This window comes from Tachypleus tridentatus, chromosome 4 (assembly GCF_004210375.1).
Source record: "Tachypleus tridentatus isolate NWPU-2018 chromosome 4, ASM421037v1, whole genome shotgun sequence".
NCBI lineage: Eukaryota > Metazoa > Arthropoda > Merostomata > Xiphosura > Limulidae > Tachypleus > Tachypleus tridentatus.
Genome location: NC_134828.1, coordinates 48,080,473 through 48,149,884, shown reverse-complemented (window position 1 = coordinate 48,149,884; position 69,412 = coordinate 48,080,473). Strand labels below are relative to the sequence as shown.

The 69,412-nt window shown below is 33.5% G+C and overlaps 1 protein-coding gene across 3 annotated transcripts; it reads left to right on the top strand.

The window, feature by feature from the left end:
- The first annotated feature begins 14,880 nt into the window (after positions 1-14,880).
- Positions 14,881-68,095, top strand: LOC143249074 (DNA polymerase kappa-like). 3 transcript variants are annotated; one of them, XM_076498282.1, is made up of 11 exons: positions 14,881-15,124; positions 18,962-19,077; positions 19,479-19,690; positions 25,205-25,357; positions 26,567-26,960; positions 30,133-30,257; positions 43,143-43,309; positions 48,071-48,245; positions 55,116-55,287; positions 63,529-64,708; positions 67,472-68,095. In XM_076498282.1, the coding sequence occupies exons 2-11, from the start codon at positions 18,969-18,971 to the stop codon at positions 67,593-67,595; spliced, it is 2,811 nt and encodes a 936-aa protein (XP_076354397.1). In that variant the 5' UTR covers positions 14,881-15,124; positions 18,962-18,968; the 3' UTR covers positions 67,596-68,095. The 3 variants fall into 3 exon arrangements, with proteins under 3 accessions (XP_076354397.1, XP_076354398.1, XP_076354396.1); XM_076498283.1 differs by having other exon boundaries at positions 14,882-15,124; positions 19,476-19,690; positions 48,071-48,200; XM_076498281.1 differs by having other exon boundaries at positions 14,882-15,124; positions 19,476-19,690.
- The last annotated feature ends 1,317 nt before the right edge of the window (positions 68,096-69,412 follow it).

Sequence of the window (69,412 nt, the reverse complement as noted above, 5' to 3'; positions counted from 1 at the left end):
GAATGATGAACTCCTTCTTCTGAAATATCTAGATAGCATATATGTTGAACAGACACTCTTGTTGAATCACAGAGTAATTCTAGTTATTCTCAGTATCCAACAGATTTTTACTGATGTACATTACGGGAAACAGTCTGTCTACATGTTCTTGCAAGAGTACTGCTACAATTACAATATTTGATACATCAACCTGAATGATGAAGTCTGTTGAAATTTTGCATTCTAAATATCGACAAACTTCCTGATATGTTTTAAACTTCTAGGATTTCCATCTTTGTAGTTGTTCCACTTTCATCTTGTTGATTTGGCCTTTCTTGGTCAGGTCCATCAGTGTTGCAGTTACTTCAGAGCAGTTTGTAATGAGCTTCCTATAGTATCCTGCTAACCCAAGGAAGGTCCTAACTTGTTGCTTTAACATATGAGCTGGTTCCTCTTGTATATGGATTAGCTTATCCTCTTCCATCGCTATCTGTTGGTTGCCAACCTTGTGCCCAACAAAGCCCAGTACAGAATAATATTGGTATATTATTGGTCTGATGATCAAACTCTTACTAACTTGAACATCTCTCTGAGATTCTTTATGCAGTCGTTCAGTCTGGTGTGTTCATCAAAATCTAATCCACATAACGATTGGTGTTGGTAGTTCTGTGTAACATCTTCCTCATTGTTTTGTTGAATGTTGCTGTTGAGTTTGCTAACCTAAATGGTATCTTCTTGAACTGGTATCACCCATCTGGTGTCCCAAATGCTAAATTTTCTCTATATTCTATGTCTATTAGGACCTTCCAATAACCTTTACTAAGGTCGATCGTGGAAAAAACTTGCTCATGTCTAGTTTCGCCATGTTAGTATAGGATTTGCCCATAGCTCTGTAGTAAAATTTAATCTCAAGGTTTACTTCTGGAAATATATGCAGAAGTAGTTTGAGATATCTCTCTTCTTCACAACTACTGCTGGATAACAGTAAGCTGAATTTGACGGTTCAATTGCTCCAGTTTCTAACATTGTATCTTTTTGCTTCATCACATATAGCATCCGGTAGATCTTTACCTTGACTGGATCCCTGGACATGATCTTGATACGGTATTGGACATATTCTGTCTTGCCTGATCAATTTGTGAAGATATCTGCATATTGGCACACTAGATGCCGTACCTCTTTCCTCTGTTTGTCAGTCTGTTCTTCATCGATGTTGACATCATTGTACATCTCATTTCCAGCCAGTAGTCTTAGATTTAGTAATTCTTTATTTTCTATGACAAAAAAACCGTCTTCTCGTTCTGCATCTATAACAGCCACACTTGTAACATCTATCTGTTAGGTCTTCTTACCTCTTGCAGCTCTCTTCAGCAGAATAACATAACAGATCTTGGCCTTACCATCCACTTTTCCCTTATAATTCTTCTGATTCCACATTATGCACTTCAAAAGGTCCTTATCATGGACCTTTGTATGGTGAGTGTCTTGTTGTCTGTGGGTAGCAGACCAAAATCTTCTTTTCGACCTTGAAAAGGTGATTTTTGGTTTCCTGGTCGTAGAAGCACTTTTTACTGCCTTGAGCTGCATAAAAAAATCTCTTGAAAAGATTGACGTTTCCTTCCAATTAGTTTGTGAGGTTTAACACATACTAGAACGTGATCCTCACTTCTGATTCTTCTTCTACTGTCCATGGTTCTTTCAAAACCTGCATCAGACCTCATAATGTTCTTCTGCACAGTTACTCAGAGGGAGAAAATTTTGTACTTGTTGGTGGGACTTCTCGGCAAACAAATAATATTGTCAGCAGGTACCAGTCCCTATTACGTGGTCTTTCCTGGTACATCTTCTTCAGCAAGCTGTTTAACATACTGTTTATTTTCTCACAAAGTCTTATTACATCTAGGATTGTATGGGATGATAAAGAGCTTCTGACAGACTTCTGAGGTAAACTGAGACCGTCTGTCACACTTTTGGAAAACCTAGTCTCAAGAATACTTCCAAGACGGCTTCTGCTACTCTCACTGTCTCTGTCTTTGGCAAAGTTATGATTTCAGGGAAGCGTGTTGCATAGGCAGCTACTGTCAGTACATAACAATTTCTTTTTTAAGATACAAGTGCTAGTTGTCTGATCAACTACACTGCTACTCTTCTATGAGAGGTATTTCACCCACTAGCACCTTGGCTACCTTCCCTTCAGGTACTGTCTTTTGGCAAATGTCACATGATCTACAAGATCTGTTTCACATTTCTAGTCACTGCTGGCTGATGGAAGTTATGGGTGATTCTGTCTGTCATCTTCTTTGCCTCTAGGTATCTTACCATTATCAACTCCAGAGACAAATTCATCACTTGAGTCTTGTAATCTCTTGGTGTTAAGATATGTTTCATTTCCCCAGTAAAACTTTCTTGATATATCTGGCAAAACACTCCCTTCTTATCCTTTAGTCTGTAAGTTCCTTTCCCCTTTGTCTTGTGCTCTATTTTCTCCTGGGCACTGTTCCAAAGTTTCTACACTTTTTTCAGTTTGTCTTTCAGGTGTCTGTGACTTGTTGGCAGTAAATTTCAATAGTAAGTAAATCTCACATAGTCTATATGTTTTATAATAATATATTAAAGCAAGTCAAACGTACACCTAAATGTTTATTACTTTGTTGATTACACGGGCCTACAAGGGTTTTATTGTCTTGAACATTTTACATTTTCTATAATAATCCCTGTATGCTAAGTCCAAAAATCATATCCATTTTTCTCCTCTCAAACATATTTTTCATAAAACATTATTTTTATACTTTTATGTAAGTGAATCAATTTCATTAAAATTCAGTCATATTTAAAATGTTGATAATCACTGGCTATAGGTATATCTAGACTAAATACGACGTGAAAGTCTTATCAGTTGTTCTGAAGCCGAAACATAACAAACATAATAATTAAACAAATATTCATTGTGGTTAATAAAATGACAATTCGATCTTATTAAGAATTTTTTTCTTCCCAATTTGTAAAAATTCCGTACGTGATAAAAAAAAGAGTATTATTTTCAAAATTGTGTAGCTGAATTATACAAAATCCGTTATTAAATTAAAACAACTTTTACATGTTTTGATTTACAGGCCTGTGTTATCGCAGTTATCTCCAGAGTTTTAAATAATCTCTTTTTATCAAAGTCCATACAGATTGGTCCAGTTACCTTAAAATACAATATACCAGACCAATTCCTTTTTGTTCTGTAGTAACAATACAGTTGCTGATAATTTTAGACTGTTCCATCCAGAACCCTTAAATAATTGTCCCTTTTCATCAAAATATCACATACGTTTGTTCAAACATTTTAGACCAAATTGTCAAGACAAATTATTTTCCATCCTTTGATATTAATAATTTCACTTAAAAGAAGTCACTAATGCTCTTTACAGCTAAACTTACAAACACACAGTCTAGATCTATTTGACTATATCTCTCACTATCTTTGTCTTACGTATACTACATTTTAGATGTGTTCATAAATACTTCAATTGAGTTACGGAACTTTCCGCACATTACGAGATATGATGTAATAATACTCAAAAAACTTAGAAGGTTCTAGTAACATAATACAATAATACAACAACCATTAAGTTATGACAGTTGAATTACACAATATATGATTTGTACAGTTGTGTAAACAATCCTGTGATACACTATTGCTTTTAAAACTAATTAGATTTAACACTCATGGTATACCTATATTAAAACAATTCTGTCTATCTAACAGATAAAGTTACCAGGATTAGACTGAAAAGGTAGGTCTACATCCTTAAGGGGAGCTATTTAATTAGCAATAAAACTAGGATTATTATTTTGTTGTTTCAAATTATACAGAAAGCTACACAAAAGGCAATATATGCTCTGCCCACCACAGGTATTGAAACCCAGTTTATAACGTAAGTTCGTAGACATATCCCAGTGGGTGGGATAGGATTATTAATGTCACATATAAATTGTTAAAAAATCTGAAAGTTACATGGTCGTCAAATCGAGTAATGTTAAACATCAATTACAGCTAACAACAGTTAATTGTACATTTAGTTAACAGAATAGAGAGAATAAATCACAACATCATAAATGTTTTAAGCATAACCTAAAAAGACAAACATTGCAAACAAAAGCTTGTAAGGTGTAAAAATTATAGTTGAGACTGCAAGAAATTACTAGCTGTTATTAAATCAAAAAGATATTTCTCTCTCAAAACAAAGGAATAACACAGAGCTAACCAGAAACTAATAAAACAGCGATTGGTTGGACTTATGAGATGAAATTCAGATAGAAAGACTCGATTTGTGCCAAATGAGAAAAGAACTTTATTATTTGAGAAAAGTAATCCATGCAGTATCCTTGCATTATACAAATTAGTACTGCTTCTTAAGCAACAATTATTTGACCTCATTTGTCAATGATAGTTGAGAAATTGCCTACAGAGATGAAGCAAGAAGAGGAATTGATGTGAACAGAGAGTAGATATAATGTTCCAGTAAAAGGGAAGTTGAAAGCTCCTCCTACTAAAGTCATATTCTTCAGACCTAAGTATTTGTAGTGCAGATAGCTCTCGTGTAGCTTTGCGCGAAATTCAAAACAAACCAAATCTAATTATTTGTAGACGATTGATATCAAGGAAAATGCATTTTGGTAACTGAAGTTACATGTAGACATGTATATAAGGTAAGGTTGGCTCTAGAAAGCCTCACAATCTGTGTCCAGAAATTCCCTGAGTACCTGATACAAATGGTAATTATTACACTGGAGGTTTAATGTCCAATGGAAACGTCAGTGATGGTCATTATACTACCCCAACGTGAGATACACATATTAAGAGTTAATAGCAATAATCCTTCAGCTAGTGATTGAGGCATAGTGAAAGTCAATATTCTAGCACGCCATGATAGACTGATGGTTGGAAAAGCTTTTTTGTAAAGAATAAGAATGTCATAGATGATTTTTACCTAGGAAAGACTTTAATTGGTTTATAATAAAGTGAAAAGTATCTTTCCTGTAAAAGCTGACAAAGCAGGATTCCATAAAGGTAACACAATATGGCTAAACAGTTCTCGTCTTGCGAGAAAATCAACTCCAAAGGAAAATTAGTATTGAAAAAAGACCCAATCCACACCAAAACTTACATACCATAAACGTCTTTGTAAGAATATTAGTGAGAGAACAGACGAATGAGTAACTCTATAGGAAAACGTGTAAGCAAATCCTCAAACTGTAAAAGAAACCACAGTTATTGTTAAGACAACTTTCAGAATATCATCAAGATTGTTGCAGCTAATGAACTCATCCAATCACCTGCTTATGAAAAAGTCACCCATAGAACAGCCGATGACAACAAGAAAGAAGACACCACCCGATTGATATACAATTTGAAAATTGTTTTGGTGGAACACCCTTTGTTGATACCATAACTAGTTTTACTGACAATTTTATCAAAATGTTTATAGTGGGATAAGTTTGATTTAAAAGTTAAATCTTAAAACTTAACGGTTTTGGAGAACTTGATTTTTGTATAACGTAGCTCTGATTTCTGGTTTTTCAGCTTTTTAAATGACTTATTAACTTTTTTCGTAGAAAGAGATAGCTTGTGTTTCAGTGGGGTTAAGCGAAGTATGCCATTTATTTCATCATTTTGATACTTTAACTTTAAATCCATTCTTGATAAACTAAGCCATAAAGCCTGTAAGATAGCTTTAGGAATTTATATGTAAGACCCCAACTCATTAATACACATCCCCAGCACAAAATTAGCAACTATTATAAAATTCACTATCACCAAGCCTAACTTTATGATCAATGACCAAAACTACTCACAAATAAATGTAACAGTCCCGTTCTAGCCAACATTTTCATGACACAGATTAAATCTCAAGCAATCAATTCAATCTTACATCCACCACTATACCGGTACAGATACGTTGACGACCCAATTGCTGGATTCACATCTACAGAACACACTTAGTGTTTCAACCACATTAACTACATACACCCCAACATTAAGTTCGCCTGTGAACACGAAAAACAAACCATATAGCATTTCTCAACTTCAATATCACAAGAAGCGATACGCAATTCAAAACAGAAATCCACAGAGAAATCACCTATAGTAGACTATACATTCCCTGGGACTTAGCACATGAAACAAAACAAAAACTCAACATATTAAAAAAAACAAATAAACACAGCCACAGAACTATGCTCACCAGATAAAATTAACGATGAAATCAACAAAATAAGACAACATCAACATCGACAAACTTCCTTCAAAAAACCGTTGAAAAATTATACACTTAGTCTAAGTTGACAACACAGTCAACAATGAATAATAATAAATTCAAAGAAACAAACTACAAAACCTTGCACTGATGCATACCATATACTACCGATATTAGCGAAAAAATAACCAACAACTGAAAAACTTACAACAAAACATAACATTCCAGTAAACACTAAATTTATTCAAAAACCAAGTACAACACTAAAATGCATAGTATGTAAAAATTACATTAGCAAAGTTAACACTAACATTATTTATAATGCAGAAAGTAACAATTCCCATGACTTTTGTATTGAAAAAACTAGCAAAAATATGGAAACCAGATTCAGAAAACACACACAAAAAATCTTTGCACGTATTTCACACAGCAAAGCAAATCAAATAAGGACAACACAACACTGAACAAATATTTACAAACAAACGCAAAATAAGAAAAAACCTACTCATACAACTTTTGTTGTTGTTTTTTTGAATTTCGCACAAAGCTACTTGAGGGTTATCTGTCCCTAATTTAGCAGTGTAAGACTAGAGGGAAGGCAGCTAGTCATCACCACCCATTGCCAACTCTTGGGCTACTCTTTTACCAACGAATAGTGGGATTGACTGTCAAATTATAACGCCCCCACGGCTGGGAGGGCGAGCATGTTTGGCGCGAACCCGCGACCCTCAGATTACGAAGCGCACGCCTTAACGCGCTAGGCCATGCCGGGCCACTCATACAACCTAAATCAATATAAAGGTACACCTTTATACCTATGTTAATTAACAACTAAGTGCAACGCCCCCTACAACCTCGTACCCATTTACAATATTGTTCGTACGAGAAGCGCACGGTAACTGTCAGTTGCAAACTCTGTTTGTTAACCTGAAAATGACTTAATGAGGTCGAAAGGTTGTTCCGTACTATATTTTATTTAAAGTTTTAATACGCATACCAGCCCTCTTTAAAATACATTTTTTACATCAAGTTGGTTTCTCGTCATCATGAGCCCGACATAACCAAGTGGTTAAGGAACTCGACTCGTAAGCCGAGGGTCGCGGGTTCGAATCCCTGTCACACCAAGTGTGCTTGCCCTTTCAGCCGTGGGGGGCGTTATAATGTTATGGTCAACCCCCACTATTTGTTGGTAAAAGAGTGGCCCAAGAGTTGGCGGTGGGTGGTGATGACTAGCTGTCTTCCCTCTAATCTTACACTCGGATTACGAGTCGAGTGCCTTAACCATCTGGCCATGCCGGGCCAGAATATTAGTAAGAAAACGTAAAGTTAAAGTGAGTTTCACAATTTAATATAGATAAGGAAATTAATTTATCTTGTTAATGGGTGTTATAAACTAATTGAATCTTATGTGTGTTGAGTTTCATGAAAAGGAAACAGTTATCTGACGTTCAGGATACGACTGTGGTAATCCGTGGGATATCACAAGTGAATTACTCACTGCTTTGTGTTGTGAGAAAAAAAAATAAAGAAATAATAGTTCGTCTTGTCAAATCTATTCTGAAGTAATTGAATCAGTCTAAGTAGACTTTTGACAAGAAAAGAGAATTATCTAGTGTTTGAGATACAATTGTAATATTCATGATGAAAATAATTTTTGCATATAGTTAGACTTGTTTTGAATATATTATTTTAAAACAAGTGGACTGTGTGTTGCCCGTTTACTTCGAATTTATTTGCAAGAAGTCACAAACACCTACTGTGGAAAAAAAACCAAGCCCGTGTACACAAAACTGGCAGTTTTCTTGAATGATTTGGAGCCCTTTTGGTTGACTAAATTGAATTGCTTTCCTACTGACAACGTTTCGTTTGTTTCCTATCTTGCAATTTCACATATATGGGCCCCTCAGTTTGGTGGAAGAAAGAAAACAAGGAGAAAATTGCCTCCTCTGTCTCGGTGTGGCTAGGGCTCTACAATTCAGCTGGTACCATTGTAGGAGGAATTACATGACACAACACACAGATACTGAATTTTGTTATTTTCAAGATAGTCCTGGAATTATTTTGTAGGATGTATACCCCAAGGTTATTTTTAGCTTAAATATTACTTCAAATATGAATTGGTTTCATGCTCACCTTTTTTCTTTTTATAGTGGCTCATTGCTAAAGGTAACAAAATTATCTATTATGACTGCTTTTCAAGAAGGCTTTGTCACACAGTCATATATACCTACAGCTAGATTATGAATTTGATTTTGGGCAAGTGTGAAATAGGATAAACAGTCCTGTTGGTGTTGCAGAAAAGGGTTTATATGCTCATTTAGGTGTGTACAATATGTAGGCCTGTCTTATAGTAATGCATTTAGACTTACTGCAGATTTTCATGAATGTTATCATAATTTCAAAAGTGTGTGGGGTGGAGACTTGGGTCTCTTTGAGGGAAACAAGAACCAAATTCTTGAGTAATTAGGATGTGTTAAATAGTGTGGTCCATGCTAACTTTGTGGGCAAAATTTCAGGATATTCTCAATTTTGACTGGGTCATGCTTATATATTTCATGGGCTTATACAGCTATCTGAGGATTTTCTTACCAATACAACCAGAGATAACTCCTCAATCCAAGAATACAATTAAAGTGAAAAACAAGATATAATTTCATATTCATGCCCTAAACCATGGTTTGATCAATGGACAGTATATAAAATAACCAAAATATTTAGTTTTATTAGCTAGAATTGTGATTGTACATTCCTGTTTCAAGTTTATTTAATTAATAATTTATTTCTTGTAATATTTGTTTATGGTTAGTATTTTATGACTCTTTTACTAACTATGTAAGTTCAAATTTAATGAATTATTGTTTTATTTGTGTATTTGGACTGAAATTTTCAATCTAGGGAGAGAAGAGTGTTGTAGACCTTGTTTCTAAATATTCTAAAAATCTATATGTGATATGACATCTCAAATTTTCTTGAGAATTGGGGAAAACAAAGATTGTGAAATATAAAACGAGTTATTTATCCCATCAGTTAATGAGTCAATCAGTTAGGCAGTGAATTAGTTAACCAGTAAATTGGGGAGTTAGCTCGTGAGACAGTCCATCAGTTACAGAATCTGTTGCTGAGTTGTTACCTCTCCATTACTGAATGTGTTAGTTACTTGAGTTTTTCTTAAATGTATATGCTTATTATAATTTGTGAGTTAGGCCTATCTTTGAATTGCGTTATTTGTAAAACATTCATGTGAATAAATAAACACTTTTTGTTTGTCAAATGTACTGGACTTTGCATTATCCACCCCTTCCCCCCAATCCCATTAATGATAGAATCTATTATAACAATATATACCTATTCAGAACCTAAGAACAAGCTGAATGTAGGACTTGAACTGATAAATTAAATCAAGGATTTATATTTATATGAGTAATATGTTTCACACATATGTTATTTACAAGTATATTTCATACCTACTTCCTTCATTTCACATACCCCCCCCCCCTTCTCATGGGAAAGAGGTGTGTCTGTGAACTTCCAACACAAGAAACCAGGTTCTGATACCAGTGGTAGGCAGAGTCCAGATGACCCACTATACATCTTTGTACTTAACTTCAAACAACAACTTTTAATATTGTATAAATGGTGTTACAATTCCTTTATTTACTTTTTAACATTTACTAATCTTTTTCTACAGCTTCAGTGTTTTTGAAACATTTAATGCTTTTTACAGGCCACATCAGAAGTTATTTTTTCTTATAAGGGTATAAGAAAAAGCTTTTTCATTAGTTTATTTTTTTATTTATAAAGCAAAGCAACATAGGGCTATCTGTTCTAGCCACTCTGGGGAATCAAATCAGCTTTTGGTATTACAGATTTGTAGACTTACCACTTCTCAATTGTGGGATGATCTGTTTAGTATTAAATTTATCTGTTTTTTAGTGTTAAGAAATAAAATTTTGAACAGTTTCCTATGGATTACTTCTGTCTTATGTGTGGTTTGGAAATTATGTTCTGAACTCTGTGCTGAGTTCTTCATTTGATGAGTACAAAATTCTGAAACATAATTTTCAAAACCAGGCAGAATATCATGTGGTGTAACACTAACTTTTATAGTGCTTGACCTAATTGTCATAGCCCTAATGTTCCAAAGGTTTTGGAAGTCCCCTTGATTTTTGAAATTTTTAAACAAATATATATAATCTTTCATAAACATACTTCTAAAAATACACTTGCCACTGAACTTCCAGTAGCCTTAAATTACCCTTGTTGGAACTGTACTAACATTTTTCAGATATATAATGTTATCATATTGTTAAATATTTCATATTTGAAACCTAATTTCCATTTTTATTATTCTATTTTACATGAGGAAAAGATATGGTATTTGTATAAGTGTGTACATATTTTTATATACCCTCAAATGCATATAGACACATCAACACATACAAAATTATAAAAAACATAATCTTCCATTTATCCCACTTAAGTTAATGGTGTAAAGTCAAAAGACATTTTCATCTTGTCTCTTGCTTTTCACTGTTTGTGAGTGATGAAGAACCAGCATTTTGAAGTGGCTAATACTGTTATTATGATCATTGGAAAGCTTATTCCCAAGTTTGTGTGAATCACAGTAAATGTCAGGAATGTATTCAGATGCTTCTTCAGACAGTCTTAGATCTCTATTTTTCCTCTGTATAGTTGTTTACAGTATAAACCAGTAATACAATAAATTAAGCAGTGCAATGTACAGGTGAAAAACTGTTACACTGTGTAAGTTTGCCTATAATTTGTAAACACAATGTCTTGATAACAGCAAGCCACAAACCATAAGGAACATTTATTGTATGGAAACTCCATCCAGTTCAATCACTGTTCTTCCTCTTAACCTTACATTATCAGCAGTTTAAAAATCAGTTTTGAGCATAGGGGTTAAATTTGTTCCATATCCTTATACTACTGATTCCAACACCAAAATATGTTACACTATATTTTTTTCACTTATCATGTGAGCCCACTTCAGCAACAATATCTCTTTAAAATAACCTAAATACAAATCAAAATCCATCTAATGCCGACATCAATGATATCCTTCCTTCCTCAGATGTATCGTGTCATCCCTTAAGTAGTGTCCAATTTTAGGTTCAGAAAAAGAGGATTTCAAATGCTTTTCATGTTATTTAATCAATAATGTATGTTCCATTATTATTAATTACTTACTGCCAACGATTCAAAAGCTTTTGAATGCAACTTCTGTAAAAGTATTGGGGTTTGGAGGAAAAGAATGTAGAGAGAGTAGTTTTGACATATTCATGTGTTCCAAGCTCTTTCCATCAAGATAGTTCTGCAAACTTTGGAACAGATGATAATCAGATGGGGCAAGGTCTGAAGAATAAGGAGGATGTGGAAGTTTTTCCCAGTCTAGCTCTTTGATCTTTGCAGATGTGATCCTTGCTGTATGGGGCCATGAAATATCTTGGTGTAACACATTACCTTTACAACTGATCAAAGCAGGCCTCTTTTCTTTCAGTGCAACATTCAAACACTCAAACTGTTGACAACAGAAGTGTGATGTTATTGTTACACTGAGTGGCAGCAACTGAAAGTGGATCACACCAACAATATCCCACCAAACACTTAACAAGACTTTCCATGGGTGGAGGTCCATTTTGGGCTGTGCTTCAGCCAGTTTACCTGCAAAGAGCCTTTGTCTGTGGCACTTAACATCTTTATAATACATCTATTTTTCATCTCCAGTCACTAACCTCTCCAAAAAAGGTGTTACATTCACAAGAGGCAGGGAAGTGCAAATATCCACTCTTGCTCTAAGGTTGGCTTCTGTCAAATCATGGGGGACCCATTTTCCAAGTTTTGACACCTTTTGAAGCTGTTGCAGATGATGGTGAACTGTTTAATGGGTTGAATTAAACTTCTGTGCTAGTTCTTCAACTGTTACAGCACAATCTTCATCAAGTGCAGCCAGCAGCAAGTCATAATTAAACTCAACAGAACGATCTGAATGTGGCACATCACTTAAGCTGTAGTCATCTGATGTGAGCTTCTGAAACCACCTTCGACATTTTCTGTCATTAAGATACTCTGGACCATAAACACCTTGAATGTTTTGTGTAGTTTCTGCTGCACTGTTGCATTTTTTAATCTCATAAAGCATTATATGCCTAATGTGCTCCTCAAAGACATCCATCTTCATAAGGGTTTACTTAATTAATGATCTGAAAAAGTGGAGTGGGGTTAGTTTCTTTTATTTGGCTTAACATTTTTATACACGTCCTACTACATATTTTAGTCATTAAAGCCTTCTACAAAAACAGAAATGATGATGCACTCTCTGTATTAAATTTTCAGACATTACCTCATAAATCATTTCTTTCTCTGAGACGTAATAATACTTGATTGCCTAGCCAAGGAAGATTTTTGGCTTCAAAGTATTTTATTGACAAATATCAAGAGGGGTAAACAAGAAAATAAATTTGTATTTTAGTTAGATTTTCTCATAAAAAGTGTTGTGCACTTTCTTAGATCTTCTTATTCCAATCAGCTTACAAAATGATGAAACACATTTCTCTGTAATAATCAATCATAAAAAAGAAACTCAAAATAACAGAAACCAGTTTCACAAGTTAATATTTATTTCGCATTCCCTTGTAGTTAAGTTCTGCTTCACATAGACATAGCATATTTTTGATGAGTTTGTGCAGATATGCTTGAGTGATTGACTGCTATTCTTCTTTGAGTACCTCAAAAAGTTCATCTTCCATGTTTGACTTGTGATCTTTCATTAATAATTTTAACTCAGCCCATAAATTTTCAATCAGATTGATATCAGGTGATGTACCTGGCCTTGCTATAACATCAGTTCTCTTATTTCTAAAATATCTTTTCATGACACCATAATTGCAGAGGAACGTGTTTGATCATTTTGTAGACTAATTGGAATGAGAAAATCATATTTGAATGTATTTCATTGAGTGGATTCTAAGAACATGTAGTTCTACATATTTTTCTGTTATCTTATAAAACATATAACAGCCTACAACATTTTAATGTGGGGCCACATTTTTTATTCAACCCATGTATATTGAAACACAGCCTTACCATAGATTAGAAAACTCTCTAATTACTTAAAGATAGACTGACATCATTGTCAAACCCACAGCCAAAGGTGGCACTATAGTTTTATGGCTGGATACAGTGAAGGCAGAACAATAACCATACCACTATAAAGGAGATAATAAATAATTTAAGAGATGTGCAATAAAGCTCACAAGATATATTAGACTGAATCACAGAAGTACCAAGAACATTCTTGTTTCTCATTGCATCTGAGATACACATATAACTCTCCTACAGAGCTATCTGACATTTAAGACAATTGTACATACTCTTCTAACCTATTTCAAAGACAACACTAAAGCTTAAGTGTTTAATGAAAATTTTCTTGCAACTTTTAATGTATTATTATTATTCATAATAGGCATCAAGCTTTTATACTCTGTCATACCACATAAGGAAGGTTTGAAACTTCTAGGTTCTACCTCCACAACAACAAGTACTAGAACCATCAACAGATACTCTAGTATAACTAACTGAACAAATTTTGTCACAAAGTTCTTTCTCTTGCACTGATTCATCTTAAACAATTAAAGGGCATAGCCATGGCTGCCTAGATGAGGTCGTTGTCTCCCAAACCAACCTCATTGTCAATAACAATGTGCTAAATATTTCTATGTGCATGTTTTATACTAATGATATATTGATGAAATTTAGAATTCCAACTTTAACCATAGACAAATTCAATATTTTCATTAATTTGGTTAAGAGCTATATGATATAGCTCTTCAGAGAATAAGCAATGTTTCAAACCACTCAATAAGCTTCCTCGACATCACTTTAAGATAATATTATTTCAAAATTGCCTACTGACTTCCATTCTATCTTGGATTAAAATTAGAGGTATCCCACATTTTCTTTAAAAAAATGCCACAATTTCACTACCTCTGTTGTTTAGGCAATTCTGAATCTAATTTTAAAAAGTAGGCTAATGAGCTGTCAAGTTTTTCGAAATTAAGAGCTATACACTAGATATAATGAAGACCATTGTTTCAGATTAAGTTTAATACAGTCATATTTAGAAGCGATAGTTTATGCAGATTTTTTTATTTAACTGTTTACAAATTACACATTGTATAGTTCAGTAGTTACGAATTCTTGGTTATTATGTCATGATACTTGAACCATCTAAGTTTTTCTTATTATTTTAATTGAGTATTGTTGAACTATAATATCGTGTGTGGAATGCGCCAGATCTCTACCAAAATATAAATACACGTTGAAAATATAGTTCAAAAGTTAGATATACAAGTTTGTAAATACGTTTGACTTGATATATTTGTTTAAAACAAGTGTAGTGTGTACTGTTTGTTCATTGTTGAAACGTATGCATATAAGCGAGAGAAAACTATTGTACAAAAATACAGCCCATGCATGCACAAAATCTGGTAATTATTAACATTTCTAATTAATTTAAGTTACTGTATGGTGAAGTAAAATTGACTCAAAATCCCATGGACATTAGCCATTTTTGCGCATGTAATATCTTTTATTGAATCTCATAGACGTCAGAGCAGATTTCAACCAATCGTATTCGATTACTTTTGAAACATGTTACTCATTATTATGGCGCGTACGTTTCACTTTAGATGTTTGTGGAACTTATAAATCATTTTAATTAAGTTATTATACTGTTAGGTTGTATTTCGACTAAGTTAATATGAAAGGCAAAAGTTCTCTGTTTGTAAAAATGAAATTCAAAATAACGCAAACCAGTTTCAGAAGTTAATACTGAGTCGGCATTCACATTGATTTCAGTACCGTTTCTGCTGCTTTACGTAAGTGGTTGATTGCCATCTTTCATGTTTGTCTTGTGATATTTCGTTAATCGTTTTAACTAAGCCCATAAATATCCCGTCAGGTGATGGACCTAGCCATTCCATAACATTAGTTCTCTTATTACTTAGATATCTATTAACAACTGCACAATTGTAGAGTAACGTATTTTATCATTTTGGAGGAAGAATATCTAAGAATCTGTAGAAAGTGCACAACACTTTTTATGAGAAATTCTAACCAAAATCATGAAAAGTACATGTACTTATGAAACCTAGAGTTAAAATTAGGATTTGAGCTCATAATTCCATTACTTTTGAAACATTCATTATTATGGCGCGTATGATTCAACTTAAATGTTTGTAGAATTTGTAAAACATTTTAAGTAAATTATAATACTGTTAGTTTGGATTTCTGAAAGGCTCGTTTGCTTCTTGTTTTCGTTATTTGTGCTTCGCCCATCATAACTATCGAAAACTTGTTTTAATTTTAGCATTATTTTTATAACCTTTCACTTAAGATTTATAGCTGACCTTTTTGTCCTAAGAGGAAGTTTTCAGGGTAACTTTGGTAACTTTTTAATACTGAGCGTCACTGTAACTGTAAAGTGTTAATGTATGCTCTTTACAAATCGTAAATTGCAGCTACTAAACTGCAAAGTGTAAACTTAAACCAATATTATATTTAGACTGTTAAATCAATTTTATTTTCACTTTTTTGACTGTTAACAGTAACACAATGTCTATATATTGTTTAATTCTATATTCATAGAAGTGACTATTAGTGTTTGTTTTTTCAAAGCTGTCTCTTCACACCTACCCTTGAGAAAGAAAAGTACGACATTTATTTGTAAAAGTTAGAGTAGTAATGGGCTAAAAGTAAAAGTTAAACATCGTTACATGTACTATGAGTATGCTTACTACTACATTTTTGTTAAATGACATGCTAGGTGTTACAGTGAGTGTTTGTATAAAATAATCGGGGCATATTTAGAAATAACTAAACATTATTTCTTAACCAATTAATGTTGGCTACTGCAAAATTGTAATTAAATTAAGTTTTAAAATTTAATAATAAAAAATATACAAGAACAAACATCCCGAGTACTACTAGTATACTACCACTAAATGTAATTCAGTAATTATTCCTTAAATTATACTAGGTGAGCATAGAATTAGATATAACTTCAATTTATTTCACGAAACAAGTTCAAAAATTTTTTGTAAATGTATCCCAGAATACTATTAGCTTTTTCACCACTGAAAGCTTGTCTCTTTTATTAATCACCAAATTCATATTCTTCAAATTGTAAAGCCAATTTTTAATTCATTTTAATTAATGGGAGTATCAAGTGAGATGGCAGAGTCTGTATTTCCTTTTTATTGGCTCTTTTTACAAGAAAGGTTGTTAACAATATTGTAAATGAAGTACAAGCAATAAAGTATTAGGACCAGAAAGTGTTTTTTAAAATAGCTCAAATATCAGATAGGTGAGCTTCATTAACTGATAGTGAACAATTAGTGTGTTTGTGTGTGGGGGGGTATTTCAGCATTAAAGAGTTGGTGACATTGCTTTTGTTTTAAAGTGTTGATAAAATGTATCATGAATATTTCATGTATAAATCAGTTAGTGTTACCTTTGTACTACAAAAAAAATCTAGAGTGGTAAAAAATTTTCAACAAATTCTGATGAATGATAAAAGAATACCAGCATGGATTCAATGAATGGAAATCTTGTCTTAGTAAGCTATAATTTTTTTTTCTGGGTGTTATGTAAAAGGTGTGAAATTTTATTCACATAGGCATTTAAAAAAAAGTTTTGATAAAGTATAGAAGATTAACTAATAAAATGATCTACAAGATTAGGGTATGGTATTCATATATGCTGGTATCCAATTGATACCCAGAAGAGTCCATAATATGACATTTTCCAGAAATGTTATGCAGAAAATAAACTGAATGTTAGAAAAATACAAGTGAATAAATAAAACACATCTCACCTAAATGTGTATGATTTAATTCAAAATTTAATTTTTATTGTTAGTTCAACTGACAACTAGGATAAAGTAGCTTTGCAAACACTTGCCCAGAACAAGGACAGCAAGAAAGAATAATGCTATCATACACTTTCAACTTTGACAAAGGTTTCCTAGTACAATATCCTTAAGTCTGTAGATTACCTACATCAATGGCTATTCTAAATAACTTGTTCAAGAGAAGGGAACTGCTAACTTGTATTAACTGACCAAGGTGTAAAATTAATTTTTCTTTGGCACCAAGGTGCAGTAATAAAATTGAAGAGATTTTTGAATGCCAAAAAAATTGGGTGTCCATTTAATGCTAAATTTTCATCTTCATATGAACATCGTAAAGAATAGCTGGCATAATCTTTGCAAAAGCTGTAATGTAGTAGTTCAACCTAGATGTAAATAGATCTGTTTCAAATGGTTGTAGATGTCAAAGCAAGAATATGAGTGAACCTGTTATGATTTGTATAAGATACGTGCTAAATCTCATGCTTGGATTGTGTAAATCCATAATATTATACAATAACTGATAGCTGCACTTTTGATATTATTACAGTAACAGCTTGTGTTGATTTGACTGCCTTTTGGTGTGTAAATTTTTGCTTGCCAGTACTCTTGAAACTTCTGCTTAATTCTATGTGTATACCACATGGTTTAACTGCATTTAAGTGTGCAAATTAATATGCTACAGTCATTAACTAGGGGGAGTGCAACAAACACACCTATTACAACTGACTTTTTCTTTTTAGTTGAACCAAGTATTCTTCATTTGGCATACAGTGTTAAGATCTAGTGCTTAATTTCATTTTTTTTATCTTTTTTAGTACATTTTAAGAATTCAGTTATTGATTTTATATATTTCAAAGTAGTTTTTCATCCACTATCAAATTGGATTTCTTTAGTTGGTTGTGGATTCTGTTTCTCACTCAACTACTGGTAGTCAGTAAATATTTATGAATTCACAAGAAATAAAACCACACCAGTGTTCAATAGCTTATGAGAGAATTTTTTTGTTTTAAATGCTCTATGTAAGAGATGAAGTTTAGTCATTACATGTCTAGTCTGATGTTGAAGGATCTTAACGCAAGAGAATTCAAACAAGAAAGCCCAACTATTTCTCAGCCTACATACCCTGTAGGCATGGTTGTGATGATATCTTTATCAGAAATCAGTGACCCTTGACAGAAGTGGTTTTACCAACTGAATATTGTAGCCTTAGGCATAGCATTATCAGCAGAATAAGTGCTGGTTGTAGTTTATCTGGAAATGGCTTCATTCCTCCAGGTTGAAGATCATTTATACAAAATATTTAGGAACATTACCTGAATATGATTAACAAAATAGATTCTCAAAAGTAGTTATAGAAAGGTGAAATTAATGGTCTTTTTTTTATTGTAACAGGTGAAACAGCTAATTGGACTGTAGGGTGACTGATGCAAAGAAAACAAGGGATTGTTAATAGAACGGAGTTAAATTGATGATGTGATTCTTGTATTTTTGTAGAATATGCAATCGTATTTTATGTTCAAAGGCTTTAAAGCATTTCACATATGAAATGAATTTAAGTTAAATATTTTACATTCTCAAATGAGGCTCTTTTTATAAAGATTTTTGTAGAAGAAACAGTTTTACATTATCACAGTTTTGTCAGTTTTCTAGTAAATCTTCCGTAGCTATGGATATGTAAAAAACAGATTTGGTAGTGTAAAAACTATTATAATTACTTAAAGAATCTTATATTGAAAGTGTATTACTTTAATGGTTATGGTGTGAGAAGGTTTGAGAATCTAAATGCAGTTTTGTTTTAAATTAGGATCAACATGAATATTACTCCAATAGAAACAAAAAATTCATTTGCAGTAAAGAGTCAAGAAGAAATTTCTATAAAGCTCAAAACAGGTTCACCTTCAAGCAACAATTTGAAGATTAGTAAGTTATAAATTTACTGACAGTGTTTTATATGTTGTATTAAATAAATGTATATGAATATGTAAGTATGTTAGAGACATTCTCCTTAAAAATTATGAAAAATATAAATAAATTATCCAGATTTTAAAACTTAATTGAACAGTGATTAAATATGAATATTGTTAAGGTAAAAGCTTGAATTTGGATATTTAAGCCTTAAAGATTTAGTGAACTTCATGTGTTTTGGAATTTGTCCCTAATTATATTTATATATGGTAGTTGTACATGGGGAAATTAATCAGGCTGAAATGATCAAAGCAGAAAGTTTCATTTAATTCTTTTTGGCACAGGCTTGCATGTAAAGTGCAAGAGTTCTGTAATAAGAGATGTGTTGTAAAAAATGTGTCCACACTTATCAGCAGGACTTAAGACAATAGAAATTAATGATGGAAAAGCTGGTATGGATGGATTAAACAAGGACTACATAAATCAAGTTATATTCAGTGCTTCCAAAGGAACATCCTTCTTTGACCACCAACAGAAGCGACAACAAAGAATTGACAAGAAAATACAAGAAATGATGACTATGCGTTCACAGCTGACTGAAGTCCAGAAGAAAAATGCTGAAGAGAAGGTATGTAATGAAGTATATAAGAGTTTGGAGGAGAATTTTAATGTATTACAAGTCCAGGAATTATCCATATATTGTATTGAAAATTATAGTTATTTGAAAAAGACTATTTTAAAGACAGGCAGATGGTTTTAAAAGTTGAAAATTCTTTCCTTATTCAGTTTTCCCTCAGTAAACATATGACAACATTTTGATTGCCTTCAACACAGTACAAAGTATGATTCAACTCAGTTTTTTTAGTCTCCCACCTTCATTGTAACTTATTACATTTGTGTCAGGAGGATGTTATATTCACTGTCTTTACCTGTCATAATTCAGATTTTTCGATGCTAGCAATCATGCTGTTAACGTTGTTATGGTGAAATCAACAGAAGTCAACAGTTACTCTGGTGCAACTGCTTCCAGCAGTATCGGAACTTTTAAGGATTATTTGGAGACTTAGTCAGTCAGCTTGTCTTTATCATGCAGAGTGATCCCAATTTGTGCCAGTAATGCCAAATTCTTTGATGGTGTAGCTGGAGAGTTTCATGATCACGTGGATATTCAATTGTGGAAAATCTATCATGCTCATGTGATTTTTGAAAATTATCAGTCTTTTGCTCAAACCTATTTGGCTTCATTGTATGTGTAGCAGAATTTGACTAATGTACTCGTGTTCCTCTTAGGTACGTGGCATTTCAAATTTTAAGCCATTAGATGATTTAGTGCTTGAATGTTTATTTCTTCCATATTCTTATGATATTCAGATTATTTTTGATACCTTTAAAAACCAGCAAAATATTAATAACCTGCTTTTAGCAGGGTCATTTTCCACAACTCATATTGCTCCTCAAGTTCTTGACCTTCAGGTTGGTTATCGTGTAGATGTTGGAGGTTCTACTTTGTCATATTATCAGGATTTCAATCTTACACACTATGATTTAGCTTGTTTTCTGATTTCTTCTTTCAAACAGTTACTAGCTTATTTTCATTGCTCTGATTCTTTAAGTTAGAATCAAATAACTACCTTTCACTTTTCATTAACTGTGGGTTTCACTGACATTTTGCATATTACTATGCAAGTTTTAGGTTTCTTTGAAACTTTAACCCATCATTCTGTGTTACAAGGTACTTGTCTTTCGCACCTTCCAATCTTGAATAACTTTCTTTCTTACATTATTTTAGAAAAAGCATGTTAGGAAGGATTGATTAGGATTTTAACATCTCGTTCATTTTCAGATAACAGAGAGTCATGTTTGTCTTCCTGCATTACCTTCCTTGTCTAATTCTCAGTCAACACCTCTGCATCTACTCTTTCAACTTTTTTAGTTGCTAGATATTGAAGAAGATGAAAAGAGTCTTTTGGACTCACTCAATGACATTTTTATTTTGTTTGATTCCTCCATCTGAACATTTTGAGGGTTATCTCTAGTGATTTGTTCATTTGTAGGACCGTTGGATTTGACAGATTCATCAGTTCAGTCTTGTACTTTCATTATTCTTTTACTCTTTTAATTCAACTATGTTTCTTTACTATTTCATCTGATCTTATTTGTTTATAGTTTCTGGATTGACAAATCTCAGATCTTATTACCAGCACAATATTTAATATATCTGGGATCTTGGACTAACACTGTTCCAAGAAAACATCAATTATCTTCTATGGCATTAAAAGACATGGAGCCACATACACTGCTGGTTAATGAAGTAGTTATGGGGCAAATGTACAAGAGCACTGAACATTCTCCGTATCCTCTCTTCCACCACCTTGGGAGCGGATTGATGTTCTGTGCTGAAGATATATCGTGCTCTTATTTGATCGAAACTAGACTATGGATCATTGGTCTGTGGCCCTGTCTTAAAGATGCTGGACCCCATTCATCATCAAGGACTTTGGTTCTGCTCTGAGGCTTTCTGCACTTCCCCAGTTCAGAGCTTATACATAGTCTCATGAATCTTGTTTGCACCTTTGCCATTCGAAACTGTCTTTACTATGTGCTTCGAAACTTCATTCCTTACCAAAGCATCCCAATGTTAGAATCTCAGCTGCAGTACCTTTTAGAGAATATTATGCAGCCTTGCATGTGGATGAATCAAAACCTTTTATTTACATCATGTTGTTTCTTTGGCTTCAGGGTTCTGTTTGCCTATAGCTTTGATTCTTCAAGCCAGCTAGAATCAAAGCTGATGAGTTATTCTTTGTTACCACTTGAGTAAAATCCTGTGTTTTCTTTGATAGGCTAAGTATCAATATACTGCCAACAGCCTTTGTTATTGCCAATTACAAGGATGTTTGGAGTTATGAATTCATTAAAAAAAAAGTGTGGTTTGTAATTTTTGATAATACTTTGTTTGAAGGTATTTGTATAACTTGGACTCTCGCATGTTATATATACTTTGCTTGTATTGGTACTTTAAGAAAGGATGAGACCATCTAGCTGTGGATAAAGCTGTCATGATACCTCAGCAAGTAATTCCCCCATGAACTTGTTTGGCATCAGAGACCTCAGAGGTGATATGACTATTCACTGTATGATGTCTTGTTGCTCCATGTTGGGTGGGAAACATTTTAGTATTTTATTTTATTAATCTGTTTAATGTTCCAATGGCATTGTTCATCAGTTTTATAGCATATCTCTGTGTCTAGTCTATCCATTGTTTTCTTTCTATCTGTGCCACTAGTGACTAAACTTTTTTTTTTTAATTGACCAGCCTTGTCCAGTCATTAGCTGTCACTAACATACTCCTCCAAGAATTTTTCGTTATTAATATAGAACAGCACATTGTGATCTGACCTGCTACTACACCCATCATGTACTGATGATTTCGCAGGTGTATATAAGTACCACCTGATCATCTTCTGTTTTTATATATTACTTAGAGGTTGCTAAGAAGAATGTTTTTTCTGGGTGTCTTCATTTTGTCTGGTCTTTTGTGATGCTGGTCTGCTCCACTCATTCTTTCATAAATGCAGTTCATTGACCCTAATAGTTCAGCCTTGCTTGATTGCATTTATTGTGGTCTTTGTTGTAATTTACCTGTGTAAGAATAAAAAATTAGGTGATCCACTGGTGTCATATCCCTCCTCAATCTCAGAGTGAATATTTTGGTTTTTCTTGTTTAAAAGTACTGTAAGAGTGTCTGTTTTGAATTTTACACTTCTAGAATTAAAATGCATTTCAAATCTTTTATTAAATTTATTGCTCCCCACTTTTCAAACATGATGAAATATGTGGTTTCCACCACAAAATGTGAATTATGGTGGAAATACAGAGCTTATAAATATTTTGCTGATATAAGTACAATATATCTCAGAGTGGAGAACTATGCACAAGTTTTTGTATGTTCTGCACTATATCCAGACCATTTAAAGTTTGTCATATTTGGTGACAACATGAGAGCAACTCAAAAAGGAAAGATATTTTGTATTTCCAAAATTAAGTTTAAATATGTAATGTAAAATTTAACAAAATGCAGTAATGCATATTAAATGACATAACAAAATTAACACAAGAATTATTAGAATTCAACAGTAATTGTCAAATTACTTGATGCTCCAAGGCTGTGAATGCTTTATATAGTAGATCTTAATTTTCATTGATCATACACTTCTGAATTAAAGTCAGTTTGTTTTTGAACTGTTAAGTTTGAATTGTAACTAAAATCTATTTGATCATTTGACTTTTCATTGTTTATAAAATATTTATCTGAAACTAACTTAAAAATTTCATTTCTATGATATTTTCACGAAATGGTTTTGTCATTCTCCTTGTGTATATTTAAAAATTGTTAAATTATTTCCATTGTATCTTGTTTTAGTAAAGTTCAATGTTACATGTACAACTGAAGCAATGAAAAGCTTGCAATACATTCTGTTGTATATGAACTATACTTTGCTAATGTGTATGTTAGTTAAGAATAATATCCATATAAAAGGCCCCCAGTGGCTCAGCAGTATGTCTGTGGACCTACAACGCTAAAAACCGGGTTTCGATACCCATGGTGGGCAGAGCACAGATAGCCCATTGTGCAGCTTTTTGCTTATTCAAAACAACAGCATATAAAAATGGCAATATCCTTTCACAACATAAAAAATTGGCTTGTGTTTATTTAAATAAATTTTCTCAAAATCTCAGTACAGGTTGTGAATGATGCTTAATGCATACTTTAGGATCTTTCACGTGGTCAACAACAGTATGGGCGATAACCTCACTTAACAAAATTATCCTTTTAGGACATGCTCACATATATCACTTTGCCTTAATGTATGGATAGGCATACATGTATATTGAAAATACAGTCAACTTCTGTACGTAGTCAGTGTACTAGATAAATTAATATTCCTTTTGTATCTGTGTCCCTAGTGACTACCTCCACTTAACAAGAATTTACCTTTTTCCTTTTTGAGAGTGAGATGTTTCTTGACAATGTGGAGGCATTCTGGGGAGCATAGCAGAGCTTGAGCTTAAATGTAGACTAACTGATGAGAGTAATTTTTGTTTTGTCACGTTGTTGAAATCTATGAAAGGTAACCATTTTAAACAACACTCAGAACACTTTATTTTTGTGTTGAAAAAGCTATGTCAAGCCTTTTTCTTTGGCTACATTTTTTTAAAATCAGACTCTTAGTATACTTCCTTCAAAGCTCTCAGCCTCTTATTTGATATATGAATCATCTATGTTGAGAACGAATATATATTTTTTTCTCGTTCGTTTTTAGCATAGATGATTCATCTTCAGCATATTGAATAACTGTTAAGACAAAAATAGACTAATAGTGAAAAAAACAAATTTATAAACTGTGTACTTTAGCTTAGAAAAACAAACAGCTTACATCAGGACTTTGCAAATTTATTTCCAATCAGAGCAGACAACTTAATTACAACAAATTTAAAAATCAATTTGGTAATGAATGTAGTTACTTAAATACACTTTTCTTACACACTTTCATAAAAAAATTAGAATGAATCATTTCATAATTTGGGTAACGTTGCTGATAATAACATTTCTGGTTGTAAATCTAATTTTCTACAATTAAAATGGATGATGTTAAAGAATGAACAACCAAGAATTATGATGACAAGCTTAAAGGTTGTTTTAAGGAGATTAAGAGTGAAAGAAATAAATTGAAATATTGATTGTTTTCTTTTGAAGCTAATTTTTTTAAGTAAGTTATAAAATATTTTTTCCTTTGTTGAAAAAAAAATCCAGTCAAAATATATATAGTTGTACTGATCGGTCTTTAGAATCAAAATTTTAATTACTGTTTAGGAAAATTTAATTCTATTTTAAACACAACCGTAAAGAAATTTCTTAGAAAATCAATTTATTTTGTCAATTAGATGGAAAATTATTTTAAAGCCAGTTGCTTGAAAACTAAGGTTTCAAGAATTTTTTGGTTTTTCATGTTACTTATAACATCAATTATTTTAAAAAAAAGTTCTCAATATTTATTGTATTAGTCCAGTGGGTAGGTAATTAACATAGCTAAAATTTTTGGGTCATAATAAACTGTATATTTGTTTTATTGAATTTCAGATGGATATGTTATCTCTAGTGCTTGAGCAGGAAAGAGATCTCTCACGTACTATTGTCCATATTGATATGGATGCTTTTTATGCATCAGTGGAAATGAGAGATGATCCTAGTTTGAGAGAGGTACCTGTGGCTGTTGGATCATTGTCAATGTTGGTCAGTTGCTTATATTAAATATACTTTGTTACATAGAATTCTTGTAACTGACCTGTGTCTAACCGCTTTATTTATAACTGTTAAAGCACATGCAAAAATCAGAGAAATCTCACAAAAGTACTGTATTGTGATTTGCTGATTTCAATGCTATTAAGTATGGGTGTTTATTTTCTTTTTTTAACAAGTCAAAATTACAGTCATAAAAATGGATTACATGTTTGATAACTATTGCCGTCACACAAGATAAGCTTTATAAAAATACTGGGGGCAGTAATGAGAGATGGGGCTTTAATTAGGAGCAGTATGCTAGTTACAATATACATACACTTATGAACCTGGATTTACTACAGACTGCACTATTATAAATGATTTTGCAAATGAAATTAGCCAATTCCTATAAGTTGAAAAGAGATAATAATAATAATAATATTGGAAAATATTTAGTTCTTATAATTTTAATATTTGGTTATGTGATTAGTGGAATTTGCTAATTGAATAAACAGATCCAACAAGGTGGGAGTGCAAGGCATGTGGTATGCATGAAGCAAAATGTTTGCATGTAAGGGCAATACTGAATGAAAATATCTTTTGAGCAGTTGTAAATACCTATTGATAATACATTTTCTTTATAGGAAAGTTAAAACTTGTGATGAATCATTTATTTTACATAGCCAAATCATAGTTCCTAGGTAATTGATAAATCACATTAACTGCTTGGATCTAGCCATACATGGATGTCTTCATTGGATTCTTAGCATCAAACAATTTCTGGATTATTTATGAGTATTTTGTGGGCATTACAAGCTTAATACTGAATTCAAAAATAAAATTGAATTAAAATAAAATCACAGTCACAAACTTGTCCGTAGCTACCAAGCTCAGTCAATTCTAGTGAAAACTAGTCACAGAAGTGACTTGTACTTTTAGGAAAGCTGAAACCAAAATAATTTATAGTATAGCATATATAGTATATATAACAAACCAGCAAAAAAAAACATTTAAAACTTGCATTGCTTAATCAGTTATGTAATATCTCTTAATCATGTAAACATGCATACTAATGATATTCAAAATTATTTCCCTAATATTCTGTCTCATAGACTTTTATGCCTATTATCAAAAGGAAAGACCAATTTAAAAAAAAAAATTTAAATAAAATATTTTGGTATGATATAAAAACATAAAACTGCTACTGTTTTTCTTTTCCAGTCAACATCTAATTATCGTGCAAGAATGTTTGGAGTTCGACCTGGGATGCCAGGTTTTATTGCCAAGAAACTATGCCCAAATTTAATTATTGTTCCCTGTAATTTTAAGAAGTACACTGAGGTAAGCAAGCAGGTAAGAGAAATCATGAGAGACTATGATTGTGACTTTCTTCCTATAAGTCTAGATGAAGCTTATCTAGATATAACAGACTGTCTTCAACAAAGAAAGCAGCAACTTGTGAAACAGAATCTAGCTGATGGTAAAATTGAAGATTCAACTACTAAAGTTTCAAAAAGTGGACATCTTGAATCAAGTACAAATAACATGATAGAAATGGTTGTGAAAGAACTCAGACATAGGATTTTTCAAAAGACTGAACTGACTGCAAGTGCTGGTAAGTGTTCAATTTTTTGAGAGACTGAATATGAATTTACTGATTATTATGTTCAGCAAAAATGTCTTGTTTGTTTCTCAGCTGCAAATAAATTAATATTGCAACTATTGTGAATATGGGTGTTTTTCATCTCCACAGCTTTCAACTCAAGTTTTGAGTGGTCAGGTTAAGGTTTTGCACAAGTAATATTTTTTACTTCTTTTTTTGATTTTGTTAGAATGCACTTTTTTAGCTGAATAGTATTTTGTACTACTAACATGCGTTTATACTATGATGGCTATCCCATCTTGTAATGTCTGGCCTGTTTTAATGCTTTCAAACATGATGGGGTTGTATTAATATTCATGGCAAATTCTTATGCATTTGAATTCTTATGTTTATATATTTTAATTTAATTTTTTTGTGATTAACCTTTTCATGATGGGACATATGATCATGTTTGTTGACTTGCATTCAAAATTTTACTGAACTACTATTTTATGAATTTATGTCAGTAAGTTTAGAATCAAATTGTAATTACAATTCAAAGTTTTATATCACATATGAGTTAATTTCTTAATTTAAAACTAAATATTAAAAAAACACAAATCTAGAGTTTAATGAGTCACATGGTATGTTGAATGCATCACTATTTAAAATTAGTCAAAATACTAAGTTTGCAGTTTCATACAAATTAGGAACTCAAATTACTAATATTAACAAGCTAGAATATAAAATAAGAACTTAATATCTTTCTGTTTTGCTGAGATATGGCTTATGTACTGAACTGAATTAAACACAGTGGCCCTGTTCACCACTTCACATTTTTGGAAGTGGTCCCTTGTATACATGTACTTCAATATATGACATGTTAATAACTAATCAACAGCTTAGAATGACTCCTAAGAGGCTTTTTCAGCCACTTTAATCAGTGAAAAGGCTACCACATTCTTTCAAACCAAAATTTTAAGAAGGTAGGTTTCAAGTTACTAAGTTTGATAAATTATAGTAGAATTTTATAGTATTGATATGGTAATTTATAATTGTTTGGTTACTCAGCTATTTATATATAACATAAATTATGTTTTATGTCCTCCTCTTGCAAAATTTTAAAAGGCTCAGCAACCTATGTTCAGCAGTAACATATCACAGCTAGAAGAAACAATTGTTTGCTTCTTTATTTATTGTTCTATATTTTAAGAAAAATAAGTTTCATAACTTTTTTCTAAATGGTGATAATTTTTGTATGTACGTAATGTATAATATTTGAAATGTGACTATATTATAAAATACTAGTGCACAAAAACACAGCCAACGCAGAGAAGACTAAAGGTCAGTTTTTGTATTATTGGATACTGTAACATGCAATGTGTCAGTGCAAGTTATCTAATGTTAGTTAGGCATGACTGGAAAGTCGGTATAATAACACATATAAAGCATTATGAGACTTAAGCTATTTAGACTGAACATTTGTATTTTTATGTTATAATATGTAGTCATTCTAGCATGAAAAAAAGCATAATTTGTATTTATTTCCTGATGTTTTTATGGTGATTATGAGGTTGATCAATTGATAAACTCCACGTAGTTACGATATAGAAAATAACACGAAATTTGAAGTTTCACTGAAAACAAATGTTTGAAATCTATTTGGGTGGTTTTAGAGATTACACAAATAATATTTCAGATTTTTAGGATAAAGAATAGTTTTTTAATCATAACACTTTGCACTCAGAAGAGTAATGAAACAGACTTGATATTTTCACAAACAAATCTTTAGTAAATATATTTCATTAAAATATCTGATTTTTTTATGTACAAAAACTTGTAATCTTTACAAAAAGTCTACCAGATTTTGTGAAGATACACATCCTCTTCTAAAAGCTATATTGCAAATACTTAATGTGCAAATGTGTAGATGAACTCGTACCAAACTCATTGTGAAAAGGTTAAACCATTTCAAAATGTAAGGTTATCTCAAGACTCTTCTTGTTGGCCAAATTTTTTAGCAATAAGTAAGTGACCTATCACATACTCAAGAGGTTGTAGTACATATAAATGGAATATTAGTGAAGTTTCTAGATTCATGGAAGACTGAAGTCCTGATTTTAAAGTTTTATAACCCTCCAGCTGAGTCTTAAAGTCTTGTGGATATGTATGTTCTTGTATGGATACTGGGGTTTCTGTTGTTATATTATTGTTATTCAGAGATATATGAGGTATTGGTATATAGTTTTGCATTTGCATCCCAGAAGGTTTCTTTACCTACCTTGTTTTAAAATGAAATACGACTTACAGTTGCTTGGGCATTTTTGTAAGATCAGTGGGTGTCCAAAATGAGCATTTGTGTTTGTGTCTTATCTTCATGTTTTCATATAATTTGTTTTCTAAATATTATATATAAACATATACAATTAAACAATTGGTAATTGAATTTCTCTCTACTGGACTTTCACAAATTGATTTTATTCTTTCTAGAGCATTGTCAGTATTAGATATTTATTCAAATAGTAACAAATGATTGTTTTTTTACTCAGCCATGAGTTTGATTTTTACATTCATTGAAGATTTTATTTCATTATAAGAATGGAATAAATCATGAAAAACTTCAGGTCATGTTGTCATTCAGTTATTTTGTTCATACAACTAGGAGTATTCATTGGTTTATCTTAAAAGTTTGCAGATTCTGTCTCAGTGTTTGGTCATTTTGAAATTATTACTTCAGATTAGAGCTCAGTATACATTTATTTACATGTCCCTTGTCTGCTCATAAATGTATTACCATGACACTGGGAACAGTTTCAGAAAATTACATGCTGCAGAGTGTGTGGTCTTTACTAGAACTGATACCAAAATTAGTGTTTTGGAGCTCTTACCTGTTCAGAAGACTGTTTTGGAATTTTCTAAAAACTGATGAAATCAATATGTAAGAATCATGTCAACAGTGGTACTGACACGACTAATATAAATGTAATAGATCACTCTGGCTTGCATGTGCTGGGTTTTAAAGCTTGAGGTCCCCTTATATGTATCTTTAATTATAATGCCAGCTTATCACGTATGAAACGTAATGAGTTTTGTGGCAGAAACAAAGTAAATGTCATAACCAGAAGAGCACATTTTTGCTAATGCATAACAGATATTACTGTTGAGTGATTTTTGTGACACTGATGCAACCTCTCTTTGTTTTCAGGTATTGCACCAAACATGATGCTTGCAAAGATGTGTTCTGACAAGAATAAACCAGATGGACAGTTTTGCCTTCAATCTACCAAAGAAGCTATAAAGGATTTTATAAATACCTTACCAGTGAAAAAAGTAAGTTATTGTATGGATATCTGTGTGTATGTTAACTTATTTTTCAAATCAGGTAGTTTTCTTCTGAAATAACTGAAAGCTTTTTGTTGTTGATTTTTCTCTCATCCTCTCAATAAACACATAATTCAAAGCTCTGAGCATTCTGGAAGCAGTTCATGGTATGTATAGCTAGCCAACATCACTTATTGCACTTTTGTCAATATGTCTTACATAAGTTCAATTTTTCCCTCAGTAATTCAGATTTTTTTTTGTTAAAAGTCAAGGTTTTTCACATTTTGCAATCTTTTTATAATAAATTTTGAAGCTAATACTACAATCAGTTTTTTTTTGTAATGCTTCTATAAGTGATAGAAATCTTTCAGTTTCTTTTAGTGTTTTTGTTTTCCTATGGATTTCTGTGGAAGTCCCTGTTGAGTATCAGGACCTAATGGATTCTGGTTTGATGGATCATCAACCCTTTTATTTTTTTTTTATTAATGTAATCTTTATTTTTTCCACTTTCTTCTGACATTCAAGTTGTAGCTGATGCTTTTAGAAATTGTGCAATTCCAAAGTATAGCCTTTTGCCCCTGTATTTAATTCCTCTGACCTTTCAGCAGTGTCTTTGTTTGATAACCAAAACTTCTTGTACTTCAGTTTAAATAAATAGATATTCTTGTTCAGTACTGCCCTCTGTATGCAAAACATTTTTTTGCATTCCACTAATATGAAGATCCCACCCATCTTTGAACTGACTCATTTAGCTGCATCTCACATGCAAATCATCATGTAACAGCCCTTCACTTGTAAGAATGCAATGTACTTTCTTGACACATGTGGATCCCTTCTTTCAGTTTGGCTGCACTGTCTCTTCTCATTTAACAGTACTCGTGTTATAATGTTTAGTATGTGTTCTCTTCAAGTTTCTTTTTTTCTGTATCTTTGTGTTAATTTCTCTCAACAAGTTTACTCATTATTATGCAGTTGTGGTGTTTGTAAGTTGTTTGGTTGTGAGGAAACTTAATACTTCATTGCAAATATTTTTTATTTCTATATGCAAACTCAGTTGTGTTTGGTTATTTATTTTGCATAATGAATTCTGTGTTACCACTTTGAAGGTTGTATACTCAGTCAAAACATTTACACATACATAGTATATTTTGTGGGAAGAGTTTTGGCTTTACTTCATCAGGAGATTGATCATCCAGTGAGCTGACCTTCTTTAGGTCTTGCCTTAAGTTAGGGACCCACATATCGTGGCATACAGCATGACAACTTTGGATGGATAAGATGTTATACTGTTATGGTTTTTGAATAATTTTATTTTTGATATTAGTTTCTGTAGTTTCTTAAACTGTAACTTAAGTTTCATTAGATTAGTCCATGCTTATATTGAGGTTCAAGTTAGGAATTAGTCTTAGTTGTAACTATTCTCTTATACTGTTTGCTTGGGCTTATTGTGGCCTTTTTTATTTCAAGATTACCTCTAAATAGTGTAATTCATCTTAAGGGTATACCAGTGATAAGATTAACTATATTGTTTTTTTGTCCATACATCAAATCTTATATATATGTTATTGCTACAACACATTTATTTAATTTTATACAAACATGTCTATTTACTTTCCTGCTACATACCTCATATTTTAGTCTTTTTAAGATTGTGTATTTTTAAACACCTCATCCATTGGAACCATCCATTCTCTTTTTCAAATACATTTGGAGGAGTTTTCTACTATCCTAACCTTTACTTTGGATTTTTCTCTTAATTTTCATCCTTCCATTTTCTTTTTATGTGTTAATTGTTGAACATATCCTTCACAATGTCAGGTTTAATGATTTCTCCCTCTCTTTTGGATTCTTTTTCTTGATGCTCATCTCCAGATCAGAAGGAGGATTCAGGTAACTGACATACAGATGAAAGGTTTTTATACCCTTCACACCCTGCAACTTCTGCTAATCCAAGTTGCTTTAATTCATTTTCTTCCTCTTGTCCAGATTTGATTAATTCTGTTTCATTTTAATATTTTGATGGTGAGGGCTTATCACTTGTCAAGGGGTCACTCATTTGTGTTCCCTTTGTTGTAAACAATGGATTTATTTTTTTTAACTCACACTTGACATACCTACCTTGAAGGGTCATGTTCCAGGTGTTTTATCTTTGTTGCAGTTGATTTTCCATTTCCAATATACTTTCTCCCTAGGAGTGACCTCTTGATCCTCCTAATTTTTGCTGGCTTTGTCTCTCTTGGGCTCTTCCTCCAAAGGAATTTTTTGAATCTTTTATCACTTCTCAGTTAGTTACCTCTTTTGTTTTAGTTCTCTGTTCATCATCCACTTACCCTGGCTGTGGTTAAGTTCAGAAAGGCTTACATCTAGTTTGTAATGTTAGTTTTTTTCTCATTCCTTCAGCCTTCAACACTATCCCTGCCGTGTCTTGTATTAAATGTAACAGTGGAATGAGTCATCAATACTTGAATGGAGCCCCTCATTTGATATCAATATGATGTCGATTTCAAGTAACTGAGTTTTGGATTTAGAACTGAACTAATTTGTATAAGTTCTCACACATCTATTATAGACGTCTCTGTTCCTTCACCTTTTTGTTGTTGTTTCATCATCTGTTTTGCGAATCATGGTGGAAGTACAGATTACTACTTTTCTTCCTTTTGTACTATCCCCCAATGTTGTTGCTATTTGTAGTTTTGGATTATAGTTGACTTACAGATGGTATGATCTTCTCCCTACCCCTGCATGGATGTTGGTTCCCAGCAGTATGGGTTTTGGATGTAGTTGACTTACAGTTGATCTGTTAAGCCCTAGCTACTTTACATTTAGAGGCAAATCCTTTTCATCATATCCACTTTTATGTTTTCAGGGATTGAGTTTAATAAATATTATATAATCTGAATCTTTATCCTGACATAATATTCTCCCATTTGTAAACAGTGCTCATATATGCAACATCTTTCCACATAGGGCAAAGAGTACAAAAGTGCAGCCTCCCAGGTGTGATCGTCTACTACAAGGATCTAGTCTTTACAAATCTCCTTCAGATGCTTTCAGAGGTTGCTTTTTCTCTTTCCTTCACACCAGTCCATCCACCTTTTCAGTGTAGGATTCTTGCTATTCATATAAGCACAAGTAATGTTCTGTATCAGATGCTATAATTTTCATGTAATTGAAATGTATTTCTAGTCAATACCTATCTCTTCCCACCTTTCCTTTACACTGAAAAAAGATCAGAAAGTTTCAAACCTTTTACATAAAGGAGTTACATAAATAGTACTGCAAGCTTTCTTCAAGTTTTTTTGTATTCTTTTCTGCTTGTATTATACAGGTAACTGGGAAATTCCCATCTCAATCTTTATTTGGAAATTCCTTTATTGTAGTTTTTTTTATGCATAATAAGATTGGATATCGGATGTGCTGACTTGCACATCCTGGCCTTTCTCCAGAGTTTACCCTTTATCTTTTAGTATTTCAGTGGTTGTGCTATCATCTTTGGTATCTTAGGATGGATGAATTTACACTTCATTGGTCTTCAGTTCCAGACTGCTCAATATGTACAAGTTTGTAATTGTAGTAACATTTAATTTAGATAAGTGTGTGTCTTTGTGTGTAGTGTATACCATATAAAGGTAACAAAATTTTATCCAAAGTTAAGCTTTAAATAGATGTATTAATCTTAAGAGTAGAATTACATCTTTATTTTTCATTACTATTTTTATAAAATTAATCATATTACAGAAGTGTAATTAAAATCACAAAAAATAGAGACAGTACCAAGAAAATCATATTACTGGTTTAGTTTGTTTTGGATAGTTGGACAAAGATGCATCATTGTTTCTTGCACTAGCTTATTTTAAGTTTGAACTTATAGACTATGGAGAGGAGATAGATAGTCAATTTTTTTTAAGTTTGTTAATTTTTGTAAGAACTTAAATAACATCACTAATAACTATTTGTTTATATTCAAGTTTTAAAAACAGTACTATTTTATTATTACATAATAAAAAAAAGTGTAGAAATCAGGCATGCATGCAGTCATTTAGGGTTTGTGTTAATGAAAAAGTTCTACTCCTCTTTGTTTTTTTATATTTAGATGATGTGAAAAGCTAAAATATTCCCAATATTTCTGCTACCCAGGTTATTAGAATATTTTTACAGCTTTCTTAGATAGTTGTGCCATCCTTATATTTTAGCTGTTCTATAGTATTTTATGAAAAATTTGTTGTACACCATCTGTTTCATTAATCCAGTGACATGACGTGAAGGCTAGGCATATAAACTGACTATTGCTATGGACTTAGATATCTTGCTAAATAGAAATTCAGTGTAATCCAACGCTATGAGCAAAAGTGGTCATTTTGGACTGCTTAATCTGCAATTTTTTGCTCTTTCACATCAAATATTTGGAAAGAATCTTAAGTTTCAATAAAACTTATAACATGGAGTCTATAACTAATAACTATTTGGCTGGAAAAACTCAACTGCAGGTCAATTTGAATGAAAAAAATTAGTGGATTAAACAAGTTGTAATATGTTGGTAACTTCAGGTAGATTTCTCTAGATTTAATGTGCTGTTTTCTTCTGTGTTTGGGAATATTAATGTTTAAAAAAGATCTCTTTCTGTTTAAAAGAAAAATTCTTAAATGTTTCTATCATGTAGTAATCTTTGTACAAGACAGTTTTCCACCTCCTTGAGGTGGATTCCTGTATGTGGTGAGGGAACTTCTCAGAGAAGATTCTGTATTTTCAGTTAACCTCCTCTGGGATCTGAACATCCACCCACTTGTTTGCTGTGCGTGGCAGCCTGTGAAGAGGAGGAGGAGATATTAGTGATTAAGGGATCCAACCCTAACATACCACTTTGGCCTAAAAGTCCTGTAAATGAGTGGCCTTGGGGTGCCATCCGAGTCAGTTGGCTGGTCCACTTGTGCTAAGGTCAACCGAATACCAGTGTTGGATGTTCTCAATGGGTATTGTAAACATGGTGTTTGATGGTAGTGTTTGGGTATAGTGCTCGATTTCTCATTCTTTATTTATTATCTCAGAAATCCTTAGGGCAGATATCTCTTTATCATTAAAAAGGAATTAGAGGGGCTTCTTGGGTCCCCTAAGTAAGTCAGAAAGTTTAGCTCTGGCAACATTTTAATGGAAACATCTCCACCACAGCACACCAAACTCCTGAATTTGAAGGTCATTAAGGATATTCCCATTGAGGTTACTCTCCATTTTACTTTGAATTTCTCAAGAGGAGTTATTGTTGAGAAGGATTTAAAGAATATTCCAGAGTCAGAAATCCTTGTTGGTTTCTCCAACCAAGGTGTTCTGCAGTATTACTGTATCTTCACTCATAAGGACAGAATAATGCTGCTTATAAATGTTTTTTTGACATTTGCATTGCCACTATCAAGGCAGGTTATTTGAACTGTAAGATATGACTACATATTCCTACCCTCTCCAATGTTTTCATTGTCAGTGGTCCAGTCATTCCATTCAAAAGCATCTTGTCATGGTTTTTTGGTGTGTGCTTGTTGTGGTGGCAAAGACCATGATGCCTGTGAATGCAAACTGTGTTAACTGTAGTGGTTCTCACCACTCTTTGTCCTAAATGGTTGGAGGAGAAAGAAATCCAACATTTGATAACTGTGAATAATATTTCCTACCCTGAGGTTTGAAAGTTAGTCACCCATTCCATCTTGTACATATGCCACTGCACCATGTTCCATTGCTACAGTGGAAGTGCAGACAGATATTTCCATGCTGCCTCTGACAGAGTCATTCTGTAACCACGTGAAGAGTCTTTTGCCCTCTATGGTTAAAAAGAGTTAAAAGAGGTTCCCACCATTCCTTCCAGTAGCTGGCCAAATTCATTTCCTTTGTCTCCAGCTTATGACATCTGCTTAGGTTCATATTCTTCTTTGGCCTCAAGACACAGAACAGTTATTCATTCATGCCCCCAATCACTGGAATCTACATCCACCAAAAGATCCACTCAACCCAGGGCATGATCCACGTAGGTTGGCAGACCTCCTTTTACTAAAGAAAAATGGTGTGGTCAAAAACAGAAGGATTATCCACCCATTTCTCCTCCACCTAAATAAAAATGACCACATTTATACAATAGAACTATCAAGGTTTCCATTCTAATCTTGATGGCATTACATTAAGCCTTGATTGATTCCTGTTATCCTGGGTGTCTTTCCTTACAGGAAACCTGTTGATACAGCCACCTTTTAATAGTTTTCTTTATACCGGAATGACAGGTTGTGTGATAGACAAGTGCGTGGAGGGGTGGCACTAATGGTTGACAAGCACATGCCAGCTGTCTTTGTCACTCGATACACCCTTGGGGGCCATCACCATCTGTGTCTCCATGGGTTATATCATCACTGCTTGCTCTCTCTACCTGTCTGCTGGAGAGACTTGTGATCAGTCAGACCTAGATGCTCTCACTGAACATGAGCCATGTCTCTTTTTAATTCTTTCATGATGGGCTCAGTATAATGAACACGAGTTTGTCTACACAGGTTAAATATTTGCACTATAACTTTTGATACAGTATGTTTATCACTGCATAATTTGGTAGACCTTTAGTAAAGATAACATGTATTTGTACACAACAAATCATATGTTTTTAATGTAATATTTTTACTAAAGATTTCTTTGTGAAAATTAAGTTTGTTTCTGTACTATTCTAAGTGCAAAGTGATTTCATGTTATGATTTTAAAAAAATCTATTCTTTGTTCCAAAAGTCTCAAATATTATTTGTATTACCTCTAAAACTTTCTAATTGCATTTTAATTGTTTGTTTTCACTGAGATTTTATGTACTTTTCTACAGTCTTAACTATAGGGGGCCTGTCACTTAACTAACCTCGTAACCAGTATAAAAAAAATGAAATATCTATAAATTATGCTTTTTATTTGCTAGAATGACTGCATATTATAACACAAAAATACAAATGTTTAGTCTAAGTAGCTAAAGTCTTATAACACTATATATTTATTATTATATTGACCTTCCAGTCATGTCTAGCTAACATTACATAATTTGCATTGACACAGTGCATGTTGCTGTATCCAATGATATGAAACTGACCTTTATTGTTCCCTGTCTTGGCTGTGTTTTAGTGGACTAGTATTTCTTATATATATATATATATTATTATTACTGTCTAGAAGTAAATTATTAAACTTATTTTTCTTAAAGCATAAAACAATAAATCATGCAATTATATCTTGTTGCTATGACCTTTGAACTAGGTTGCTGGTCCTTTTAAAATTTTGCATGTGGAGTATATTAAACAATTTTTTTAGGTTATATATATACACACACACTGTTGAATAACTAAAAATCATAAATAGCTATATTGATACCATAAAATTCCATTATAATTTATTAAGCTTAGTAACTAAGATATTAAAAAAATATGAAACTTTAAACAGACTCAAGACACAACCTACCTTCTTAAAATTTTGGTTTGAAAGTGCGTAATAGCCTTTTCACAGATTAAGATGGCTGAGAAAACCCCTAGGAAGACATTATAAGCTGTTGATTGGTTATTCATTTGTTACATATTGAAGTTAGTGTATATAATGGATCATTTTCAAAACTGGGAAAAGGTGAATGGGTCCACTGTGTTTGATTCAGTACGTAAGCCATATCTCAGCAAAATAAAAATATATTAGCTTCTTATTTTATATTCTAGTTTCTTAATGATAGTAATTCGAGTTCCTAATTTGTATGAAACTATAGACTTAGATGTTTGTGATTTCAAAATACTAATTTTAAACAATTGTGCACTCAACATACCATGTGACTTATTAAAATCTATATTTAGATGTGTTCTTTTAATATTCAAGTTTGATTTATAATCTACAATGTTATTCCAAACTTGTTGACATAAATTCATAAAATAGTAGTTCAATAAAATTTTGAAATACCACTCAAAAATGCAATGACTTTTGACCCATGACTCGTTGCAAAAGGGTTAATGGGCATAATTCCCTCTGAAGTGGTGCTGATATTGATGGGAATGGTCATTCCATTTTGAGTATGCTCTCATATCACCATCTTTTTCTCTTCATGCTTATTTTCATCTACCTTTTCTTTTCATTCTTTTACTGCAGTTGATCTTTCTATCTGCTCCCCCTTAACTTTTATCTCACTTTTCTTGGAGGGTTGACATTGAGCATCAGCATGAGCAAAAGCTTTTCTTGTGCATTTAGCACTTCTGTTTCATTCCCCACCTTCTTGGCCATCTAGTCTCGAGCAGAGTGATTATGTCTTTCCCTATGGACCATTCATCTCTGACTATAATTATCTCTTTACCCTGGTAGAACTCAAGCTTGTTCTTCATCAGTCTGGCAATGCAACAGTTGGATTTTATGACATTTATTATAAGATGCTGTACCATCTTTCTCCTACTTCTGTTGTTATTCTTGTTGTTTTTAACTGAATCTGTCAGGAAAATGTTTTTCCAGATGCTTGGCACCAGGCTGATGTCCTCCCTTTACTTAAGTCTCGGAAGGATCCCAAGATTCCTTCAACCTAGAGTCCAATTGCTTTGATCAACTGTCTCTGTAAGTTCTTAGAGAGGATGGTTAATGCTTGTTTTGTTTGGTTCCTCAAATCAAACAACCTATTGCCCACCTGGTGTTAGCTCTAATGACAGCTCTCCATCGTGGACCACCTGATTTTACTTAACTTCAATCAGAGAACAGCATCTTGTTTCCATATTCTTGGACCTTGAGAAGGCTTATGAGACTTTCATTCATATGGGTATATGGGTTGTGTGGTCTTTTACCAACTTTTGCCCAAAACATTTTTAATGGACAAGCAGTTCCAAGTTCGTGTAGGTTCAACTGTCTCCTATTCTTTTCCATAGGAACTTGGAGTCCTCAGGGCTATCTCTTGAGCGTTACACTTGTCAGTTTCAAGATTAATGCTATCACTTCACAATTTCCTCCTACTGTTGCAAACTGGCTGTATGTCGATGACTTTCACATCTCATGTCAGTCGTTCAGCATGAGGTTTATTGAGTAGCAGCTTTGAACTGCCCTAATTCATTTGTTGAAGTTGGTCACATCAACTGGTTTTTACCTATTCTTTTTCTAAAACCATTTGCATGCACTTTTGCTGCCATTGGGGTATTCACCCCAATCCCGAGCTCCTTCTCAGTGATGTTGTTTTTCCTGTGGTTCCTGAAGCAAAATTCTTGGAGATTGTCTTTGATCATAAGATGACCTTCATTCCACACATCAAGCAGCTATGTGTCAAGTGTACAAAGGAACCGAGTATTCTCTATGTCCTCTCTCACATTTCTTGGGGAGCTGAATGATGTGTTATGCTAAAGATCTATTGCATCCTTATTCATTCGAAGCTGGACTATGGGTTTCTGCCAGTACCTCAGCCTTGAAGATGTTTGGTCCCATTCATCATCTGGTGCTTTGGCTCTGCATGAGGGGTTTCTTCACTTCTCAAGTCCATAGTTGATACACCATGTCTCATTAACTTCCTCTTCACCTCCACTGCTTGCAATTGTCTTTACTATATATTTCAAAACTTCATTCTTCACTTCAGCTTCCTACCTGGAATTGTGTCTCCTTCCTCATTGGGCTATGCTTTTTCAGAATAGATAGTCTTCCATTCTTCCTGTTTTCCTTCGTGGCAGCACTTATCTCAATATTCTTAACACTCTCACTTTATTTGAAGTTTTACACAAAATTACAATTACTGTCAATGATTTAACCATACACAGCCATTCTTTTCATCCTGAACAACACTGAGTCCAAGGTCTTTCATGCAGAATTTTTCCTTCAGTGCTTCCTTTATAGTGATTATTTCATCATCGCTATCAGCAACCAAAATAATATCATGCACATATGCTGCAACTATTGCTAGATTTTCACCCTTCCATATGTAAACACATGGATCTGCTGAACTCTGAACAAATTCCAGCTCCATCATCTGTTCATGAAATGATTTGTTCCAACAGCATGGTGACTGTTTTAATTCATACAGTGATTTTTTCAGTTTACACACAAGGTTTTCCTTCCTTGGAATAGCGTAGCCTTCCGGTTGTTCCATGTATATCTCTTCATCCAGATTTCCATTCAGAAATGCAGTTATGACATCTATCTGGTGAATTTTCAAGTTGTTCTGCACAGCAAATGCAATCAAGGAGCAAATTAATGCATAGCACACCACTGGGGAGAAGGTTTCCTCGTAATCTAGACCATAATTCTGCGAGCAACCTTTGGCCACCAGCCTACTCTCGAACCTCTGTACATTTCCAGTATTTCCATACTTAACTTTGAACACCCACTTACAACCTATAGGTTTTCTTCCAGCTGGTAATTCCACCAGATCCCAGGTGTCATTTTCTTGTAAATACTCAAATTCCAGATCTGTGGCTGACTTCCACTTCTTTGCATTGTCATTTGGCATTACTTCACTTAATGTGCTTGGCTGTAACATACTGCATAAGTTTTCAGTGTGACAAACTGATTCATTTGCTGCTGCCATATCAGGATACTCATCATATCCATAGCAGATGGGGAGTTTCCTGTTTCTTGCTGGTCGTTCAGCTTTATCTTTAGCTTTAACTTCTGTTTCTTGGTCCACTATCTGTTCACTTGATGAGATATACTCATTTGTCACAGGCTCTTGACCAAATTCTGTTTCATTAAGGATAACATCTCGCCGTATGAAAATCTTCCTGGATTTTTCATCATACAGTCGATATCCCTTGGTGCAGTTATCATATTCAATGAAACGTACCTTCATAGACTTCATGTCTAATTTCTGTCTTGACGCATCTGGCACATGTGCATATGCAAGACATCCGAACACTTCTACATCTGATTTCTTCCCATACCATCTCTCATATGGCGTACTACCATCTTTTATTGCTGGTGCGGATACTCTGTTACCCACATACGCTGCAGTAGCTACAGCTTCTGCCCAGTACTTTCTTGGTAACTTAGCATGTGACAGCATGCTTCTTGCTGATACCACAAGAGTTCTGTTCCTTCTCTCAGCAACACCATTTTGTTCTGGGCAATACGCCACTGACATCTCATGATGAATGCCTCTTGACTTCAAACATTGCTTTAATAATGCTTAAACAGATGAAACTGTTTTAAAATTGTTAGCACAAGTAATCCAGGATATACTGAGGATTACTGTAGAACAGTTTTTTGTTGGATTGCACAGGATTTACATGGATACTTTATCACAAGTGCTGGGTGATTTGTTTCCTTTGTCTGGAAGCCATTGTGAAATACCAAGATAAACTGTAAGTAAAATATTGATTGACACACTATTTTCTCAAGTCATATAAAGGGAGAAATAGATCTAAATCAAATAAAGGAATATTACAGTTGTGGTTGAAATAGTTTGACAATGGAAGATAAAATATCACTTGATAAGTTGGGAGAAAATAACTGGGCCCATAACCTGTTGATACATGTTTATTCATTGAGAGCACATGTACAGAAAAAAATATTCCTAACTATAGGTGGCAGCACTTATCTCAATATTGTTAACAATAATTCACAAAAACAAAAATGCATATAAACGTATATCTACAAAGATATACACACAACTATTAAGCAATAGAAGTTCCTGTGATTTACGATAATAGTTTGTAATACACCTCAGGTCAAGTTGTCCTGAGATCTTTGCATTGTGAGGTTAGTTGGCCCAAATCAAAATACAAGTATGTTAGCCCTATAGCAACAAGTTTGTCTATACATTTGCACATGTTAAGTATTTGAACTATAACTTTTGATACAGCATGTGTATCTCCACAAAATGTAGAAGACTTTTATTAAAGATTACAATATTTTGTATACAAAAAAAATCATATTTTTTAATGACGGTTTTACTAAAGATTTGTTTATGAAAATAGAGTTTGTTTCATTACCAGTCTTGACTTCTGAAATATTTAACTGTTTTCATATTATGATTATAAAGCTTTTATTCATCCCAAAAATCTCAAATATTATTTGTGTAATATCTAAAACCTCCTAAATACATTTCAAACACTTGTTTTTGGTGAGACTTTATATTTTGTTATTTTCTATACTCTTAACTATGGAGAGAAAGTCACTTGACCAACTTTTAAAATTAAGAAATTAAAGTTTGAATTATAATTTACAATTTGGTTCCAGACTTATTAACTTGTAAAGTAGTAGCTCAATAACATTTTGAATGCAAATCAATAAATGTGATGACATGCTCTTTGACCTGTTACTGTTCAAGAAAGGGTTAATCTCCATTGTTTTACAGATAAATAAATGCATGCTACCACATCCATTCTGTTTTCTTTATACCAATGTATGACAGGAACACTGTCTGAGGAAATAAATAACCAAAGCATGTGTTAAGCTTGCTTGTAGATATAGTTGCTATCCTGACATTTTGGTATATGATAAATTAGCTAAAACTTGCTTTTAGATGACAAAATCATTTTATTACACACAAACTTGTTATACCTGTGATGGTAAATCTTATGTTACCTATATATCATTTTCATATGTGCTAAATTGTAGTGTGACTATCATCACATTACTGTGATATTAGAACTGATATGATAATCTCTTCTCAATTAAATGGTAATATTACTGATTTGGATTTAAAAATTTTAATGTTAAAATGAATTTTAAACAGATATTTAAATCAGAAGTACTTTCAAACCCACTCTATCACAACTTGTATATATTTTGGTTTTCCCTCACAACTGCAACTTTTGATTATGCAGGAAATTAGAGCTTATGTAAGTTTAGTACATAGCTGTAAGACTGATTTTATCAAAATTTATTAGTGCAATTAAAATGTTAACTTTCAGCTACTTGTAATAATGAAGAAATAGTTCTTGATTTTTACAACAGGTCCCTGGAATTGGTCCAGTTCAAGAACAGTTGCTCCGAGCTCTAGGAATAATAACTTGTTGGGATCTCTGGAAGCAAAAGGCAATTGTTTCTCTTCTTTTTTGTCCAAGCTCAGTAAAATTCTACATGAGAGTTGCTATGGGACTAGGCAGTATTGAAGTGAAAAAGTAAGTTAGAATCACTTTGCACATGCATGTGTGTGTGTGTGTGTGTGTGTGTATATATATATCTGTTTGTTTTCGGTTATGTTCCTACAAGTTTTTAAGAGTTATGTAATAAGGTAAAAAGGCCCATGAAGAAAGTAACAGTAAGAAAAATGCAATGTTTTTGAACCTATATTCAGATTAAGAAATTGTTATATTTTGTAGGAATGACCAAAACCATTTTAATTTGATTAAAAAAAAAAAAAGCCTGTAATACGTGTCATATTTTTCATCTCTAAAAATCAGATTGTTAAGTGAAATTTTTCTTGACCTCTAAGATATTTAACTGTTTTCAACATATTTCAGAAGACTTCCAGTTGTAGTGTTTGAGTTTGTGAAACTATTATCAATAACTTTCAATTTTTGTAGATGAGTATTTCATCTAGTCAGAATACTATCAATAGTTTGTTTCTTAATGTGTAAAGGAAGTATTTTATTTATTTAAACTCATATCTGCAATTTTTGTTTCATAATTTTCAAAGATAGTATACAAGCTAATCAAAATGCTCAGCTATTCAAATGATTAAGAAGCCTCACCTCACCACATCTCATTCCTGTTGCATTGTTTCTGACATTCATCTTGACAATAATCCTGCAGCGTAGTTTCCATTGCAAAACACTGCATCAAAAGGCTGTTATGTCAAAAATACATTACAACTGTTTGCTGGCTTTCCATAATCTGTGTAGTGTACAGTTATGGCTGTCTCCCAGTACCCACTTCAACAGCCTGATCACATGGAAAATTCCATAGGTGATGTATGTATTTTTATGGAATAACATAGATACCTCTTTCATTCTCCAAATGCTTGAAGTATGTGACAGCTGAAAATAAAAAGGTTGTGGAAACAACTTGAGTGCATGCAGGTTTTGTTGGGTTATTTCATGATTATGTTATATACTGTTATTTGAAATAAATGGAGAGGTTTTACCAGTGACTTCTGTATTTGTGGATTCTCACCTGTTACAAGACACTGCATTTTGCTTACCATAGTTGGTGTACAACTTGTTGCAGGTCTCTTTTTGGATGTTCCTGATGCCATAGAATTATCCATATATTCCTTTGTTTTCCAGTGTCATTAAATACATATTTTTTATACAGAAATCCTATATGAACATGTGTATGATCTCAGGGTATGAATATATACTGTGTTGGAAAGGACTGTTGATATCCTTTCCAAAAATAATCAGTTTTTGAAGGCATCACACTACCTACCTATGTGGAAATTCTGATAAATGCCATTCCATGACAACTTTATATTGACTTTATAATTTGCATATTCAAATTTGTTTTTGTATGACATACTCAACCCTTGATATTATCAGTAGGTCTTATTTCTTTACTTTCGAAGGTTGTATGTGATCTGATAAAACTAAGTAGACTATTTCTTAACTTTTAGTTACTTAACATGTTCACTGCTTTGGATGCACTTGAGCATGTTTAGCATGTGTTCAAAGTGCTCATGATGCATTATCTATCCTTAATTGTTTACTTTTTTGCATATTATTAGTCTATGTTCTTTGTGCATTATTTAATTAAATAAAAATTTAGTGAATTACAACCATTAGTATAAAAATAGAAAGTAGGGTTAACTGCCAGCAAGAAAAAAGATTGAATAAGTAGTACTTGATTCCTTGTTTTTCCTATTTATTCTTTAGTTATTATTATAAAAAATAACTAAAACATAAAAATTAGGGATCTTTTAAGGTTATTTATAATTGAAGTATGTAAAATAAGTAGTAATAATAATATAATAATGTTTCACAAGGCACACACATAAGTAGCTTGTGGGTAATGTAATTCGATAGTGTATTGCGAGTTGCTCATTCCCTGAGTGATTTACAACATATGATGGCATGAACAATAGTTGGACACATTTCATAAGGCAATAAAGTTTAGTTATAAATAGATGTATACTGATGTTACAAGCTTAAAATTGTTTTAAGTTACAATTTTAAGTCATTCTAGAAAGAAAAAAATGATAGTTTAGATTTTTTGTTCTTGTTGTGGTGGTGACAGTGGTTACGAGTTCAGTCAAATTGAACAATCCAATATAGAGTTAATGTAGAAAAAATAACAGATAAAATATAGTTTTATTGAAAACATGTTTGAAATGTATTTAGAAGGTTGTAGAGATTACATGAAGGAAATTTCAGAGTTTTGAGATGAATAACATGTTTTTAATCATAACAAGAACATTACTTTGCAAATGGAAAATTTAAAACAAGTACTTAATATATTCATGGACAAATCTTTATTTTAGTTTATTAAAAGTACTTTACTAAAGAATATGATGTTCTATTGTATGTGAAAGACTTGTATGTTAATTGAAAGACTCAAATTTTGTGAAGATATACACACTGTGTTAAATGTTAGAAGTGCTAAATCTGTAAAGACTTTAAACAAGTACAAAGAGGTCACATGGTAGGTAAAATTGGCCAAGTCCATGTTGAGAGAGTTAAATTGTTGTTCTTTTCTCTTCATTAAGTAAGATATTTATTATTATTTGACAAAATCTAATTTTCCATATATGTGTCATGGAAAGAAATGACCATCACAAAACTTTGATTCCTTAAGATCAGTTAACATATTTTACAATTTTTTGTTCTGTAATATGCAAGTACTACACTTTTCTCTCTATAGTATACATTTCCTGTGTACGAAGTTTAAGAATTTTTGAAGTTCTAATTTTAGAGCATGCTAAATTCAGTTGAGGTTGTGCAGTACTCCATAAAGACTTTTGATGTAAATAAACTGCAATTACTGAAAATGAAAATTATACCAGTTTAACTGTAAGTTTAATCACTTATCATACTGAAATTGTATTCCACTCAGATGGTCCTTAATAGGACATTCATATTAAGAAAAGCAAGCACTTAGTAAATGCAGCAAAACACCACCAAAATAAGTAAATTTTTAGCAGTAAGTTTTCATTTCAGTAGTAGTTGTAACTTTCAGATAGTTACTGTAGAAATGATCAATAAAGTTCTTTTAAGAATTGTCTCTCATACTTTTTGCACCTATATAGGTTTTTTTTTGTCTTTAAATCTTGTGAATATGCAAATACATAATATATATAAATACTGGCAAATACTGTATTTATTTTGTAAACACAACTTTTATATATGATTACATTTTCATGTATAAATGGATATGCATCTCATATGGATTGTTTATATGCTGAATTTAGCTTAATGTGTTATTTTTGGAGGTGGACCAGTCAAGGATCTTACCTATTATATATAGCATATTTGAACTGACCTTGTATTATGAGGATGTTTTGCAACTGTTATATAACATAGATATTTCCAATACAATATTTTACCCACTTCTTATAGAATAGCTTTTCTCAATTAGTATTGTCCTCTGTAGAAACAAATGTTCAACATTTGCTACTAGCCTTTCATATTCTGCTTCTGCATATCCACATGTAAGTAATTAAGCAGCAACTCTCCCCCAAAGAGGTGTTTGACACAACTACCATGACCAACACCCTCTCCATATTAACTTATTAACCACTTCTCATTTGGCAGTACAGATATACTTGTTTTTGCTCACAAATTGGTCAGTGTTTTCCTTAGTTTTTCTTTATTATGTTTTTCTTATTTTTTTGATTACAGGGTTTTTTTACTAATGTATTGTGGATCCCACTGTGGTGGGTGGATGACTGACCAGGTATGTTGTTTTGTTTTTTTTAACATCTGCACTGTTCTTCTTGTGACCATGCTTCATGTTAATAATGTTGTACATTTTTTTAATGCAAATCTGACATACACTTCCAGATATCACCAGGTTTTTTTTGTTTTTTTTTGTTCAAATACCATCTATGCCATAACAGTTACATAGCAGGATTAGGTTATGCACATCATAGAGATGGTTTGTTACATAAATATGTTTATCCCAGACAGTACACTCATGTGACACAGATTCTTATTACTGTGTACCTGCTATACATTTCCATGTATTGCCAGGTGTTGCTCAATTGACTCTGTCAGCATGGTAGTTCTGCTTTTCTAAATAGGATATAGTGGTTACCTACAGCACTGCCTCCGGGAATACAGTCTTCCAGACTCTTCAGTTCCTTTTTTCTCCTTTCTTTCAGTGTAGTATGGGAGTCCTTGCAACTTGCCAGTTCCTAACCACTGTAAATCTTGTGCTTCTGAAGGCCTGTTTTCCTGTGTGATACATTTGCCATTCAGTTGAGAGTTGGGTAGTGACACTGTGCTGGTGCTAATAGCATACAGCACTTCCTTCCACAGGTGTGATGTACAATTCGATGTGCTGCCAGATTTTGATTGTAGCACTTTACTGTGTTAAGATATGTCTGACAGGTTGCTTTTTCCCACAGTAGTATTCCTCCCTCCACCATCCTCTAGATGTGCACTCTAAAATCTGTGTAAAGCAGTTTAGTTCTTGAGAGAGAAAGCGTTTTATGCAAATCCCATCTTTTTCACTATTAATGCTTTCTAGGTGTGTGTATGTTATTTTTACTTTGCATTTAAATAGTAATTTACTATTTTTATTTATTTACATATAACTGACTATTTGCAACAGTCCTACCACTATATAGTCAGTAAACAGATACTTTGCTGAAGTGACTTATTTCACCTGCAATAAATTGTTTTACCTGTTCGTTTGAATATTAGATCTACAAATCTCTTGTTTTCATGTGTGTAAGCTAAGTGAATCATCTGTTACCATAGTTACAATAAAATATCCTTTTATAGTGACTCAACCAGAAAAAGTAAGAGTGTTGAAGAAACATTTGGTGAAGTTTGTGTGCCCAAGAAACTTTACAGTAAATGTGAAGAACTGTGCAGAGAACTAGCTGAAGGTCTCCAGTCAGAGGGCATGATGGTACTGAATATTGTGATGTTGACGGAAAGCAATTTATTTCAGACAGTAAAGTATAATACTGCATATATTTTGCAAATGATAAAATCTCTATCAGTTAATTAAATTGGAATTCAATGGGTGCTTATATATTAATTGCAAATAAGCTCTAATACCTTTATTCCATGTAAAATATGAGTTATACTGTTATTCATTATAATTATTGGTAAGTATATTTAAATTATATCAAATTACAAAAATTAAATTTTAAAAGAAGTCACCAAAGTTCAAGGGTGCATGGAATTTTTCATATAGTCTCTAAACATGGTGTTTAATAAGTTATATGTAATATGACTGTTGCATAGATAAATAGCTCTTTCCTGAACAAGTGAACTGTTAAAGAAATATTTTACTGATCTCTCCCCTCAGATACATTATGGTACCATATTAAGAATAAAATTTAAAAATGACATTTTTCAGCAAAGGATAAAAATCTATATTGGATATTTTAGTCAATTAGTCTTGGTAAATAAGTTATCATTGTTGTAATAACTAGCCCTGATGATTAATCAGCCGAATATTTAATAAAGATTTTGTCTTTCATTGTGCTAAAAATCTTTTTACAATTAATTGAATAACTCAGTTTAAAGTGTTACCAGAATAAAATTTTGATCTAAGCATCTGTGATTTTTTTGATAAACTCATTAGTGTTATACGTTTTTCATATTATTGATTAATTGAATTTTGTATTTTAATTTGCTAAAGTTTAATAGATTGTAGCAGTATTTTTGTATCTTTTTACGTGAGTGCCTCACAATTGACAAGGTGTTTAACCCTAATGAAATGGGTTCAATATAATATACACAAGTTCCTATAAATTATTGCACGTATTAAGTATGTATACTGTAACTTTTAATGCAATATGTGTATCTTTACAAAATTTGTTAAACTTTTAATAAACATTACAAGTCAGTTGTAGATAGAAAATTAATTTTTTTAATGAAGTGTTTTTACTAAAGAGTTATTTGGGAATATATAGAGTCTGTTTTGTTACTACTCCAAGTGTGAAGAGGTTATCATGTTGTCATTAAAAATACTATTTTGTCCCAAAAATTTTAAATTTTATATATGAAATCTCTAGAACTTCCTAAATACATTTCAAATGTTTGTTTTCAGTAAAACTTTATATCTTATCAGTTATTTAATGATGTACTTGATTGTTCAACTTGTAGACAAATCCTCAAAGTATAATGAAAAGACAAGTTGTAAAATTAGAAATAAAATATGCAGCTCTGCCCCTTTTTTATTATTATTGGTTATAAAGTTTTAGTGCACTTCTGTAAAGAGTACTGCTAAACATTTCATATTTATTTTCTGTATTTATTTTACTGTCAACAAAGTAGACATTAAGCAATAAATCCCTGCTTGTGTCAATAGGTTGTTCATGAGACACCACTCTAATACAATACCCTTGAAAGCAATAAAGCATGCTGACAACAGGAACAACAGGATTTGTAATTTAGTAGTTTGTGTGTGAATCCTACAGTATTTACAACAAGACTTTTCCAAAATTACAACACTGCATTTTGAATCTGTCAAAACATCTACCATGTGATTCAGTGCCAATACAATAAATATTGCAAAAGGAGTGTTTAGAATTCTGCAATATAAGTGCATAAAGGTGTTATTTGAGCACATGCTTACAAATTCCTGTTTCCATTTTCAGTACTTAATTATCAACCCATAAAAATTCATCACACTTGTTTAGTTTTGCAAGCGTTTTTGTTATTGACCCTTACCTTTAAGCAAGTAAGTAATCATTTATAACATATATTTACAGAATCTTTATTCGGTAAGTTCAGCGTACAGTTGTTGATCTAGTTTAGCTGTTTCTGTATCATGTACTGCTTCTGGAAGTATGATGCACATTGCAGAATGTATATACATGTAATGTTTTTTTTTCTTTTAGAAGTGGATAAACATTCAATAAAGAAGAAAGGTGGAAGAGCTGAAAAAGAAGAAAAATCTCTTTCTCAGAAAGAGATTGAGCTTCTTTTGAAACTTTCTTCCTCATCAGAGGAAGAAGCAATTCAGTCAGAGGAATCATTTGTTGAAGTACCTAATGCTTCAACTTTAATGCCTCTAACTGAATGTTTACAAGCTCAAATGGTCACTAATTATAAAACCAGCTCTTTTTGACTCTGCCTTATGGACAAATTAAGGTGTAGCTGGTGAAAATCATTTGGATAAGGATGTTATGGACTTGTCATAGTCTGGTGCATTACAACAAACACCACCACAAGAAAGAGGCAGAGCTAAGAGGAGTAGGGGAAGGGTAGAACTCCAGTGAATGTTAGCATTGATTCTTCCACACAGTAGAAGCCTTTTTTATGTAATAATAATAATAGTTGGAAATTGGTGAAGATCACAAGAGGAAAACACCAGATATCTCCATTCAGCAGAGGTGAACCTGTTTCTCAATGGGTAACCTCTTTGAATAAACCAATTGAATTTTTCAAACTTCTTTTTACAGTAGAAGCTCTGAACTTAATTGCAGTTAAAATGAACAGATATGCACATGAAAAAGAAGTACACGAAGGTGAACCTATTTGGATAAAAGAAAATTGTAAAGTGGTCAGATGTTAGTGTTCAGTATAGCTTACTTTGGTCTAGTTACAGTTATGGGTCTTAAGTCTCATGCTTCTATTTATGATTATTGGTCTACCTATCTTCCCTTTCATAATGATATATTAGGAGTATATTTTCTAGGGATATGTTTTAGTTATCCATGAATATTTATGTTTTAATTACTATTAATACTGGCCCAAACCATGATAAACGTTTTAAGGTAAGACCTGTCATAGACCTTTTTTCTAAAATCCTTCATTTCCTGCTATTCTCCTAACAGTGAACTGTGTAGAGGAGCAAATGTTGAGTACAAAATGGTGGATTGATTTCCTCCATTACCTGCCAAAAAAAAACAGTCAAGTGGGATGTCAAGTTCTGGGTCCTGGCAGATGCTGTAGGTGGATACTGTTTGAAATTCAAGATTTACACAGGCAAGGAAGGAAGAATATCAGCCAGAGGTTTAGCAAACAACATTGTCATGTATAGCTAGGGAAGCACAATTTTTTAAATGTGGAAGTTTGACAGAAGTAAAGCAGATGGACAAACACATCTACTCCCTTTCTACTTTATACTTCAGTGCTACGAAAGGAGTAGACATCATTGACCAGTTCCTCAGCTATTATTCAACTGGATAAAGGTCAATGAAATAGTACAAAAACTGTTTTTTCTGGGTTTTCAATTTAATCAGAGTCAATGCTTTTATTCTATACAAGACAAAGACCAGTCAGTCTGAATTATCACAGAAATCTCGTTGAGTCTCTACTTAAGAGCAGACCATTTCTTCTGGTATTCTGCTTGCAAAAATTGCACAGGACTCTTCTCCTCTTAGGCTCACTCTTGACATTCATTATCCACATTTGACAAACATGGTAAAAAAGAAAAAATAAAGACTGCCTTACAGGCAACAGGATACTCAAAGTGTACACTGTGTGCTGAATTATCAAAGCTGATTTATTTTGCATGTTATAATAACATAATAATTCTTAATGGGCCTTACTACATAACCGTACAAAGTGGAGGGTGAAGAAATGTAATTTTTGGGGGCTTTAAATGCATGTTTTGGAAAGACATATATATTAAATTACTCTACTAGTATACCCAAAACATCTACAACTTGTGTGGATTTATAAATAAAGTATGTATGTGTTTAAAAGTATCACAGCTTGGTTATCACCATTTAATAGTCTTGGCAAAAGTATTCTTTTGTCTTTCAAGCTCTTTACAAACAACTTTCAGAATCATGTGAAGTGCAACCTGTCCTTTTTATTGATTATAAACAGACCCTTAATAAAAGTAGGTGGAACTAAAGAAGGGGCTTGGAAAGAATGGAGGATGAGGAGTCACTCTAGCTGATTTGCCAAAAAATTCAATGTAGAAGTCTAGTGGAAATCCTACAGTACCTTAAGATCCATTCTGGTAAAAAACAAACAGCAACCTACCAGAGAGAATCTCAAAAATGTCACCTATGAAATTCCATGTTCCTGCAATGTTACATACATTGGAGAAACAAGAAAAAAAACTCATGACAAGAATAAAAGAACATAAAGATAGCAGAAGACTCATGAAAACACAAAATTCAGCCATTACAGAGCACGCCATGTCAACTTGACACAGAATAAACTGGAAGAAAATTAGATTCATCGACAAATTCTGGAAGATAAGAAAAATCAAAGAATCATTTTATATTAACATTATTAAATCTTCACTTAATAGAGATTCCAGACTAGAGGTGAGTAACCTGTGGCTGCCATTGGTTGAATCTATAGGAAATCTCTCCTCCAATCAGAAACACGCTTTCCACAATCCACCAGGACACTAAAAGATCATCAGCACCTACACACACACTAACTTGAAGACAAAAAGCTGAAGGCTTTCAAAATGTCGTCCTCTATGCTTGTGTCTCCACAACAGGCAGTTGCCGTCCATTCTACGAAGTTTCATTGTGAATACTCTGCCTAAACAATCTATGAAAGAAGTCCTCTGTTTATTTCAATTCTCATGTCTATCAACCTAATAAGAGCAACTTTTAAGTAACTTAACTCTTTAAAACACTGCTATTTTAAAATCTGAAAATAGATAGCTGCAATTCTAAATGAAGAGCATGCTTCAGAATTTTATTTTTTGTTACTATCCCATGTGTAACTTTTACAGTGTTTTTAGAAATCTTATAGTATGTTTCATGTTTGTTGATTCGTAATATAATGTCTTTTTATAGTCTTTAAAGGTTACATTTCTTGGTGATTAAATACTCAGTGTTATGAGTAATGCTTCCAGACTGACAGGCTCATACAGCACTCATCCAGTATTTGTGGTATGGTTCAAGCAATCATCTATCAGTGTCATATTTGGTAGTCTGTACAGTCACCTAAGTTTAATTGTTAATTAAGTGAAAGTGCAAGTTGCTAACTATTACAGTTACACCTTTCACTGTTTATGTTTTTTAAGATTTCATTTATTAGTCCATTGTTTTGGTTTAAAATAAAATGTGCATTAAAAAAGTGGTTCTCAAACGTTTTCCAACTAAAGACCAGCTAATTCTAGTCCCAAAATTTTACAGACTGCTTCTTGCAATATTAGCTTTGTAAATTACTTGTTTATTACATTATAAAACAATATAGTTTAGTAGCTGTATTTTAAAACTTTTTTTCAACCATTTTGCAGACCAGCTGTATCCTTGTGAACTGTTACCAGTTTAGGACTGGCAGTTGGGGATTGCTGCATTATGAGATGTGTCATGAGGATACTGACATTTGTTCTTTTTTCATGCAATTTGAAAGCAACCCCCAGCTAGTCCTGATCCATCTCCTAGGCCTATGTCCACTACCAGAGCCAGAGCAATGATTGGGTTGAGGTAGATCTGCAAGATGGGTCAGTCACAAGTAATCACTTTGTGTTTTTGCCAAACAACAGCTAATATTCTGATGTACAAAATAACATCAATGATAACTTAGTACCCCTAAATTATTAAGAGCTATGTTTACAGAAGATATAAGTAATACTCTCATCACTATCAGTGAGTACAGTAAAGCATAAATTGAAAGAAAATGGCTGCTCAGAAATGGTTGAGCATTTGTACAGGAATCCCTTTACTCATTACGAGCTTCTGAAATTTCTTGTGATGTCAGTGAACATCAGTAAGTGATCAACATTTGATACTACTTTGTCATATTCCAGTCTCTCTACACACCCTTCTGTCACCAAACGTTAAACAGGAAAAAGTTTGAGGCTACTTATATTCAACAATGCTTCATGTGGGTACCATTGATGATAAAGGGAAAAACAAAATTAAGAAAATTGAAATTTTGTAAGATATGGTGATAATTATTAGGACATCATTAAAATAATTTTGGCAGAAAGTGCAAAAACTGTAAGTTTAAAGAGTTGTTGTATCTTTTTTTTTTTCTGTTATGACCTCTTTACTAACATAGCTGGCTACTGTATTCCATTCAATTGTTCTTGTGTTATTAGAAACCTTATGTTATCATGTATTTCTCTCAGGAAAATATGAAATTTGATAATAACTGTTCGATACCAATTGTTGCACTTTTAAACTCTGCAATGGTGTGATCCAAATAATGCTTTTTACATCATTTTTATAGGGTGTGCTTTGCCTGGATAGTTATCACCCTGGTTCCAGTGTCACTCAGTATAACAGTGTCTGATAATGACTCATTAGTCATCACAGTTTTTCAAAATTTATTTGTTGGCTGTACCATAGATATTTCACCTCATGATATTCCAAATAAATATGGATATTGAAAGCTCTTGCCTTATTTGCATTATGTGTAACTGGATGGCTTTGAGTCAGCAGTAACTCTTTTATAACCTCTTTGGTTGTTTGATAGCTTTCCTGACTGTTGAACTGAGACTTCCTCATAGGTACAGAAGTTCTCAGTGATAGCATTCATCTTTGGGTGTAGTTTTGTCTCAAAAGTATGTAAGCCCTTTATTCTTGTTTCACAGTTGCAAACAAAGTCCCTACTACTGTTGAGTCATGTTTCTTTCCAGAGATAATATTGAACAGAAAATTTATCTTTTGCAACTAAAATGTTACTCTGGCAAAAACTTATCTTTAAATTCATTTATTTGTTCAAAGCACTGATACTTACTGATAAGAAGGGATTAGTGGACAAGGGAACAAAACAGACATGCTACAAGGTATGAATTATATTTCTAAAGAGAAAGGGAAGAGTATCATTGATGTGTTGTTAACAGCAATTAAAGAAATTTTCTGAGTGAGTTTCATTTTGCTTTTAAAAAATAATTAATAGTGAATCATTTCCAAACATAACAGTTATGTTTATATTTTAGGGAAAAGTTGTTGGGTTGAAGATAAAAACAGTGAAGTTTGACCTCCGTACAAGAAGTATGTCTCTTCAGTATCCTACATCAGACTGGAAAAACATTTTTCATGTTGCTAAGCATTTACTCTCAATAGAACTAACTCTAGCTCATCCAAAACCACTTAAGCTGCGTCTTATGGGTAAGTTAAAATGATAAATATGTCAAGTTGGTTTTCATGTCTGGTAAAACTTTTCTGTTTGGTAACATTGTTACAAAAGTTTTAATTTTTTAAGCAATTTGTGATATGATTATAGTTAAGGTATAAAACATTCTATTTACTAGTACAAGAAATGTTAAGTATTGTATGGATATGGATATTTTAAGTAACATACATGTTTTATTGTATGAAGACATTAAAACTATATTTGCATGCATAAATGTATTAAATATTATTTGACTGTTTCTTACATGTATGAAAGTATTGATTTTGATAAGTACAGTTTGATTTTTAGTAATATGTATTAAAATGCCTCATTGAATGTACATGTTTGTAAGTTTTAATGAAAGTGTTATTTCTGAGACATTACATCACCTCCTTACACAGAATAGCTTGGTCTCGTGTACATCTGTCTTTCTGACTTGTAGGCCATTTTGATTGAGCTAACTTGCACCTAAAAGTAATGTTTAATGTGAACTGTGTTAATACATAATAAGGTCATCATGCAACAGTAACCTTCCACCAGTAGGAGAGTGATACATCCTGCTTATCCAAAACTTTTCAACAAGTGCTTACACTCAAAAGAACTTCATTCTTATTCTAGGCATTATTTGGAACAGTCATATTTTTAACTTGTTAATTAACTATGCATGATTTGGGGGTATCATTTTGATTTTGTTTAAGGTTACTGTGCACCAGGATTTCTTTTTAAGTTTTGTCATAACTTTAAGAAATAATGGTTAAGTCCTTGAAGAGAGATTTAATTATGATAGGGTCTTTAGAAAGTATTGCATAATTCTTTAGTACATGTTTGTTCTCTCTGTTAGTATAACTCACTATTAACTACTACTTCCACTTTCAATATTTCAAAAATTAATTAAAGCATTCAGGGTGTTACAATTCTGTAGTGCTGATACTACTGCTCTATACATAGTTCATCTGCTTCTGGAATTTGTTGGGTCAGGGTACTTTATGAAGTAATGTATGTCTGCCTCAGTTTTATCTCCATGATCTTCATTGGGCTTCTTTCTTTGTACAGAAATTTTCAGTAATGTTCCCAATTTTCTGGAAAAATGAAATCAATCTTCAGTTTCTCATCATTTCTCACCCTCATCCTTCTGTCTCTCTTCTTAGGCCTACTCAATACAGATCTTCCCTTTTTATTATTCTTCTTCCTAGCCTTCTATTTTGTGACATTAAGGTTGTTGCTTATCTCATTGGTGACTTTCCTGTTCCCACTGGATGTCCCACTGTCTTTCTTTGCCAGATTTTAGTCTCCATATTTGGCCAACAGCAGATGGGTTCTTCAGGTTCTCACCCATTGCATATTTGTCCACTTCTTTTACTCCTCTTTCTCTTTTTCATGTTTCTTTTCCTCCTACTTCCAACTGTATTTATCTTCAGCATCTTAAGAATGTCACAGAGAGAGTATGTAACCCTACTCTGGGATATCACTCTCATTTCTTTACAATTCTTAAGAAAAAAGCTGGTGTCCAGTTATTGACTTGTTATCTTTGAACTGGTTTTTCATCATCCTGCAGTTTCAATAGTATTTCTTTCACCTAGGCTGTGGATGACCAAGGTTGACGTTTAAGGCACTTTTTTTTTATACATTGTGATTGCCATCCTCCAGACAGTTTCTGTGTTTCATCCATCAGAATTAAATTTTCAAGTTTTGTGCTCTTCCCTTTGATGTTGTTCATGCTTCTTACATCTTCAATCAAGTTGTGGAGGTATTTGCCAACCATCTTTGCAAATTGAGGCTGAGGTTCCATTATTATTTGGGGAATTGGTTTTTCTTGCCCCCTTCTTGAGAGGACTCCTCTTGTCCCTCCATTTTTCATCAGGCACTGCTCAGCTTGTTTGATTAGTCTGGCATTTCAAATCTTTTTCTCACACCTACTAAATATTTGGTACATATAGGTGTACTGTCTTTTTAACTCTTCATCTCTTTGCTTGTGTGAAATAGATTGTCTTATCATCAAGATTTACACTTTGGGTGTTAGACACTTTTGCTTTTGGGGACTCTGGTTTCACTAAAACCATTCATTTCTTCAGGCCACACACAAAAATGCTCTTCCTCCAGTGGAATTTTATCAAGATTCATTGTCTTCACTAATGCACCTCCTCTCCCCTCTTTTCAAGGACTTGTCTCAGTGGCTCAACCATGTCAATACTTCAGTGAGTATCCCCTTACTGCCCACCTGAACCAGATCTCCATGTTTTACAGATGCTTCTTTGTTTGGCTGTTGTGCATCTTTGAACAATAACATAATTTTGGGTATGTAGATTTCAGAGGATTGTTTACTTCACATCAGTATACATGAACTTATAGTTAATTAGGCATGTTCCCATTTTCTCTTTTTTCTTAAACCTTGTCAAGTCCAATTAAATGTGCCTAGTTGGCTTACAAAATCCTGATTTTCTCTGCTTTGTTTGTTGTGCATGCTAACCTGTGAAGGGAGTAAATGACCCTCGTGGTTAAGAGATCCAACCCTATCACATCACTTTGGCCTTGAATTCCTGTGGACGGGTGGCCTTGGAGTGCCCCCACCCCAGGGCCAGTCGGCTAGTCCGCTTGGGCTAGGTCAACCAAGTTCTGGTGTTGGATGTTTTCAGCAGGTATTTTGGCATTGTATCTGATGCTTGAATATAGTGCTCATGAAACCCTGGCATTGCTGCAGTGTCCTTGTTTGGCACTGTAGTGAATCACCTCATAGAGCTTCATGGTGGGTGAGGTCAGTGAGCACCCAAATATTTGTTCTTTATTATGGATTCCCCAAATAAAAATAAAAGAGTGAAAAGCAGTCCATAGGTAAATGACCACATCTTGAAGATTCTGAGCAGCAATTTTCAACCTCTATAACACCTGTACCTCATTTTCTTACAGTACATTCTCTTTCAGACAAATCTTTAGGGAAATGTCTCCCTTTTTTATTCAGAAGGGACTAGTGGGACTTGCTGGCCCCTCTAAGTCATTAAAAACTTTGCTCGGGTAACACATTGGTGGAAACATCCACTTATAAACACTGTGAACTCCTTTTGCAAGGTCATTGGGAACACTCCTCATGCTACTTTGAATTTACCACGAGGAGTTATTGTTGAGAGGTATTTGAAGAACATTCCCAAGTCAAAAATCTTGGTGTCTCCACCAAAGGAATTTCTGCAGTGAGGCATATCTCCACTCACAATGGAATTATGATGCTGACCAGTGTCCTAATTTTGATGTTTACATCACTGCATCCAACTGCCACCATTTGCTAGAATCTTCTTCCAACAACAGAGACCTGCCCAATTGACCCAGGGCAGGATCCATAGAGGTGAATAGACCTCCCTCAAATAAAGGAAAAAGACATGGTTGAAAACAGAAGGGATTTCCATGCAATTTGCTTACGTATAAGTATAAATGGCCACTTCGATACAGTAGGACTATCTAAGTTTACGTTCTAATCTCAATGACACCAAAGCACTGATTGTTTCTTACCATCCCGTATGTCTTTCCTTACTAGAAACATTTCTGAAACCTGCCTATACTGTCATATTTCAGCAGATTTCTTTGTACAGAAATGATAGGTTGTGTGATGGATGAGTGCATGGAGGAGTGGCACTGTTGGTTGATCAGCATGTACCCATCCTGTTTTTACCACTCGACGCACCCTTGAAGGCTGTAGCCATCCATGTTTCCTTGGGTTGTACCATCACTGTCTGCTCTCTCTCCTTGTCTCATGCAGAGTCCTATGATCAGTCAGACCTTGATGCTCTCATTGAACAGTTGCCATCTCCCTTTTCACTCCTGGGGAACTTTAATAGACATAATCCCCTCTGAAGAGGTGCTAATACTGATGGGAGGGATCCCTCCATAGAGCATCTCTTCTCATAACACAACCTTTCTCTCTTCAATACTGGTTCTTATTACTTTCATGCACCTAGTCAGTCTTTTACTACTGTTGATTTCTCAGTTTGCTCCCCTTCACTATTCTCTTACTTTCCATGGAGGGTTGACAGTTACCCACAAGACAATGATCATTTTCCTATCATTTTGGAAGAGATTGGCTGTGGTCAAAGCTACTTGACCCATGTTCCCCAGTAGAAGCTGAATTAAGCCAACTGGCCCTCTTTCACAGTTCTTGTGAAATATGATCCTATCATCATCTGTAAGCCATCAATAGACAACTACGTGACAGCAGTGACTGACTGTATTATCCAGGCAGCTGCTCAGTGTATTCCTACAACCTCGACACACTTTCCACAATATCCTCATACATGGTGGAATCCTGCATGCCACATGGCATGGAAGGCTCAGAAATGGACCTGGGATACCTTTCATAGGTATCTTACACTCTTGAACCACATTGCTTTTCAGCAGGCACCCATGTACATGATAAGCTTAAAAGCCAGAAGAAATCTTGGATTAAATTCATGACCAGCATATCTTTTTACCACCAGCTCGAAACTCATATGACAAGATTTAAAAGGTCAATAGACAGTATAATTCCGTCATCCTTTCGATCTTTCTCTCTTATTGCCAGGAAGTAGCTGATTCCCGGAGCATCACCAGTACTATTGGTGAAAGCTTATGACAGGTATCTAGCACTTCTGCTTCATCCTTCACCTTCTTAGCCATCAAGACTCAGGCAGAGTGACAACCTCTTTCCTATCGATCTGATCATCTCTATGACTATAATCGTTCTTTTACACTGGTGGAACTCAAGCTTTCTCTTCGTAGGTCTGGCAGTTCATCAGTTGAACCTGATAATATACACTATGTGATAATGCACCATTTATCTCCTGCTTCTCTTGCTATTCTTCTGGTTGCTTTTAACTGGATCTGGCATGAGAATGTTTTTCCTGATGCATGGTGCCAGACTTATTGTCCTACCTTTCTCTAAGCCTGGGAAGGATCCCAAGATTCTTTTAAACTACAGTTTAATTGCTTTGATGAGCTGTCTCTGTGAGACCTTAGAGAGGATTGTTAATGCTTGTCTTGTTTGGTTTCTCGAGTCAAACCTCCTCTTGCCCACACAGTGTAGGTTACAATGACAGCGCTCAACCATGGACCACCTGAATTTACTTGAAACATTGATCAGAGGAGCCTTTCTCTTCTTGTATCAATATTCTTTGATCTTGAGAAGGCATATGATACTACATGGAGGTATGGCATTTTACGAGACCTCCACTTATATGGGTTATTTGGCCATTTGCCATTTTTATTGAAAAAATTTTAACGGGCAGGCGATTACAAGTTCATATGGGTTTGACACTTTCCCATTTTTTCCTTTAGGAACTTGGAGTCCCTCGGGGCTATGTTTTGAGCACACCACTTTTCAGTATAAAGATTAATGTCATCACCCTCTTACTGTTGCAAATGGGGTCCTGTGTGAACAATTTCCACATCTCATGCCAGTCATTAATCATAAGGTTATTGAGTGGCAGCTATAGACTGCCCTCAATCGTGTAGTGAAGTGGACCACAGCAAACGGTTTTAACTTCTCTCTCTCTAAAACCGTTTACCTGCACTTTTATCACCAACGGGGTATTGACCCCGATCCTGAACTCAGTGTCGGTGAGGTTGTGCTTCTTGTATTCTCTAAGACAAAGTTCTTGTGGCTTATCTTTGACTCTAAACTGACCTTTATGCAACAGGTCTAGTAGCTATGGGTCAAATGTACAAGAGCACTGAACATTCTCTGTGTCCTCACCTCCACCACTTTGGGAGCAGATCGATGTTTTGTGCTAAAAACATATTATGCTCTTATTTGATCAAAACTGGACTATGGGTCTCTAGTCTTTGGCTCTACCAAGACTTCAGCCTTGAAGATGTTGGACCCCATTCATCATCAGGGGCTGTGGCTCTGCACTAGAACGTTCTACACTTCCCCAGTCCAGAGGTGTACACAGAGTTTTGTGAACCTCCTTTACACCTCCGCTGTCTGCGACTGTCTTTACTGTATGCATGATCCCTTTTTAATAATTTTGCTTTACTTTTAATTTTTTTACTGGTTGTTTGGCACAAATAGCCTGGTTTCTTTACTCCATAAAATGGCAAACAACCAACCAATCAACCAATGTTCCAACCTCACATATCTCTTTTTTTTTTTTTTTGTTTCACCAAGTAGTGTTGCCCTTTCTTTCATATCTGATGGACCAGACTCACTGATAATGTAGCATTATTTTTTTTGTTCCTGTTATCCCTCACACTTTGAAACTGTCAGAAATAATGGTAAGTTTTACTACATTGGTTCATATGGCATACTCTTCCCCTAAGCTGTCCAACTGTGGTTCACTCACCTTTCATCCTTTTTTTAGATGGTGTTTGACCATGGATTGTCAGCATTTTATATAACTTGTTATTAACCAGCTTTGTTAGCTGCATTTTGCCATTCCCATTACTACTAGATGTTTTCTTCCACTGTTTGCTCACTTTTTCTGATCCTTCTGTCTTCACCAACCCTCTTGTCTGATTTCTGTGTTTGACTGGGACCTTGAGTTGTTTTAAAAGCTTTCATACATGTTTCACTTTAGCCATTGGCTTTTTTTTATCATCTTTCTTTTAAGATATACTTCCTTCTTCTCACCTGTAGTCAGTGTTGTTCAGATACATGCAACATCTTTGCTTCATGCACTCTTTCTCATCATAGGTGTTTATTTCTCCACCCAATGTCTTTTCTTCCCAAGACTTTGGCTTAGTGGAAGGGTGATTGCACTTTCTCTTCCTATCTCTCTCACTTCTTTGCTCGTTCAGAACTTCTATGTTTGATTCAGGCCGTGCAGTGTTATTTGGCACAGATGTCTCCTTTTCAGGGTTCCTGTCATCATCTGTTGGGACTTCTTTGTCTAGGTATCTCTTATCCTTACTGGGTGAGACCACTAACTCTTCAGTCGGTGCATTATCCCTTAGATATTGAAGCTTGCGGGCTTTTTCACATTTCATTACATCAAAGTCATCATGTGTGTCACTCTCTTGTGTCTCATCTTTGCCAATCTTTGGACAAGATCTTTCAGGTTATCACTTGGATTAGTCTGTTCATGTTTATGTCCCACTGTCTTCATCACTGGTTTTATATCTCCTGCATGATTTCAACTCCAACTCCATTCTGTCTCCCATGAGAAGGGTAAGTACTTCTTTTTTATCACTCTCTTCCCTCTTATAGGATCTTCCCATGTGACTGGTGTTGCCTTACAGGATATACTTATATCCTGCTTCAAATTAGGGAAAGTAAGTAATGATAATACTGTCTGTGGAGTGTGTGTCACTCCTAAAAAACTTGTGCTCTCCTTTTGCAGCAGGATGGATTCATCACCTTCACCTCTATCTTTTGAGGTTAATGCATTACACTTTTTTGGCTTGATGATCACTTGTTGTTTGGTGTTTGGTTAGTCTTGCTAAAATTCACCCATCCCTGTAACACTTTTTCACAATTTCCTTCTAGGTGAAGAGTATGTTCTGAATAAGACAAGGTACAATCTCTCAAGGGCTTGCTGCTATTGTGCCCTGACCATCATATGTTCGACTCCCTGGGCTTTCTCTTCACACACTTCCTGAAGGGAGATCATCTATGTTTAATGTTTGCACTGGCACTTTCTGGTGAGGTGTCTCCTCAGATGTTTTCCTTACCTCAAAGTATATTTCTGATAAATAACCATCCCACCCATCCTTCTCACTTCCTGAGCACTGCCTTCTTGTCTTGTCTAAGAACGTGGTAAATGGGAATTACTGCACTAGGAAGTTATGTTGTTCTCCTATTGATGAAGGGCTATAGCTGTGCAATTGGTCATCATGCAGTAGTGATTTTGAAGTTAAAAACATGATATTTAGATGGGAGGTAGTTCAAGGTTACAGGTATGCAAGTTTCATGGGCAGATGTGCAAGGGATGAAGCTGTTCTGTGTTTAGAGGTATCTATTGGATATGAAGAATGTTAACTTTTGCTTTAGAGTTTTGAGGAATCTTAAAGAATATACAGTTTTTTTTCTTCAAAACATAAAAGTTTAAAAGCATGTACAATTGTTGGGCTACCTGTTTAATAATTCAAAAAAATATTGTTTTTTAATCTCTTTGTCTTGTACTAGCATTTAATATGTTTGAAGGGTAAAGATGTTTCTGAAAAAGAAACTAAACTTGTTTTTGTTTTGGACACCAGAATTTAAATTGTTAATAAAATATTAACAGGAAATAATCTCTATATGGATAATAATTATAATACTTATTGGTTTTACTTGAAAGGTGTGAGGATTGCTAACCTAACACATGAGATTCCGGGAGAGAGCCAACAAAGCCTTATAACTGGCTTTTTTTATCAGAAGAATCAAGAAAAATACAACATTCAAAATAAAAATCAGGAATCTGAGTTTTCTACTAAAATACAACCTCAGTCATCTTTTTACAATTTGAATTTGCCAATATCGTTACAACTCAATGAACATCAATCTATCCAGAACAATAGAAATGTTTGTTTGCACTGTCCAGTTTGTCACCATCCCTCACAAGACCTTTACGAATTAAATGTTCACTTGGATGAATGTCTAACACTGCAGTCCTTACCCTTAATGAATATACATACAGGATCTAAAAGTATAGTTGACAAAATGGAATTTTCTGGGTGTTTTCATGCAGAAACCACTGAAAATCTGCACACTTGGAGTTCAACTGGCTTAGACATATTTAATGAAAATTGCAATACATATTCTTCTAGCAGTTTTGAAACTCCTAAACACAAGACAGCATTTTCAGATAAAACTAATACTTTCCTGAATAAACCTGTGTCTTCTGAATCTTTAAAAACATTAAATATGGCTGTAACAAATAGAACATTGTTTTCAAAACATCTCAAAAAATTGAACACTGCAAAAACTAAAAATCTCGTTAAATCAAAGCAATGTAGATTGGAATCTTTTCAAAACACAAGCACTGTAATAGCTAACACATTTAATGATAATTTAAAGTCATCTGAAAATGTAAGTACTGCAGTAAGTAAAGGCATGGAATATGCAAGATTTATGAACACACCAAGTACAGAATCTGAAAGTAAAATTGAGGCTTTTATACCATGGTCAAAAACTGCAAAAAATTTGACTGGCTTGTCTAATAAAATTGAATGTGGTTGTTTTTTAAGAAATAAAAACAATGAGATGGAAATTTCTAATAAGTTGAGAATGCCCCACAATGAACCTTCAGTTTCAATGGCTTCAAACAGTCTTCATAATCAAGGATTTCCTACAAGTAATTCTATGTGTCAAGAGTTTGGAAGTATGACAGAGAGTTTGATTTGTCCTGTCTGTGACATCCAATTTAAATCTTGGTCACTTGTATTGTTGAATAAACATATAGATAACTGTTTGAACAAAGATGCAATTAAAGAGATCCTGTCCTGTGAATCTCCTGATTATAGCAAGTTTGTCAAAAGGTAAACTAATCATTCCAATATAAATCTTATTTTTTACCATCTTTCTTGTACTTTTTTTGGAAAAAAAAATTTTAAGTTGTTCATAAATATTGAATAGGCTCAACATTCAATACATATAACAGATATAACTGAAAAAACTGGTTCAGTTTCTAGTGTGCAGATTCTTAAAAAAAACTAATACATTAGCGTAATGATGCACTGATTAAATAATGAAAAATATAAAACTAACTGGCTTTGACACGCTAAGCTTGTACTTCTCATGGGATGGAGTAAAACTGTTCCCAGGTTCCTTTGTGTAAGTAACTATGACTAATGTTATGTATGATCTACTTTACATTGATTCAGAAGAGTCAACATTCACTTTAATTTGAAAAGAAAGAAAATATATCAGGTGTCTTCTTAATGGGCTATACTCAAAACCCATTGCATTATTGAGCTTGGTTTCTCATTTTTTTAATAATTATAATGATTCTCGTATGTTAAGTTAGTGGAAGCTTTATATTCAGCAATAAATAAATTTTAAGAAAGTAAAATAGAAATTCACTATAAACACCATAGTTTATTCCATTCTTTTCTTATGATTATACTTACTTTGGTCAAGCAAAATGCTCTTTCAATTAGAGTAAAAGAAAATGAAGGCTATTGTTCTTGAAAAAAATAACATTTAGTATCAGTGGTCATATAACTAAGCTCATTTTGTTAAATCAGAAATCACTGTTGAATTAAAATTTTTCCATCAATGCAACACAAATATTGTTAGAAATATTTTAAAAAAAGTTTGTTATTATTTATGTTGATATATTATTGTTTTCTTTTACCAGTATTTGATATTTCTATTTTCATTGTTTTTCTAACATCTGCTGAATTAAAGTTCTCATATGGTACTTCCCTCTTAATAAGGTTAATACTGTTATATTCTTATTCATTGCTGCCATTTATATGAAAGTTCTTTTATCATGTGTGCAACAAGCCTACTGCACCCTCTATTGGAATGAAATGATTCCAACATGTTTGTCATGTAAATTATCATGTGTCACTTCTCTAACAGTAAAAAAGGTACACTCACATGACTTCTTTTATGTGTCTCCACTAACCATCACTTCTTGTTTGGCAGCACTTGCACTCAACCATCTTTTTTTCTTGAATGGTCTTTCAGATTCAGTTAGTTCTCAAAATGGTTTAATTTAACATACTTTGTTTTTTTTGTGTGTGTTTTTTAAGGCATTCAGTTATTTTAGTCACATTTACTTCTTACTTCAAACACTTTTGCTGAGTGATACAACATGAATTCTGAAGTTAATGTCACCACTTTGGGTGTCTCACATATAACAGGCACTTTATCACAGGCTTCAAATGCTGTTGAAAATTTTGCCTATATTTGTTTGCAGGTCAACTTCTATCTTCACACATAGTCCCACTTCCTCCTGACCAGGTTTTATTTAATTCTAAATCCTCACTGTATCTTGCTTTCTTTGAGATGGGGTGTTTCACAAGATCACTTTTAGGTGAGTAACCTTGCAATATTTGCTTCATAAATTGGCCCACCCATACTGTAACACCCATGGACTTTAGGGGTAAAACAAGAGGAGACCTGTCCATCTCTGCCATGTCTTACTTGAATAAATTGATATGGTCTGCTTTTCAAAATAGGGTTTTGTGACCACCCATTGCACTGTATCAGGTGTCAAAATTCTTCTGAGCTCTTCAGTGTATTCTCTGCTCCCATGTTCTTCTTGTGGAGTATGAAAGTCCTTACTGCATACAAGTTTCAAGCTGTTAGAGAGGTTGACCATGGAGGGACCCTGCTGGATAGTGGATAGGTTCCACATAAGATGACTGTAACCATTCAGTAAGGAGATTTCTTACACATTTGATAAATCAATAAAGAGTATACCTTGGTCAGATGTGGTGCAGTTCCTCTTTTCAAAGTTAACTCTCGTCTACAGAGATATCTTTCTGGTGCTTTCAGGGGTACATTTGTTCTTCTGTTGAACTAGCCCCTTCTCCTAATCATTATGAGATTCTAGCTAATCTTGTAAGAAGAGGGAAGTGCTGTATCAGAAGTTATTATTTTTCTATACTGAAAATATATTCCTGATAGGTACTTCCCTCCCTTTTCTTTTGGTGCTTCTGTTATCTGCCAAACTTCAAAGTGATGTTTTGGTAGAGGTAAATAGAGGGAGTCATTTGCATCACTTGAGTGTACTGTGTTGTTATTGGTTGATGATTTGCAAAAGAAAGTTGTTGGAATCATTGGAATGATTTAATTCCAATAGGGGAATATGGGAGGCTGTAGCATGCATGATAAAAAGTTCACACACAGAGGGCAGCAATGAATGAGAATAGCTAATCTTATGATATGAGCCAAGTACCTATTGGAAGTAATTTTTTTTTTCTTTCAAATTATGTTAGCTACAAAATATTCCCATTACAGATGTAAGTGAAACACAATAGGAATTATATCAGCTTATTACTGAAGTGTGTAAATCATTTCACAGCATATTTTATATGAATACTGTTATTATTATTATTATTGCCAAATTTTCATATTTTAAGGTACAAGATTAAATGAAAAAATGTATGAATTTCAAACTTTTGTGATAATAATCTGTAATTGGTTGTTGATTTACATATGTTTATAAAATTATATACAGTTCATGAACATCACAGTTATTTTGATATTTTTTCTAAGTATTTTTATTTCTTTAAAAACTGTGGGAAGAGAATTCAGGTACTTAAGATTTTTTTTTCTTCTTCTTCCAGGAAAACTAGCAGGTCAGGTGAAAGACCTAGAAAAAAGATTAAAACACAAGATATTGTATTTAGACATATAGATGAATATTTCTGCAAAAAGCCACTGAAAATCAAGGAAAGTTACTGTGAATAATTCTGTGGTGTTTAGGATAAAAAACACAATAGTTACTCCTGCTGAAAACTAAAGATAATATTGTAATATATGCAGTTCTACAAAGCATTTCTGTTTGATGTTTAAAACTTTGTTCTTTCTTGTTGAACATGATTTTTAGATTTAAAATGAAAGTTAGTTTTTAGTAATATCTCTTTGTGTTGAGTAAAAAAGGAACATGAATAGTATGTATGACCAGCAACAAACAAAACTCACTTTTCTTTCCATTTCTTAAGGAAAATAATCCATATATGTCATGCACCTTTCCTACTCTACCATTCCTTTCTGAAGAAGCTACAAATGGCTTGTGAGTTCTTCATGTACTGTAGGCTAGAAAATGACATCTTTTATGTATGAAGATTCCCCAGAGTATATGCCTGTGCATTTTGTGTAAATGCCAATACAAATGATGTATAGAGTAAATATATAATAGCCCATTAAAATATAAATCTTGAATTGTTGTAATAAAGTATTGAAATTTTTGATATTGCTATGCTTATTATTTGGGGTAGAATGTAAAATCAGGAAAATTTATTAATAACACTAAGTAACACAAATTTTGTTCCTGGATAGTATGTTATTTCTTAATTGCTTATGTTGTAAAAGTACAGAAAATAGCCATTATTCCCTTCAAACTTTGCTTTTATGACCTGGATAATGAAATTTAGAAATTAACCTATTTTCTATGTAAAAATGGGCAGATTTGCACATTTTCATTTACATAATCCTGAATAAAACAATATATGAATCAAGATTTACATGTATTTATACTAAAGTTATACTAAAACGAACAAAAATGTTTAGAAGTGAGTAGTTTTTCGAGATTTGCGACTGTAATGTAAATCACTATTACGCATCAGCCCCCAAATACAGTCTCCCATCATGTTTTCGTTATACGCTCCTTGGTAGCAGCGTTCAAAGTCCAGTATATCTTGGTGGAAGTGCTCACCTTGCTCCTCTGAGTATGCTCCCATGTTCTCCTTGAATTTATCAAAATGAGTGTCAAGGATATGGATTTTCAGGGACATCCTGCAGCCCATTTTGTCTTAGTTCTTCACCAGAGCCTCAACCAGTTCCACATAATTTTCAGCCTTGTGATTGCCCAAGAATCCCCAAACCACTATGACAAAACTGCCCCAAGCTTTTTCTCCTTTCCTACTGAGCTTCTTGGGGGAATTCTATGCACTCCAAGATCTTTATTTGTAGTCTAACAAAGACCCAGTTTTGACCTTTGCCTCAGACATCTTGGGGAAGAAGTCTCGAAGATAATTGAAGTCTGCAGACTCCTTATCAAGAGCTGTGACAGATTGTTTCATAAGACCCAATTTTATGTGCAGTGGTGGAAACACCTTCTGGAGGTCCACTTGTGGCTCACACTTGACATTGTGCCTCCCCACGGAGAACTCGGTCCATTGTGGCCAGTGCTTTCTGTTGTAGTGTGCTGTGGTGTCCCTGCTGTCCCAAAGGCAAAGAAAACAGGGAAATTTGGTAAAACCTCCTTGGAGACCAATCTGGAATGCCACTCGTTCGGAATCTCTGATAACCTGCCAGCCATACTCATCATACTTCAAGGCTTCTAGCAAGGTCTTGACACTGTTGTATTCCTCCTCTTTGAGGTGCACCAAATGTGCCAGGGAAAGAGACTTTACTTATTCCCTTTATGAAGCAGCACAGCTTTAAGGCTGCTGGATGAGCTCTCAATATAGAGGTGCCACTCGTTCGGGTTACTGGCAATTCAAATTGCCTTGCACAGACCAGATACATTGTGGCAGAAGCAGTACCAATCTTGTCGAGTGAAG

Excerpts from the sequence above, each read along its gene's own strand:
- LOC143249074 (XM_076498281.1), top strand. The coding sequence starts at position 18,969 with ATGAATATTACTCCAATAGAAACAAAAAATTCATTTGCAGTAAAGAGT. Across the intron at positions 19,691-25,204 it reads AGAAAAATGCTGAAGAGAAG|ATGGATATGTTATCTCTAGT; the intron begins GTATGTAATGAA and ends ATTGAATTTCAG. Across the intron at positions 26,961-30,132 it reads TGAACTGACTGCAAGTGCTG|GTATTGCACCAAACATGATG; the intron begins GTAAGTGTTCAA and ends CTTTGTTTTCAG.